General features: G+C 38.0%; 6 protein-coding genes across 7 annotated transcripts; 2 read left to right on the top strand and 4 right to left on the bottom strand.

The window, feature by feature from the left end:
• Positions 1–1545: 1545 nt before the first annotated feature.
• LOC140180554 (uncharacterized) lies at positions 1546–2040 on the bottom strand. Its single transcript, XM_072221776.1, has one exon. The coding sequence runs from the start codon at positions 2038–2040 to the stop codon at positions 1546–1548; it is 495 nt and encodes a 164-aa protein (XP_072077877.1).
• A 12988-nt stretch (positions 2041–15028) lies between these two features.
• Positions 15029–15607, bottom strand: LOC140180553 (uncharacterized). The gene has a single exon (XM_072221775.1). The coding sequence runs from the start codon at positions 15605–15607 to the stop codon at positions 15029–15031; it is 579 nt and encodes a 192-aa protein (XP_072077876.1).
• Positions 15608–20534: 4927 nt separating this feature from the next.
• LOC112764199 (protein OCTOPUS-like) lies at positions 20535–22786 on the top strand. Its single transcript, XM_025809743.3, has one exon. It carries the CDS (start codon positions 20844–20846, stop codon positions 22560–22562), a length of 1719 nt encoding a protein of 572 aa, XP_025665528.1. The 5' UTR covers positions 20535–20843; the 3' UTR covers positions 22563–22786.
• A 654-nt stretch (positions 22787–23440) lies between these two features.
• Positions 23441–26048, bottom strand: LOC112764200 (uncharacterized). Of its 2 annotated transcripts, none has more exons than XM_025809744.3 (3): positions 25654–26048; positions 24416–24540; positions 23441–24060 (listed from the first exon to the last, which is right to left on the bottom strand). In XM_025809744.3, the coding sequence occupies exons 2-3, from the start codon at positions 24453–24455 to the stop codon at positions 23621–23623; spliced, it is 480 nt and encodes a 159-aa protein (XP_025665529.1). In that variant the 5' UTR covers positions 24456–24540; positions 25654–26048; the 3' UTR covers positions 23441–23620. The 2 variants fall into 2 exon arrangements, with proteins under 2 accessions (XP_025665529.1, XP_025665530.1); XM_025809745.3 differs by having other exon boundaries at positions 24416–24462; positions 25654–26039.
• A 2328-nt stretch (positions 26049–28376) lies between these two features.
• Positions 28377–52557, bottom strand: LOC112767444 (uncharacterized). Its single transcript, XM_025813305.2, is given in 4 exon segments — positions 28377–28445; positions 43104–43118; positions 52226–52326; positions 52419–52557. Coding segments are annotated over 4 exon segments (297 nt in total). The 5' UTR covers positions 52531–52557.
• An 8657-nt stretch (positions 52558–61214) lies between these two features.
• On the top strand, positions 61215–65065 carry LOC112762443 (protein NRT1/ PTR FAMILY 8.2). The gene is made up of 5 exons (XM_025808280.2): positions 61215–61482; positions 61746–61889; positions 61988–62205; positions 62937–63487; positions 63749–65065. The coding sequence occupies exons 2-5, from the start codon at positions 61775–61777 to the stop codon at positions 64575–64577; spliced, it is 1713 nt and encodes a 570-aa protein (XP_025664065.1). The 5' UTR covers positions 61215–61482; positions 61746–61774; the 3' UTR covers positions 64578–65065.
• The last annotated feature ends 7024 nt before the right edge of the window (positions 65066–72089 follow it).

Below are 72089 nucleotides of genomic sequence, written 5' to 3'. Positions count from 1 at the left end.
AGAAACTTTTTGTTAAGTAATCTCAACTTTGGTTAGATTCCTGTGGGAACACTTCTGCCTTTGATCTTTTAAGGGGATTTCGTATTTCTCGCTTTCTATTACTTTATTTGCCTACGTTTCAACTTTGCTTTGCTTATTGAACCGTTTTCATAACTTAGGTTATTTTTGCGATGCATTTCGTTCTGCTCGGGCTTTCTGACTTATAAGTCGTATGCTATCTTATTTCCGAGCTATTAGGATCGTCTTTCATAACCTCTTTACACCGACTTGTACCTCGTTGCTTTATTTTGCTGACCATCTAGGTCAAGCAATAGATTTTTGCGCTTTTTTGAGCTTAAGTCCGTGCGTATCGTAGTAATGGTAAATGGAAGTTCTAAATAGAAAGATAAATAAGAGAGAGATATTATTACTAACGAGACGTGACTTTACACAAGTGCTTTTGCTACTAAGGGAGTGGTTTTTCTGTCCCTAGTCCTCGCTTTGATACCTCGTTAAAACTCCCTCAAGGAAAACCCTTTCTGGAAAAAAATCATGAAGTCGGAAAAAAGAGTACATCAGGAAGCGAGGTACGCTTCTAGCTATAATATCTTTTTATGTTGCAAGCGTGCCACGACCTTGGAAGCTCGGAGCCTCCTGGGTCGGACACTCGATAATAGCCCTTTCCCAAGACCTCAACTATCTTGTATGGTCCCTTCCAGTTTGCTGCGAGTTTTCCTTCTCCCGACTTGTTCACCCTGATGTCATTACGGATGAGGACTAAGTCGTCTGAGGCGAAACTTCTTCGAATGACCCTTTGGTTGTACTTTGTTGTTATCCTTTGTTTTAACGCTGCTTCTCTTATCTGGACTCGTTCTCGGACTTCTGGGAGCAACTCGAGCTCTTCTTTGTGGGCTTGAGCGTTACCAACTTCATTGTAAAAACTCACCTTCGGACTTTGCTCGTTGATTTCAATAGGGATCATGGCTTCTATGCCATAAGCAAGTCGGAAGGGTGTCTCTCCGGTAGTTGAATGAGGTATGGTTCGGTAGGCCCATAATACTTGAGGAAGCTCTTCAGCCCAAGCTCCCTTTGCTTCTTGAAGTCTTTTCTTTAATCCTACCAATATAACTTTATTGGCTGCCTCTGCTTGTCCATTCGCTTGGGGATGCTCAACCGAGGTGAATTGATGCTTGATTTTCATGCTAGCCACCAAGCTTCTGAACGTAGAATCAGTGAATTGTGTGCCATTATCAGTTGTTATGGAGTGTGGGACTCTAAATCAGGTGATGATGTTCTTGTACAGGAATTTTCGACTTCTTTGTGCCGTAATAGTAGCTAATGGCTCTACTTCTATCCACTTAGTAAAGTAGTCTACTCCCACAATAAGAAACTTTACTTGTCCTGGCGCTTGAGGGAAAGGTCCAAGTAGGTCCAATCCCCACTTTGCAAAAGGCCTTGGAGAAGTACCCTAATGAGTTCTTCTTGGGAGCGACGTGGAAGTTTGCATGCATCTGACAAGGTTGACACTTTTTCACAAAATCGATGGCATCTTTTTTGTAGGGTTGGTCAGAAGAACCCAGCTCGAATTACTTTCCTAGATAGGGATCTGGCTCCGAGATGGTTCCCGCAGATTCTGTTGTGTACCTCTTCTAGGACTTCTGCTGTCTTAGAGGTTGGGACGCACTTTAGCAATGGTGTAGATATCCCTCTTCTATAAAGGACGTTTTGCACCAAGGTATAGTTTTGTGCTTCCCTTCTAAGCTTTTGAGCCTCCTTTTGCTCTTTGGGAAGGATGTTTAATTTTAAATATTTGATCAGAGGTGTCATCCATCCGAGGTCTAGGCCGGAGACTGGCAAGATGTCCAGTCTGTTATCCATCTTTGTGACCGAAGGTTCCTGGAGAGTTTCTAGTATCAGACTTCTATTATTTCTTCCTGACTTGGTACTTGCCAATTTGGAAAGGGCATCGGCTCTGTTGTTGAGCTCCCTCGTTATGTGCCTGACTTCAGTTTCGAGGAACTGCCTAAGAAGCTCAAGCGTTTTTTTCAAGTACCTCTTCATGTTGGGATCTTTTGCCTAGCATTCTCTATTAATCTAGGAAGTCACAACTTGAGAGTCGCTGAAGATTATCACCTTGGTGGCACCTACCTCTTTGGTGAGCTTTAGCCCAGCGATTAGAGCTTCGTATTCGGCCTGGTTATTGGAAGCACGGAACTCAAATTTCAATGATACTTCTATTTGAGTTCCCTCTTGATCAACCAATATTATACCAGCTCTGCTCCCGACCTTATTGGAGGACCCATCCACATATATCTCCCAAGTTGTGGAGGCCTCCTCTTGGTCGCCTGCATATTCTCTTATGAAGTTGGTGAGGTACTGAGCTTTGATTGCTGTCCGAGTTTCATATCCCAAATCAAACTCGGATAGTTCTATTGCCCATTGAACCATTCTGTCCGCAACATCTGTTTTCTGAAGGATCTGCTTCTTGGGCTGGTTTGTCCAAACTTTTATGGTGTGACTTTGAAAATAAGGCCGAAGCCTCCTGAATGCCTGATAAACCCATATTTTATGATATATATTGTACTCAATTCAAGAGATTTATTCAATCCCTCACCCACTTATTCATGAAAATGGCATGGTTTTGCTTTTCCTTCCTTATTATGTGATATTTGTGAATACATGTTTCCTATGCTTTGAAATTATTTATTTTAATTACCTTTTATTTCCATTCGATGCCATGATTTGTGTGTTAAGTAGTTTCAGATATTCTAAGGCAGGAATGACTTAAAGGATGGAAAGGAAACATACAAAAATGGAAGAAAAGCACAAAATGGAGTTTTTGAAGAAACTGGCAGCAACACGAACGCATGGATGACGCGACCGCATGCCCAGTGCGAAAAGACAGCGACGCGAACGCGTGACTGACGCGGACGCGCGCCATGAGCAGAACACAGACGACGCGGACGCATGACCGAAGCGAACGCGTGATAAGGAAAACTCCAGATGACGCGACCGCGTGACCCACGCGGACGCGTGACAGACGCCACGCACCAGAAATTGCAGAAAACGCTCCCAGTGATTTCTGAAGCCCTTTTTGGCCCAGATCCAAGTCCAGAAGGCACAGATTAGAGGTTATGAAGTGGGGAAATGCATCCATAGGGGAGAGAGATCTCCAATTATTCACTTTTCATAGTTTTAGATGTAGTTTTTAGAGGGAGAGGTTCTCTCCTCTCTCTTAGGTTTTAGGATTAGGATTTCTTATTATTTCAATTTAGTATTCCAACTCCTTATCAGGTTCAATATTCCTTTACTTTATATTTCCCTTTGCTTTCAGATATTCTAATGCTTTCCTTTAATTACTTTTGTTGCCAAATTGACTCATGAACCATTTATGTTTAGATTTAATTTTCTATTTAATATAATTTGAGGTACTTCAGAATTATGATTGCTTTCCTTTATTTACATTAATAATTTACATTTTCTTCCTTTTGGCTTGGTTGATTAATTGGTAACACTTGAGTTGTCAAACTCAGCAGTGGTTGAAATTGGCAGATTCCTAATTAATCTAGATCGCTCTAAAGCTAGTCTTCCCACAGGGATTGACTAGGACTTGTGGATCAATCTAATTAGTACACTTGACTTAACTAAGTGGGATTAAAAATCCAATTCTCATAACACCTGATAAGGATAACTAGGATAGAAATTCCAAACTCTCATACCTTGCCAAGAAATTATTTTACAGTCATTTATTTATTTTATTGTCATTGATGAGCGGATATTTTACACGCTTTTTGGCACTATTTTTAGTATGTTTTTAGTATATTTTAGTTAGTTTTTATTATATTTTTATTAGTTTTTATTTAAAATTCACTTTTCTGGACTTTACTATGAGTTTGTGTATTTTTCTGTGATTTCAGGTATTTTCTGGCTGAAATTGAAGGACCTGAGCAAAAATCTTATTCAGAGGCTGAAAAAGGACTGTAGATGCTGTTGGATTCTAACCTCCCTGCACTCAAAGTAGATTTTCTGGAGCTACAGAAGCTCAATTGGTGCTCTCTCAATTGCATTGGAAATTAGACATCCTGGGCTTTCCAGTAATATATAATAGTCCATACTTTTCTTGAGATTTGATGGCCCAAACAGGCGTCCCAAGTTAGCTCAAGAATTCTGGCGTTTAACGCCAGAACTGGCACAAAAGCTGGAGTTAAACGCCCAAACTGGCACAAAAGCTAGCGTTTAACTCCAAGAAAAGTCTCTACACATGAAAGCTTCAATGCTCAGCCCAAGCATACACCAAGTGGGCCCCGGAAGTAGATTTTTACACTAAACACCCTAGCTTACTCATTTTCTATAACCCTAGGTCACCAGTTTACTATAAAAACTACTTTTAGTGATTCATCTTGTACCTCATGACACTTTACACATTTCATATTGTATCTTCTACGGCATGAGTCTCTAAACCCCATTGTTGGGGGTGAGGAGCTCTACTATTCTTCATGAATTAATGCAATTACTACTGTTTTCCATTTTATCACGCTTGCTTCTATTCTAAGATATTCATTCGCACTTCAACCTGATGAATGTGATGATCCATGACAATCATCATCATTCTCACCTATGAACGCATGCTTGAAAACCACCTCCGTTCTACATGAAATCAAGCTTGAGTGTGTATCTCTTGGGTTTCTAATCTAAGATTGGAACCTTCATGGTATAGGCTAGAATTATTGGCGGCCATTCCTGAGATCCGGAACGTCTAAACTTTGTCTGTGGTATTCTGAGTAGGATCTGGGAAGGGATGACTGTGACGAGCATCAAACTTGCGAGTGTTAGGCGTAGTGACAGACGCAAAAGGATCAATGGATCCTATTCCGACATAATCGAGAACCGACAGATGATTAGCTGTGCGGTGACAGCGCATTTGGAACATTTTCACTGAGAGGACGGAAAGTAGCCATTGACAACGGTGATGCCCAACATAAAGCTTGCCATGGAAGGAGCCTTGCGTGCATGAAGAAGAAGATAGTAGGAAAGCAGAGATTCAGAAGATAAAGCATCTCCAAAGCCTCAACCTATTCTTCATTACTGCATAACAAGTATTTATTTCATGTTCTTTTACTTTTTACAATTAAATCTGAGAATTATTGATATCCTGACTAAGAGTTACAAGATAACCATAGCTTGCTTCAAGCCGACAATCTCCGTGGGATCGACCCTTACTCACGTAAGGTATTACTTGGAAGACCCAGTGCACTTGCTGGTTAGTTGTGCGGAGTTGCAAAAGTGTGATTATAATTTCGTGCACCAAGTTTTTGGCGCTGTTGCCGGGGATTGTTCGAGTTTGGACAACTGACGGTTTATCTTGTTGCTTAGATTAGGTATATTTTATTTTTGTTGGTTTAGAGTCTTTTATTTGAGTTTAGTTTCATATTTTAAGTTTGGTGTCAATTGCATGCTTTTATTTGCTTTTAATTTTTCGAAATTGCATGTCCTTAGTTCTTTCTTGATTTTTAAAAAATTCTAAGTTTGGTGTCTTCCTTGTGTTTTCCTTTAATTTTTCGAAAATTTGTGTTTGATTTTCTAAAAATTTTAAGTTTGGTGTGTTTTTGTGCTTTTATTTACTTAAAAATTTTTCAAAAATTTGTTCTTGGTGTTCATCTTGATCTTCAAAGTGTTCTTGGTGTTCACCTTGACATTCAAAATTTTCTTGTTTGTCCTCTCTGTTTTGATATAAAATTTCTAAGTTTAGTGTCATTTTGTTGTTTTTCTCTTTCCTCATTAAAATTCAAAAATAAAAAAAAATATATTTTCCTTATTTTACTCATAATTTTTGAAATTTGGCATTAAAGTAGTCAAAGATTTTCAAAATCATATCTTTTCTTTTTAGTCAAGTCAAAATTCTAATTTCAAAAATTGATCTTTTCAAATCTTTTTCAAAAATCAAATCTTTTTAATTTCTTCAATCATATCTTCTCAATCATATCTTTTTCAAAATAATTTTTAATCATATCTTTTTTTAATAAATTGCAATCATATCTTCTCAATCAAATCTTTTTCAAAATAATTTTCAATCATATCTTTTTGATTGCTAATTTCAAAATCTTTTTAATTAATTAATTAATTTAGTCTTCAATTTGCTTTTATTTTTTTTTTTCGAAATTTTATTTTATTTTATTTTCCATTTTTTTTATTCTAATTTCGGTCACTTTTAATTAAATAAATAAAAAATAAAAAATAAAAATATAATTTATTTGCAATTCATATCAATTCTCTTTTCTCCATTATGGACATAAGTGGAAATGAACAGTCCAGAAAGACTCTGGGGTCATATGCTAAACCCATTACAGTTGCATATGGGAGTAGCATCTGTATACCTCCCATTAAAGCAAGCAGTTTTGAGCTAAATCCTCAACTCATCATCATGGTGCAGCAAAATTGCCAGTATTCCGGTCTTCCACAGGAAGAACCTACTGAGTTTCTGGTACAGTTCTTACAAATTGCTGACACAGTACTTGATAAAGAAGTGGATCAGGATGTTTACAGATTATTACTATTTCCATTTGCTGTAAAAGATCAAGCTAAGAGGTGGTTAAATAACCAACCCACAGCAAGCATAAAAACATGGAAACAGTTATCAGACAAATTCCTCAATCAATTTTACCCTCCAAAAAGGATGACACAGCTAAGGCTGGACATCCAAGGCTTTAAACAAGAGGATCATGAATCCCTTTATAATGCCTAGGAGAGGTACAGAGGGATGCTGAGAAAATGCCCCTCTGAAATATTTTCAGAGTGGGTACAGTTAGACATCTTCTACTATGGGCTTACAGAAAAAGCTCAGATGTCTCTAGACCACTCAGCTGGTGGATCTATACACATGAGAAAAATAATTGAAGAGGCTCAAGAGCTCATAGATACAATTGCTAGAAATCAACATCTGTACTCAAACAGTGAGTCCTCCATAAAAAAAGAGGCTATGGCAGTAACTACTGATCCTAATCCTCAAGAACAGATTGTTGAACTTAATCAGCAATTACTCCTTATGAAAAAACAATTAGCAGAATTCAAAGAGATGCTCCAAGACACTAAAAATGCTAACAAGAATATAGAAGCACAATTGAATCAGACAAGACAGCAGCTATCTAAACAGATAAAGAAGAATGCCAAGCTGTCCAACTAAGGAGTGGGAAGACATTGAATAACTCAGCTCAAAATAGCAAAAAGTCAAGAAAGGAACAAATGACAGAGGATAACCAAACCACTGCCCAAAATCCCTCTGAGGACATCAAGAGCCCAGAGAGGAATAACTCTGGCGTTCAAGCGCCAGAAAAGGGGGAAAAGTTGGCGTTAAACGCCCATTCCTTGCCCAGTTCTGGCGTTTAAACGCCAGAAAAGGGTGGGAAGCTGGCGTTAAACGCCCATCCAGCACCCAATCCTGGCGTTCAAATGCCAATGAGGAATCAGACACCTGCAAGTGCTGATAATAACCCCTCTAAGAAGGCTTCTCCAACCACTTCTGTAGGGAATAAACCTGCAACAACTAAGGTTGAAGAATATAAAGCCAAGATGCCTTATCCTCAGAAGCTCCGCCAAGCGGAACAGGATAAACAATTTGCCTGCTTTGCAGACTATCTCAGGACTCTTGAAATAAAGATTCCGTTTGTAGAGGCACTTGAGCAAATACCCTCTTATGCTAAGTTCATGAAAGAGATCTTAAGTCATAAAAAGGATTGGAGAGAAACTGAAAGAGTGTTTCTCACTGAAGAATGCAGTGCAGTCATTCTAAAAAGCTTACCAGAAAAGCTTCAAGATCCAGGAAGCTTTATGATACCATGCACATTAGAGGGTGCTTGCACCAAGACAGCTCTATGTGACCTTGGAGCAAGTATCAACCTAATACCTGCATCCACTATCAGAAAGCTTGGGTTGACTGAAGAAGTCAAACCAACCCGGATATGTCTTCAACTTGCTGATGGCTCCATTAAATATCCATCAGGCATCATTGAGGACATGATTGTCAAGGTTAGGTCATTTGCCTTTCCCAATGACTTTGTAGTGCTGGAAATGGAGGAGCACAAGAGTGAAATTCTCATTCTAGGAAGACCTTTCCTAGCAACTGGACGAACTCTTATTAATGTACAAAAAGGGGAAGTGACCCTGAGAGTCAATGAGGATGAGTTCAAGTTAAATGCTGTCAAAGCTATGCAGCATCCAGCCACATCAAATGACTGTATGAGCACTGATATTATTGACTCTTTGGTGGAAGAGATCAATATGACTGAGAGTCTTGAATCAGAGCTAGAGGACATCTTTAAAGATGTTCAGCCTGATTTGGAGGAACCAGAGGAAATAAAAGAACCTCTAAAAATCCCTCAGGAAGAGGAGAAACCTCCTAAACCAGAGTTCAAACCACTATCACCATCCCTGAAATATGCATTTCTGGGAGAGGGTGACACTTTTCCAGTGATCATAAGCTCTGCTTTAAATCCACAGGAAGAGAAAGCACTAATTCAAGTGCTAAGGACACACAAGACAGCTCTTGGGTGGTCTATAAGTGATCTTAAGGGCATTAGCCCAGCAAGATGCATGCACAAGATCCTATTGGAAGATGATGCTAAGCCAGTGGTTCAACCACAGAGGCGGCTAAATCCAGCCATGAAGGAAGTGGTGCAGAAAGAGGTCACTAAGTTACTAGAGGCTGGGATTATTTATCCTATTTCTGATAGCCCCTGGGTGAGTTCTGTCTAAGTTGTCCCCAAGAAGGGAGGCATGACAGTGGTTCATAATGAAAAGAATGAACTGGTTCCCACAAGAACAGTTACAGGGTGGCATATGTGTATTAACTACAAAAGGCTCAATACAACCACCAAAAAGGATCATTTTCCTTTACCATTCATAGACCAGATACTAGAGAGACTAGCAGGCCATGAATACTATTGCTTTTTGGATGGCTATTCAGGCTACAACCAAATTGCAGTGGATCCTCAAGACCAAGAGAAAACAGCATTCACATGTCCATCTGGAGTATTTGCTTACAGAAGAATGCCTTTTCGTCTATGCAATGCACCTGCAACCTTTCAGAGGTGCATGCTCTCTATCTTCTCTGATATGGTAGAGAAGTTCCTGGAAGTCTTCATGGATGACTTCTCAGTATTTGGAGACTCATTCAGCTCCTGTCTTGATCATCTAGCACTTGTCCTAAAAAGGTGCCAAGAGACTAACCTGGTCTTAAACTGGGAAAAATGTCACTTTATGGTGACTGAAGGAATTGTCCTTGGGCACAAAATTTCAAGCAAGGGGATAGAGGTGGATCAAGCCAAGGTAGAGGTAATTGAGAAATTATCACCACCTACCAATGTTAAGGCAATCAGAAGCTTTCTGGGGCATGCAGGATTCTATAGGAGGTTCATAAAGGATTTTTCAAAAATTGCAAAACCTCTAAGCAACCTGCTAGCTGCTAACACGCCATTTGTGTTTGACACAGAGTGTCTGCAGGCGTTTGAGACCCTGAAAGCCAAGCTGGTCACAGCACCAGTCATCTCTGCACCTGACTGGACATTACCATTCGAATTAATGTGTGATGCCAGTGACCATGCCATTGGTGCAGTGTTAGGACAAAGGCATAACAAGCTTCTGCACGTTATTTACTATGCCAGTCGTGTTCTAAATGATGCACAGAAGAATTACACAACCACAGAAAAGGAGTTACTTGCAGTGGTTTATGCCATTGACAAGTTTAGATCCTATTTAGTAGGTTCAAAAGTGATTGTGTATACTGACCATGCTGCTCTTAAATATCTACTCGCAAAGCAGGATTCAAAACCCAGGCTCATAAGATGGGTGTTACTTCTGTAAGAGTTTGATATAGAAATAAGAGACAGAAAAGGGACAGAGAACCAGGTAGCTGATCACCTGTCCCGGATAGAACCAGTAGTAGGGGCGTCCCTCCCTCCTACTGAGATCTCTGAGACCTTTTCGGATGAGCAACTTTTTGCCATTCAGGAAGAACCATGGTTTGCAGACATTGCAAATTATAAAGCTGTGAGGTTCATACCCCAGGAGTACAGCAGGTTGCAAAAGAAAAAACTAATTTCTAATGCAAAGTACTACTTATGGGATGAACCATATCTCTTTAAGAGATGCGCAGACGGAATGATCCGCAGATGCGTCCCTAGAGAGGAGGCACAGAAGATCCTATGGCATTGCCATGGATCACAGTATGGAGGACATTTCGGAAGTGATCGAACAGCCACTAAAGTCCTCCAATGTGGCTTCTATTGGCCTACTCTCTATAGAGATGCCCGAGAGTTTGTGCGTAACTGTGACAGTTGCCAAAGAGCTGGTAACTTGCCTCATGGTTATGCCATGTCTCAACAAGGGATCTTAGAGATTGAGTTGTTTGATGTATGGGGTATTGACTTCATGGGTCCTTTCCCACCATCATACTCAAACACTTACATTCTGGTGGCAGTAGACTACGTATCTAAATGGGTGGAGGCAATTGCCACACCCACTAATAATACCAAGACTGTGCTGAAGTTCCTCCAGAAACATATTTTCAGCAGATTTGGTATTCCCAGAGTACTAATCAGTGATGGGGGCACCCATTTCTGCAATAAACAGCTTTACTCTGCTATGATTTGATATGGAATTAGCCACAAAGTAGCAACTCCGTATCATCCACAGACAAATGCGCAGGCTGAAGTCTCTAATAGAGAACTAAAGAGAATCCTGGAATGGACTGTAATTGCCCGTAGAAAGGATTGGGCAAAGAGCTTGGATGATGCTCTGTGGGCATACAGAACAGCATTCAAGACTCCTATAGGAACCTCTCCATACCAGCTTGTGTATGATAAAGCCTGTCATCTGCCCGTGGAATTGGAACATAAAGCCTACTGGGCAACCAGATTCCTAAACCTGGATGCTAAGTTAGCTGGAGAGAAAAGATTGCTCCAACTAAATGAGCTAGAGGAATTCAGACTCAATGCTTTTGAAAATGCAAAAATTTATAAGGAAAAAGCAAAAAAGTGGCATGACAAGAAATTATCATCTAGAGTCTTTGATCCAGGACAAAAAGTTCTGCTATTCAACTCTAGACTCAGATTATTCCCCGGGAAATTAAAATCCCGGTGGAGGGGACCATATGTGATTACAGGTGTGTCACCATATGGATATGTTGAGCTTCAGGATATTGATTCTGACAAAAAGTTCATTGTTAATGGAGAGAGAATCAAACATCATTTTGAAAGCAATTTTGAGCAAGAATGCTCAAAACTGAGACTAGAATAAAACTCAGTCAAGGTCCAGCTACAGACAATAAAGAAGCGCTTGTTGGGAGGTAACCCAATTTTATATCTATTTATTTTCTATTGTTATTTTATGTTTTCTGTAGGTTGATCATGTGGAGTCACAAAAATAACTGAAAAAGCAAAAACAGAATGAAAAACAACATTAAAAATAGCACATCCTGGAGGAGAAACTTACTGGCGTTTAAACACCAGTAAGGGCAGCAGAATGGGCGTTAAACGCCCAGTCTGGCACCATTCTGGGCGTTTAATGCCAGAAATGGGCACAGAGCTGGCGTTTAACGCCAGAAAAGAGCAAGAAGCTGACGTTAAACGCTAGAAATGGGCAGCAACCTGGCATTTAACGCAAGGATTAGCAGCAATAGGCATTTTGCACGCCTAACAGGTGTAGGGATGAGAAATCCTTGACACCTCAGGATCTGTGGACCCCACAGGATTCCCACCAACCTTGACTCACTCTCTCCCTTCACCAAACCATTTTCCCTCCCAAACCCACCCATACATGGCCAAAACCCAACCCTCTCTCCACCCCTATATAAACCCATCTTCCCTCATTCATTTTCATACTTCCTACACACTACTCCACCCACCTTGGCCGAAACCTTCACTACCCTCCATCTCCTCCATTTCTTCTTCTTCTCCTCTTTTCTTTCTTCTTTTGCTCGAGGACGAGCAAACCTTCTAAGTTTGGTGTAGTAAAAGCGTTGCTTTTTATTTTTCCATAACCATTTATGGCACCAAAGGCCGGAGAAACCTCTAGAAAGAGGAAAGGGAAGGCAAAAGCTTCCACTTTCGAGTCATGGAAGATGGAGAGATTCATCTCAAAGGTCCATCAAGACCATTTCTATGAAGTTGTGGCCAAGACTCCTCATTGAAGAGGACAAGCCCATCACTAGGAAAAGGATGGAGCAAACAAGAGAGCCCACTCCTGGTCTAAGCGGCTAAACCAAGCTGTCCCTAACCATGTGCTTGTGGCGTGAAGGTGTCAAGTGAAAACTTGAGACTGAGCGGTTAAAGTCATGGTCCAAAGAAAAAAGAGTGTGCTTAAGAGCTCTGGACACTTCTAATTGGGGACTCTAGCAAAGCTGAGTCACAATCTGAAAAGATTCACCCAGTTATGTGTTTGTGGCATTTATGTATCCGGTGGTAATACTGGAAAACAAAATGCTTAAGGTCACGGCCAAGACTCATAAAGTAGCTGTGTTCAAGAATCAACATACTTAACTAGGAGAATCAATAACACTATCTGGATTCTGAGTTCCTATAGAAGCCTATCATTCTGAACTTCAAAGGATAAAGTGAGATGCCAAAACTGTTCAGAGGCAAAAAGCTAAAAGCCCCACTCATCTAATTAATACTGATCTTCATAGATATTTTTGGAATTCATTGTATATTCTCTTCTTTTTATCCTATTTGATTTTCAGTTGCTTGGGGACAAGCAACAATTTAAGTTTGGTGTTGTGATGAGCGGATAATTTACACGCTTTTTGGCACTGTTTTTAGTATGTTTTTAGTATATTTTAGTTAGTTTTATTATATTTTTATTATTTTTTATTTAAAATTCATTTTTCTGGACTTTACTATGAGTTTGTGTACTTTTTTGTGATTTCAGGTATTTTCTGGCTGAAATTGAGGGACCTGAGCAAAAATCTGATTCAGAGGCTGAAAAAGGATTGCAGATGCTGTTGGATTCTGACCTCCCTGCACTCAAAGTAGATTTTCTGGAGCTACAGAAGCCCAATTGGCACGCTCTCAATTGCTTTGAAAAGTAGACATCCTGGGCTTTTCAGCAATACATAATAGTCCATACTTTGCTCGAGATTTGATGGCCCAAATAGGCGTCCCAAGTTAGCTCAAGAATTCTGGCGTTTAACGCCAGAACTGGCACAAAAGCTGGAGTTAAACGCCCAAACTGGCACAAAAACTGGCTTTTAACTCCAAGAAAAGTCCCTACACATGAAAACTTCAATGCTTAGCCCATGCACACACCAAGTGGGCCCCGGAAGTGGATTTTTACACTAAACACCCTAGCTTACTCATTTTCTGTAACCCTAGGTCACCAGTTTACTATAAAAACTACTTTTAGTGATTCATCTTGTACCTCATGACACTTTACACGTTTTATATTGTATCTTCTACGGCATGAGTCTCTAAACCCCATTGTTGGGGGTGAGGAACTCTGCTGTTCTTCATGAATTAAGGCAATTACTACTGTTTTCTATTCTATCACGCTTGCTTCTATTCTAAGATATTCATTCGCACTTCAACCTGATGAATGTGATGATCCGTGATAATCATCATCATTCTCACCTATGAACGCATGCTTGACAACCACCTCCGTTCTACATGCAATCAAGCTTGAATGTGTATCTCTTGGGTTTCTAATCTAAGATTGGAACCTTCGTGGTATAGGCTAGAATTATTGGCGGCCATTCCTGAGATCCGGAACGTCTAAACTTTGTCTGTGGTATTCTGAGTAGGATCTGGGAAGGGATGACTGTGACGAGCTTCAAACTCGCGAGTGTTGGGCGTAGTGACAGACGCAAAAGGATCAATGGATCCTATTCCGACATAATCGAGAACCGACAGATGATTAGCCGTGCGGTGACAGCGCATTTGGAACATTTTCACTGAGAGGACGGGAAGTAGCCATTGACAACGGTAATGCCCAGCATAAAGCTTGCCATGGAAGGAGCCTTGCGTGCATGAAGAAGAAGATAGTAGGAAAGCAGAGATTCAGAAGACAAAGCATCTCCAAAGCCTCAACCTGTTCTTCATTACTGCATAACAAGTATTTATTTCATGTTCTTTTACTTTTTACAATTAAATCTGAGAATTATTGATATCCTGACTAAGAGTTACAAGATAACCATAGCTTGCTTCAAGCCGACAATCTCCGTGGGATCGACCCTTACTCACGTAAGGTATTACTTGGACGACCCAGTGCACTTGCTGGTTAGTTGTGCGGAATTGCAAAAGTGTGATTGTAATTTTGTGCACCAGTCATTTAAATTACTTGTTCCTTACCTTCAAAACCCCAATTTACAAAACTCATAACCAATAATAAGAACATACTTCCCTGCAGTTTCTTGAGAAGACGACCCGAGGTTTAAATACTTCGGTTATCAATTTAAAAGGGGTTTGTTACTTGTGACAACCAAAACGTTTGTACGAAAGGATTTTCCGTTGGTTTAGAAACTATACTTACAACGCGATTACTTTTATTCTTTACCGATAGAAAATTCCGATCGTCAAAATGGCGCCGTTGCCAGGGAACTGCAAACGTGTGCCTTATTATTGGTTATTGTAAATATTTTTCTTTTGCTTGTTTATTTGTTTTTGTTTTCTCCTTTTATTTCCATTAGCCACTATGAATTCTCACCCCTCTCGCTTTGAGTTTGGTTCTAATATTATTGAAGGGAACGAAAGTTATAGCAGGAATATGCATCAAGGTCTAAACACATATACCTCCATTAATTCTCCTAGTGAGTTGCAAACACCTTATTCATCAACTTTTGATATGTGGCCCCTGCATTTTTTAATCCAAATAGCATGACCACGTAGCAATAGTTCGCTCTGGGTGTGATGAACAATGTCTTCTCTTGGTCCGGCTTATACATCAGGATTTGATTATATCCCAAGCTGGAATCTACTAGGGTATCAATATTGGGTAGAGGATATGAGTCTTTCGGACACGCCTTGTTAAAGTCGGTGTAGTCAACGCACATTCTCCAATTGCCATTCTATTTCTTGACCAACACCACATTTTCCAGCCAGGCCAGGTACTTGACTTCCCTGATAAATTCAGCCTCTAGCAGGGCATGTACTTGTTCTTCGACCACCTGAGCTCGCTTTGTCCCGAGCTTTCGTCTCCTATGCTGGATAGGTCGGGATCCTGAATAGACGGCCAACCTGTGCGACATAAGCTCGGGATCTATTCCGGGCATGTCGGAAGCTTTCCAGGCGAAGAGGTCAGAATTTTCTCGTAGGAGTTTTATGAGCTCTTGTTTCAGCTCTACCCTTATGTTAGCTCCTATGTTGGTGTTTTTTTTTACCTCTTGTCCAATCTGGACTTCTTCTGTCTTCTCTCCGGGATGTGGTCGTAATTCTTCTTTCGCTCGGGTTTCATTGTAACACTTCCTTGCCAACTTCTGATCTCCCCTGATAGTAGCAATCCCTTCTGACGTCGGGAACTTCATGCAGAAATGAGCGGTAGAAACAACCGCTCCGAGCCGATTTAAAGTCGTTTTACCTATCAGAGCATTATAAGCGGAAGCTACATCAACAACAATGAAGTCGATGCATAGAGTTTTAGACTTCATCCCCCTTCCAAAAGTTGTGTGCAGGGAGATGAAGCCTAGCGGCTTGATAGGCGCGTCTCCTAAGCCGAAAAGGGTGTCCGGGTAGGCTTTTAGCTCCTTTTTCTCTAATCCCAGCTTATCAAATGCTAGCTTGAACAGTATATCGGTTGAACTCCCTTTATCTATTAGGGTTCAATGTAGATGAGCGTTGGCTAGGATCATTGTGATTACCACCGGGTCGTCATGCCCAGGTATGATTCTCTGTTTGTCTTCCTTGGTGAAAGAGATGGTTGGGAGGTCGGGTCCATCACTCCCAACTTGATAGACTTCTTTTAGATGTCTTTTTCGAGATGACTTGGTCAACCCCCTCCCGCAAATCCCCCCGATATCAGATGGATATGTCGTTTGGGAGTCTGCAGGGGCGGGCCCCTTCGTTCGTGACCTTCATCATCTCTTTTTCTCTTCCCATGATTGTCCGACCTTTTCATGAGATATCTGTCCAGCCGACCTGCCCTAGTTAGCTTTTCTATCACATTTTTTAGGTCGTATCAATCGTTAGTGGAATGTCCATATAGTTTGTAATATACACAATATTCATTATGGCTCCCCCCTTTTTGTTCTTGATGGGTCGCGGGGGTGGAAGCTTTTTAGTATGACAAATTTTCCTGTAGACGTCGACTAGGAAAACTCGTAGAGGAGTATAGGAGTGGTATCTTCTAGGCCTTTTAGACCCGACTTCTTCCATTATTTTGGGCTCCCTCTCCTTTTCTTTTGATTGGTGAGGGTGCCCTAGCCGCCAGCTCGGTTCTCGTAATCTGGTGTTTTCCTCCATATTGATGTACTTCTCAACCCGCTCTTGTACATCGCTCAAAGAAGTCGGGTGTCTCTTTGAGATGGACTGGGAGAAGGGTCCTTCTCGGAGTCCATTGACGAGACCCATTATTACTGCCTCAGTGGGCAGGTCTTGAATTTCTAAGCACGCCTTATTGAACCTTTCCATGTAGTCTCTCAGGGATTCTCCGACCTCCTGTTTGACTCCCAGTAGGCTAGGGGCATGCTTGACCTTGTCTTTCTGAATTGAAAATCAAGCAAGAAACTTGCGCGAGATGTCGTCAAAGCTAGTGACCGACCTGGGGGGAGACTATCGAACTATTTCATGGCTGCTTTTGTCAAAGTCGTTGGAAAGGCTTTGCAGCGGGTAGCATCGCAGGTGTCGGCCAAGTATATCCGACTTTTGAAATTATCGGGGCTTTTAAAGTTTCTGGAAATTTTAGCCCTCATGATATCCTCAGTGAATGGGTCTTCTTCCCCCAATGGGGTGTCCTCTCGATCTGCGCAAGATTCCTTATTTCAGAGATTGGATTCCAGCCTCGAGAGCTTTTCTTCAAGCTCTCTTCGTCGCTCGATTTCTCTCCTTAGGCTTCGCTCCGCTTCACGCTGTCGCTCTAGCTCTTGTTCTAGTTGCTCGAGTCGACCTTGGTGGCCATATAGTAGTCCCATGAGGTCGTGGAATGAGGTTGCCCCTCTTTTCCAGGCTGATGAACCTCAGAGGAAACTTTCTTTGATCCCTAGGTATTTGAGGGGCCTTCGCCACACGGTCCTTCCGTTCCTTGTAGGGATATTATCACTTGGTCATTATTGACCGCGTCCTGATGCTCTTGATCGAACTCAGATGCAGTGTGTCCGTCTTCATCTGGTCGTCCACCATTATGCGATGATCTCTGAGTCCCCGGCAACGGCGCCAATGTTCTAGGGGTCACCTGAAACCGGATTATTAAGCTCGAATGGAAGGCCCAAACGCTGAAGGGTGGTGGTCTCCAAGTTGTTCTTGCCCGGGAGCTGTCGTCCGAGTTGTGTTTTTTTTTGGAATGGGAGGTGGTACTTGCAAAGACACTCCGATGCCTAAGTCAGCAAGGGGTTATGCAGGTTTAGAATATTGGAACTTAGATGTACCTGAGTGTGTCAGGGTATTTATATGGGTTGAGCTAATAACCACCGTTGAAGAAGTTTCACTTCTGATGGTGGATAACTGTCCCTTTATCTTAGGGTTATTAGAATCTCTCTTCTAAAAGTGGAAGAAAGATTTATAGAGGCAGTTATTCACTTAGATAAATGTTAAGTACTTGTTTACGTCGAGCCCGACCTCTTGAAGGAGGTCGGACAAGCAGTGAAGGCCAATCTGCTGGATTGGACCTTTTAATTTGATTTGAGCCTGACTTTGTGTTTGGGTCAGGATATGAACAATTAGAATAAAATATATTTGTCATTAATATTTGTCATTTTTTTTCAAAAATACTCCTAACATTTTATTTCATTCAATTTTGTTCTTAATATTTTAAATTTATTTAATTTTATTTCTAACGTTTTTATTTGTGTCAAAATTATTCTCCTAAACATTTTAGAGGGAGTTAAAATCCAAGAATAATAACACAAATAACAAAATTAAAAATAAAATTAAATAAAATTAAACATTAAAAATATTTTTAAGAAATTACAAAAATAAAAAAATCCTTTACCGTTAATAATAGAAGTCTTAGAAGTAGCCTTAAAAGTTTCTCTAGTGCTTGACTTTTTACTTAAAATTGATGTCTTAGTAATTAATTTAATTTGCAAGTATGTTGATCACTCACATATCAACAAAGAAAAATAAACAAGTAAATGTATTTTTTTGCATAAAGTTCTTTTTTTTCTTTTAAAACAGAAAAATGTATTTAATCTCGTTCACATCTCAATCAGACTCAATCTCACAGTCGTCTTAGAGTAGATATTGGAATAAAGGAAACGCTTTTTAATTTTAATGTTGTGATTTTAGTAGTATTTTTTAACAATGTGAAAATTTAGTATTTTTTTTGTGTATAAATACCATAAATTTGAGTATTAATATTAAAAAAAATTTTAAACATGATAATCGAATTCTTCGATTTATTTTATAACAAAAAAAAATTATTTTTATCTATAAATTTGAGGCTCTGTTTTTTTTTTTTTTTTTACCACAAATCGAACCTTAGGTTTTGTATCTCAAATAAATCTAAGTCTCTGATTTACAAATTTTAATTTAAAAAAAAAATCATCTTCATATCCATAAAAAATATGACTCTTTTTTATAAGAGGCGCATAACAGATCCTGGATTTTTATAACTAAAAAAATTAGTCTAAAGAAAAATGTCGAAATAAAGGAAAAAGAGAAATTTTCTGAAAGGTTTCAATTTCCCTTTTTATCTTTGTCTTTCTTTAATGATTCACATAATTTCATACATCAAATCACATCATTCACTCTATATATTTATATCTTTTTTTCATGTTTTTAAAATTGTAGAATGGAAAATAAACTAAGCATGTTTTTTAAATATTAATTGACGCTTAGTGTAATGTTTGATTATAATATAATTGTGTATTTTACTAAAATATTGGAGACATGAAAAACTCGTTGCCAACAATTTGAACATTATAATAAGAAGATAGAAAAAGGCAGAAATAAAAAGAGAGGAAATAGATGTTTGGTGGGAGCGATTTGTGAAAAAAAATAAAAAAATTGAATCTGAGCGGATTTAAATAATTAGTTAAGGAATGTAGATTTGCATTCATTATGTGGTTCTGCCCTTTACTCTCTTTTTATTCTCGATTTTATGGTATTATTTTCTTCTTCTATTTTATTTTGGAAAAAAAAAATAGTTAATGAGAAAAAAATGGATGATAGAGTTAGTTTGAGAATATATTATAATGGTCAAATGTTATTTCAGATATTTGAAGGTGTAAGATTTGTCCGTAAAAATTCATATGATATTATTATTTCTTTTATAATATTATTTGAGGAGCTAAAGGATATAATTTGTGAAACGATAAATCTTTAAATATTGAAAAGAGTGACTAGTGTTGTGTATAGATATCATGTATTAATATTCGGTGAGTTCATACATTTTGAGATAAAGTATATCACGGATAAAACAATGATGCAAAAAATGTTTTTTAATATATCATGAAATTCAATTACAAGAGTTCTATGTTGAGTTCGAATACTTGCCTCATAGAGTTGAAGAAGCCGATGGAAATAGGGGTGTTCATGTGGATCAGATCCGATTCGTATATCCGCAGTGTTTATCCGAATCCGATAAAAAAAATGCGGATATAGATCCGATCCGTTATCGGATCCGCACACTAATAGGATCGGATTGCGGATTTTGTGTAAGTATCCGCATATCCGCGTATCCGCAAAAATAAAAAAATAAATAAGTAAATATTTTTTTTATATTTTATTTCAACTAATAATTATCATATATGTTGTATTATTTTAATTTATTATTTACGAAAAGTATGTTTAATATTATTTTAAGAGTAAACATATTTAAAAGAATAGAAAAAATGAATTTTATTGATATTTTTTGATAAAAATAAGCTTTTAAAAATATTTTTGTGTTTTGCGGATATATTCGATATTTGATTCGATCCGGATTGGATCCAAACTTAAAAATTGCGGATACGGGATCCGATCCGATAATGTTAGTGTGGATCGGATCAAAATTTTGGCTATATCCAATCCTATCTGATCTGCTTTCACCCCCTAAATAGAAATATGAATCTTGAAGACTACAATAATAAAAGCGAAAATGACTTTAAAGAAAACTATGAAATAAATTATCTAAACGGAGATGAAGACGATGTTGATTGCATTATTAAGACAAATGTAGAAGATGTGACAAATATACTAGCAAGCCAACATCCATTTAGGAAGCCATCTTTTATGTACGTTTTGGACCTTGTGGCTTTGAAAACACTAGAATTTTTTATTTTAATCTTTAAATAAAATTCAAGAATAGTATCAAGGCTAATTTTTTTGTATATTGAAAAATTTTGGTATAATACTCAATAATTGGATTAAAATATACAATACAAAAGAAAGTATTATTAATATAAAAGGACGTATTATTCTACTCCCATAATTTTAAAAAATATCATAAAATTTAATTATTGAGTATTACAACAAAATTTTTTTAATATATAAAAAAATAACTTCAGTATCGAAGGAGGAAAAAAAGGAAAATAAAAAACGGAAAGCGAAAAAAGGGGCACCAACATTTCTGTTCCCCACACGTGGTGCTACCGTGTGTCTGAAGTAGCTAGCTGGTACTACTAGCAAGTGTCTACTACTACTACTTGGAACTCACTCAATTCACACATTACTCAGTGCTCACTCTCACTCACTGCCATAGTCATACCCTTTCAAGATTCAACTCTAACATAACATGTTGGCACTCGAAACATGACTTCCAAACCTCACCGCCTTTCCTCTTGTCACCGTCACCCTACCATTCCCGTCAACAGCTTCTGCGCCTCCTGCCTCCGCGAACGCCTCAAAGGAATCCAATCCCCCTCCTCCTCCCCTTCCCCCCATTCCCATCCTCCGCCCCACCTCCGCCGTACCAAGTCCTTCTCCGCCAACCGTCACCACACTTCCACATCCGCCTCTCTCCAGCCCCGCCGCCGCTCCTGCGAGGTCCGCGCCCGGAGCACACTCTCGGATCTCTTCACCATCGATGGCGGCAAGGGGAACCTGGTTCAGAAGACTCACCTCGATTCGGAGTATTTAGGTTTTGAAATACGAAAAGAGGAACACAATGGAGAAGAAGCGGTTCGGGTTTGCGACCCAAGGGACAACGAAAAACCCGAAGAAACGAAGACGATGAAGGAGTTCATAGATCTCGAGATTCGGAACAAGAAGAACGGAGCTAGAGACTTGAAGAGTTTCTGGGGAGCTGCTTCTGCCTTCAGTGAGAAATTAAGGAAGTGGAAATGGAAGCACAAGTTGAAGAAACGACGCAGTTTTGGCGGTAACGGTAACAGAAATGGAAATGGAAATGGTGTTGTTGATTTTAATGTTATGCGGTTTGTTCAGGAGCCTAAAGGGAGGAAATATAGGGAAACTCAATCTGAAATTGGAGAATACTGTTCCGGGAGAAGATCTTGTGACACTGATCCAAGGTTCTCTATTGATGCAGGCCGAGTGTCAGTGGATAATTATGCTCGCCTCTCGTGCGATTCGAGGTTATATGTTGACGAAGGTAGAATCTCAGTGGATAATAATTCACAGTTTCCAGATGCCTACAGAAGGTTATTGGTTGACACGGGCCGAATCTCAGTGGATAGTGATTTGCAAGCTAAGTTTGATGCATCTTGGGATGGAAAACAATGTGAGAGGCTTTCCCCAGTAGACAGGGTTCTAATTGAAGGGAACAGCATTGCTGGTTCCAGTCCTGCTCCTACTCCCGGTGGGTCAGCTGAGGCCAAGGGTTACTACAAGGGTAGGAGGAGTTTCGATAGGTCGAGCTCTCGTAGGAGACAATCAACGGCAGAGGTTAATGAATTGAGAATGTTATCCAATGCAAAGGTATCCCCTGCCACCAATGAGTTGTTCTATGGTGCCAAGTTACTCGGCAGTGAGAAGAAAGATTTGGATTTGGGGAATGGAAATGTGAAATCCTTGAGTGACTTTAAAGGTGAATGTGTGATGGGTTCTGCATCCAAGGATGATGACCTTAATAATGATGTCAATGGGGCTGGCACTGGCAATCATAAGGGTTCCAAGAAGGACCACAAATGGCGTCGAGTGTGGAGCAAGTTCGGCTCAATCGTGCAGAGGAGGGAAGAAGACAAGGTGAAACTTAATGTGCAAGGTAGTGAGAGTGTTAGCCAGAAGCTTTCTCGAAGCTATAGTGTAAGTTGTAGAAACCAATGTAGCATGGCTGGTTTGATTAGCAGCTTGGGGGGTACCGAGACTAAAGGGAACATAAATGTGTTGAATGGAAGACAAGATTTTATGGTTCAGAGGAACCGCAGTGTTCGGCACTCGCCGTCGCCGAATAATCTTGACAATGGCTTGTTAAGGTTCTATTTGACACCTTTGAAGAGCTATAGAAGAAGCAAGTCTGGCAAGAGTAGTAGCCTCAAGGATTTGCAACAAATATCCAGAAGTGTATTCTAAAGTTGTATTGTTTGGATGTGTATCTGGTTGTAGAAAAATATATAGATGTAATTATTGTTGTCAAGAGATGAACTACAATGATTACAATGATTTAGTTGCAAATTTACTAATGATTTTGGTAACAGAAACAAAATAAATGTTATATTTTGTTGTATGAAATTGTATGAACTGGTAATATGATACCTCAAATACTGCAATGATATTTCACTTCATAATGTTTATAACTTGCTGATGTATGAGCTAAAAGGCTGTAACTTGTAACTTTATCACAATTATTCAGATTAATGGAAACATCCAGCACTTAGGACATGTTTGGTTTTGATGTGTAAAATTATAAATGAAATTGTGCATCCTGTTTACCTTCAATCAAACACTTGATATTTATAATGGGTAGTGGGGGCAAGTGGAGTAAAAGCAAGTGAATATTTTACTATAAATTCACTCGATCTTTCAAGGAAAACGTTCATAACAACCAAGTGTACCTTTTTTCTATTTGGTTTAACCGTTTAAGTCATCCATACACGGCTAGTAATATTGCTTCACTATGAATTTGCGTACCAATTGCTTCTTCTTTACTCTACCAATTATGAAGCATTTACGGTATGGGGCAGGAATAGAAGTCACTGGTGAATCCAACAGCAGATAAAAAAACTATAGGTTGAGTCCCACCATTTGTATTTCCTAATCACATTTTAGAATGTTCGTTTTGTTTTTGCTTATTATTATTTTGAATAGATAAAAGCTTTACAAAAGCCGCAATTATCCATTTGATTATTCTATTGCATTTCTACTGCATGAACATTGTAAAAAAGAAAACTTATAAACAAAAAGGATGCCCTATACAATAAGGTAAATTGCAGGGGAAGACACGTTACTCATCATCAAAGAACAGAATGATTAGCCTTTTACACTTATACCAAGTCTACTTTTTGAGATTATAAAACTGCAATCCTTTAATAATGCAAAATCTATTTACTACCATGAAGGTAATTTCCCAACATTGTGTTTTTCAGCCACACAAAAAGTTCAAATTATCTAATTATCAAGTTTTACTAGAGTCATTCTAAATCAAAGCCTTGTTCCTGAAGCTCACCAATGACCTCATTCCTCATCCTCATCCACATTTTCAGAGCTTCTTGCTCAAACTTCTTGTCCTGTAACTGTTTCTGGTAATTCAATGCATCCTTATCAGTCTCAATAGTCCCTTTAGGACCAATGGTTGTTCCAATCATTCCACCATTTGCAATGAACTCCTGCATTGCTTCCTCATCTCCGGGGTATGGGAACTGTCGGTACTCATACAAGTGAGCTAGTTCCCACTCTTCTTTTGGTCGTGGCTTCAGCGTCCACCACCCTAGTGGCGATGTCTCGTTGTATAGCCACACTGCGCCTGCAATTGCGTAGGTGCAAAGCAAAGCCTTACCGATTTGTTTCCAGAAGTAATAGTTCTCTTTTCCTAACCCAATTTTCTTTAGGAAGTTCTGAGCATAGTATAGACCTGCATTTAAAACAGTAAAGAAACCCAATCAAACTTCAATAAATAGATGAAAGAAAGCTCTTTCAAGACTGATTCAAGTGGTTGGGTAAGTCATATAAATAATAAATTAAAAAACTAAATAATAAACTGATTTGCTCAAACTAGATTAACTAGTCTTAAATGCATTCTAGTTATTGGTGATGTAATTGTAAATTAAAAGAAAATAACAGAAAGCTCTAAGATTCTTGTGTGAAACATTTCATCGAACAACTTGTGTGCAAGGTTCGATACTATGATAAATGGTCAACCGAAATTGAAATGGTTCAAGAATATGTGAGATCTAGTAATACAATTTTTGTGTTGCTAGAAAAGCTACCTGTTTTGGGTTCCTGTGCCTGAAATCGCTTCCGAACCATTTAGAAGCTGAGATTTCGACAAACGGGAATGAAACACTGTTAATCGTGTCTCTGCCAAATGTGTTGTGTACGGGAATTTGCAACTCTTTATAAAGTTAAGCATAGTTATCAGAATCGAACTGGTCATATAACTGGGTCACTAGTTACTGGTTCAACTGATAGTTCACAAGTTGAACCAGCCACATTTAAATAAAAATATAAAATTATAAAAAATAAAATTAAAATTAAAAGTTAAAATGCATGCCTTTATAAACACATTAATAACAATCAAATATCAATTCTTAGACATAACTAATGATATAAAAATAGATAATAAACTAGTTACTGGTAAAATTTTTTTCTTCAATTTAAATGAACTAGAGAACAAAAGATAGCACAATCGATAAATCAAGTCCAAGAGGCGATCTCAAAGTCAATATCTATATCTTTATCGGACAAATTTGGAGCCAAACCAACATTGCCTTCATCTTGATTAACAACTCTAGAAAAAATTAACAAACTAATTGAAACAATCCAATACTAAAATCAACTATAGCAAAACATAAATTCAACTAATTTATAAATCTCTTTATATATGCTATATTAACCTTATCTGTTCTGATCTTTTTAATCCCAAGTCATTATCCATTATATTTTCTGTTGTCTTTTGATGCCTGGGGACATGTTTCACATACATGAAATTCATAAATTTCTTCGAATGTGATTTGCGATCAAAATGGAGGCAATATCCCATACATGACTAAAAGGGAAAAAAATTGTTCAAAAATAAGACTACAGCTTCTCCTTTTAAAGGTAGAGCAAGACTCAGATTTAGACATCCAAGTCAGCACCATGAGTAATTCACCATTAAAAAAAATTAATATAAAAGATTGCATAGTAAACATCTAGAATCTCTTTGTTCAAAACAAGGACTCCTAATATCACTGAGTTTACATAAATTCAACTAATATAAGAGAACAGTCCATCAAAATAGCAACAATTTATAAACTCAACTAATTTGTTGAATTTAGAAATCAGCCTATATGTATTCAGTATCAGCTTTGTACCATATTTCCTAGCCTCATAGATAACAAAATCTAAATCCCTTCAAAGCCAAAAAACATAAACATAGGATTTAGAAAAAGAAAAAATGTATTTTACTGATCCAATTAGAATAGGGGAAACTGGAAAAGAGAGAACAGGGGTTAAGAGGACTCACCAGCCACCACGGTCCACGGATACTCGGCGACAGACCGGCGAGAAGGAAGCGACGGAGAGACCCCGAAGCCAAAAGATGACGAGCGAGGACGAGCCCAGGGAGGGCAACGAAGGAAGAAGACGGCGAGGTCTAGCTGCTGGTTGCGTTGCTTCTGCCGCCGGCGACGACGAGCCAAGGGAAGGAAGCGACACGCGAACCACGGCGAGACGCCGGCACGCGTGAGTTCGAGAGAGAGAGAGAGAGAGATGTTGAGTGTGAGTCTATGGATGAGAGGGATTAGGTTTCCAGAAACCACTAAAACGAACTCGTTCACTGTTTTTTTTTTTTTTTTTTAATAAATAAGACACATGACCCAGTAACGGATTTTCGATATTACCGAACAAATTGTTTTTCTTAATATTCACTTTTGATTAAATTGATTTAACGGTGGAATGAAATTGATTGAAACAACTTTATTCTCATGTTAGCGTGCCTTATAAAATGGATTAGCGACTGAGAGAGAAATAAAGTCTTAATATTGTTAAGATTCTAACATGTTAAATGTTAGTTTAAAATTTAATTAATTGATCTTAATTTTATATCTATCTTAATTTGTGTATATATTATGTTATTTTTTTCTGTAAGGATTCATAATATATATTAAGAATAAATATGTTAACAAGTTATAGTTTAAAAAACATAGACTTCTCATATTTATTTAAAAGGTCGTGAATTTGAATTTTACTTTTAACTTTAATGAAATAAAATATATTAAGAATAAATATTTATTTTTGTCTATTTTAACAAAGTATTTCGTAGTTCAAACAAAAAATAAATAACAAAACAAATTCTAAATCATTTACTTCTTGAGATATATTGATTGTTTTTAACTCCAAATAATGACATTTTTTTGTGAATAGCAAGAAATATCCAATCCTTGCTTAGTGTGAATTAAATCCGGTTGTATTTTGACTATATCGTATATAAAGTTTGAGTACAGAAGTTAGAGAGCTAAGCCTCAAAGTAGTCTCTGAAGTTATACTCGTGCTTCATAGTAGTCACTGAACTTAATAGTTACCCATATTCGTCCTTGAAGTTGCACTTCGGGACTCAGACTCGTCCTTCCGGCACATTCTGCTCATCTGACGCCACCGGAATGCTGATCTGGACTAGAGGGTGACATGCTGGCGAAGCTAAAGGCTAGCTGACGTGAATGAGTAAACTTTGTTGATTCAATTTGGTCCTTAAATTGAAGTTAAAAATCCTAATTCCCAAATTTGAAGATTAATCTGCAGTGCCCACTCTCTTCTCTTCTCGTCTCTTCCCTTGGATTCTCTTGTGTTGGCTTCAGCATCTTCAAAGCCAGACGGTAATGGCTAGCACGAGCAACGCAACTGGGAGCTCGAACAACCTACGATCTTTTAGAAGCATTATGAGGAGAATGACCTGAAACAAAGATTCGCGTTTGCCAGAATGGTGTGGGTGCGGGGCGAGACAAGTTTTGCGATGGTCAGGGACGGATTCTAACCCAGGGAGACCGTTCTTCGGTTGCCCAAAATACAATGTAAGTGGTTGTTGTTTGCTGTATTTCTGGATATAAACTTGGCTGATTCACTTTCTTGGGTGCAGACTGTAGATAAAGAGGTGGTGTAGTTGTTTCTATGGGTAGATAAAATTTTGAAAGAAGATGTAATAACATGTGATAGTAGAACAAATCCTTCAATTGACAATGAAGAATGGAAGATGAAGATTGTTTGGAAACTTGAAAGATTAGAGTCTGAAGTTAGGGTTCTAAAAGTAGGTGAAATTTTGGTGTTTGTATTTATGCTACTGATTACAGTAGCTGTTCTTCTCTTAAAATTGATAAACAATTTGGCCAATTGTATCTGGCAAAATAAAACCCAAAACCTGACACAGATCAATTCAAGAAAGTCATAATTCATATTCATAATGTAAAAAATACATCCAAAGAAGGCATTATAGAGCCAGAATAATAGTCACCAAGTATATCGGAGTTGTTAAAATATAGACCTCATAAGTTTCCAACACTAAAATCCCCAACACTAGGATCCTAATTAAGAAAGCATACAAAGTAAATTACTTCACCAAAACATATAAACAAAGACACCATTTGTCCCTAAACATAATAATCTAAGTCATTAATTCTTGGTTCTGGGTGACTTGAATCCTGAATTAGGCACAAATCTCATTATGCTTGCAAGTCTTGTTCCTGTGTTGCACCTTACATTTGATTAGGTGGATTAGTGCTTGCTGGTAGAGTGCTTGCAGATGATGTGCTTGCAGGTGGGGTGCTGGCTGGTTGGGTGGTGGCAGCTGGTGTGCTTGTTGATAGTAATGCTTACTTTTTCCTACTATTTGGAGATAGTAATGCTCACTTTGAATTAACATTTTCTTTGAATCAGTTCATGTATACAGTGTATGGCATCATCGACAGTAAGCATCTAATAGCCACTCATATGCAACCTTTTCAAGTTGAGTCCTATGACCATTAGATTACACAGATTACATACATACTATAGTTCCTACAAAGATACAGTCTCCAATGGCAGCAAAAATAGCTCTTCCGAGAAAGCTCCATCTGCATGAATGACAGTGGATATAAAAACACCGAAAACAAATGCTACGTCAACAAAAATAACCACTATAGATAATAAACTTGTTAAATCCAAGAGAATAATGAAGGCTTACAATGAGAATGGAGAGCAACTACCCCTAAGAAATGCTCATGTATAGAGGTAATTAGCAGCCATCATTAGCTCCAAAGTTAATTCAGATTCAATAGGAAACTCTGTCTTTTACCTACTAACAGCTGCAAGATTTTCACTATTCAAGTCAGTAGAACTATTTTGCTGAAAATAACATTGCATGAATTAAGAGATTTCATATTAGAGCTACAGAGCTTTAAATTACTTCCCAAAGGAAAGTATAACTTACATTGCAACACATAAGAAAGACTAACATCGATGCTCGTTAGAGTAGAGAAGGGGGCAGGAGGCCAAAACATCAGTTAGAAAAAAAGGGGCCAACTCAATTAGCAATACGATTTTTTAATAGTATCTCGAATTTTCAAGCTGTCCAGTAGTTTTCTCTTGTCATTTGAAACAGATGACAAGAGAAAGTAAAATGATAAAAGAAGGGCACACAATGAAATGTGCAACCACATGATACATAAAACCATGTAAAACAATCTCTCTTTGATGGAGCACTGAATTCAGCAAAACCCTAGACTCTAACACATGAAGAATCCAGTCTGAAACCTAAGAAGTAGAAATGAAACTCAAACGGCCGCTTTATAGAATCAAATAGTTAAACATAATAAAAACCTCCTTGCTCGTCGAGAATCCATCCTACTTAATAGAAGGATCACACAGTGATAGACACCAAGCAAAAATCAAATTCCCTACTAAAACCAGGACAACAAAATCACAATTTAGCTGGTCATTGGTGCACAAAATTGTGATTACACTTTTCACAATTCCGCACAACTAACCAGCGAGTGCACTGGATCGTCCAAGTAATACCTTACGTGAGTAAGGGTCGATCCCACAGAGATTGCCGGCTTGAAGCAAGCTATGGTTATCTTGTAAATCTTAGTCAGGAGATTAATGATAAAAATGATTTTGTTATGAAAAGTAAATAACATGAATTAAAAGGTACTTATGATTCAGTAATGAGGAACAGGTTGAGGTTCCGGAGATGCATTGTCGTCTGAATCTCTGCTTTCCTACTGTCTTCTTCTCCAAACACGCATGGCTTCCTTCAATGGCACGCTGTATGATCCTCTCGGATGAAAAATACCAGGTACGATGTCTGCACGACTAATCAACTATTGGATTTCTCGTCTCGGATGACAAATACCAAGTACAGCTACCGCACGGCTAATCATCTGTCGGTTCCCACTAGCGTCGGAATAGGACCCTGTCCTTTTGCACACTGTCACTGCACCCAACATTCGCAAGTTTGAAGCTCGTCACAGTCATCCCCTCCCGGATCCTACTCGGAAAATCACAGACAAGGTTTACACTTTCCGGATCCCAGGAATGCTGCCAATGATTCTAGCCTATACAACGAAGGTACTAACCCCCGGATTCAGTCCGTAGATTAGAAACCTAAGAGATACGCACTCAAGCTGTCATCCAATGACTACGTTGAGCTCAGATAGAACGAGAGTGGTTGTCAGGCACGTGTTCATAGGTTGAGGATAATGATGAGTGTCACGGATCATCATATTCTCTATATTGAAGTACGAGTGAGTATCTTAGAATAAAATCAAGCGTGATTGAATAGAAAACAGTAGTAATTGCATTAATCCATTGAAACACAGAAGAGCTGTAACAGCCCAGACCACCCGCTAGCACGATATTGTCCGCTTTGGCACACAAGGCCTCACGGTTTTGCCTTTGACGATAGGGATGATGGCCAAAGCCCCCACACTCACTCGTCAAAACGCGTCATGCTAGGGAGAGGTATCCACACCCTTATAAGGCATGCTTCGTTCCCCTCTCCAACCGATGTGGGCCTTACAATCCACCCCCCTAAGGGAGTCCAGCACCCTCGCTGGCACATCGATCCGGGTTCTGGCTCTGATACCATCTGTAACAGCCTAGACTACCCGCTAGCACGATATTGTCCGCTTTGGCACACAAGGCCTCACGGTTTTGCCTTTGACGATAGGGATGATGGCCAAAGTCCCCCACACTCACTCGTCAAAACGCGTCATGCTAGGAAGAGGTATCCACACCCTTATAAGGCATGCTTCGTTCCCCTCTCCAACCGATGTGGGCCTTACAATCCACCCCCCTAAGGGAGTCCAACGCCCTCGCTGGCACATCGATCCGGGTTCTGGCTCTGATACCATCTGTAACAGCCCAGACCACCCGCTAGCACGATATTGTCCGCTTTGGCACACAAGGCCTCACGGTTTTGCCTTTGACGATAGGGATGATGGCCAAAGCCCCCCACACTCACTCGTCAAAACGCGTCATGCTAGGGAGAGGTATCCACACCCTTATAAGGCATGCTTCGTTCCCCTCTCCAACCGATGTGGGCCTTACAATCCACCCCCCTAAGGGAGTCCAGCGCCCTCGCTGGCACATTGATCCGGGTTCTGGCTCTGATACCATCTGTAACAGCCCAGACCACCCGCTAGCACGATATTGTCCGCTTTGGCACACAAGGCCTCACGGTTTTGCCTTTGACGATAGGGATGATGGCCAAAGCCCCCCACACTCACTCGTCAAAACGCGTCATGCTAGGGAGAGGTATCCACACCCTTATAAGGCATGCTTCGTTCCCCTCTCCAACCGATGTGGGCATTACAATCCACCCCCCTAAGGGAGTCTAGCGCCCTCGCTGGCACATCGATCCGGGTTCTGGCTCTGATACCATCTGTAACAGCCCAGACCATCCGCTAGCACGATATTGTCCGCTTTGGCACACAAGGCCTCACGGTTTTGCCTTTGACGATAGGGATGATGGCCAAAGCCCCCCACACTCACTCGTCAAAACGCGTCATGCTAGGGAGAGGTATCCACACCCTTATAAGGCATGCTTCGTTCCCCTCTCCAACCGATGTGGGCCTTACAATCCACCCCCCTAAGGGAGTCCAACGCCCTCGCTGGCACATCGATCCGGGTTCTGGCTCTGATACCATCTGTAATAGCCCAGACCACCCGCTAGCACGATATTGTCCGCTTTGGCACATAAGGCCTCACGGTTTTGCCTTTGATGATAGGGATGATGGCCAAAGCCCCCCACACTCACTCGTCAAAACGCGTCATGCTAGGGAGAGGTATCCACACCCTTATAAGGCATGCTTCGTTCCCCTCTCCAACCGATGTGGGCCTTACAAGAGCTCCTCACCCCCACCTATGGGGTTTAGAGACTCATGCTGTAGAAGATACAAATGAAGTGTAAAAATGTCATGAGGAGTTAAATGAATCTCTAAAAGTAGTTTTTATACTAAACTAGTAACTTAGGGTTATAGAAAATGAGTAACTAGGTGTAGATAGTGCAATATTCCACTTCTGGGGCCCACTTGGTGAGTGTTTGGGTTGAGTTTTCAAGCTTCTACGTGCATATGCCTCATATTGGAGTTAAACGCCACCCTGGGTGCCAAAATGGGCGTTTAACGCCGAAAAGTATGCCAGTTCTGGCGTTTTACGCCAGAAAGTTTTAGGCTGGCTTTTAATGCCAGTTTGGGCCATCAAATCTCAAATAAAGTATAGAATATTATCTATTGCTGGAAAGCCCAAGATGTTTAATTTCCAACGCAATTGAGAGCGCGCCAATTGGGCTTCTGTAGCTCCAGAAAATCTATTTCGAGTGCAGGAGGGTCAGAATCCAACAGCATCTGCAGTCCTTTCTCAGCCTCTGAATTAGATTTTTGCTCAGGTCCATCAATTTCAGCTAGAAAATACCTGAAATTACAGAAAAACACACAAACTCATAGTAAAGTCCAGAAGTGTTATTTTTGAATAAAAACTAATAAAAATATAATAAAAAGTAACTAAAATATACTAAAAACTATGCCAAAAAGGGTATAAATTATCCGCTCATCACAACACCAAACTTAAATTGTTGCTTGTCCCCAAGCAACTAAAAACAAAATAGGATAAAAAGAAGAGAATATACAATAAATTCCAAAAACATCAATGAAGATTAGTTTTAATTAGATGAGCGGGATGATGAGAGGAACTTTTGCGTGGTCTAGAAAATTACGGATAAATCCTCGTTGCAAGTATAGTTTCTAAACCTTCAAAAGTCCTTTCGTACAAACGTTTTGGTTGTCACAAGTAACAAACCCCTAAATAAATTGTTAACCGAAGTATTCAAACCTCGGGTCGTCTTCTCAAGGAACTGCAGGGAAGTATGTTCTTATTATTAGTTATGGAGATTGTAAAATTAGGGTTTCAAGAATGAGGAACAAATATGAAAAATAATTTAAATGGCAATTAAAAATAAATAAATAACTGTAAAATAAACTTTTGGCAAGGTATGAGAAATTGGAAGTCCAAATTAGTTACTGATTTCTTAACCAAGACCAAAAAGGAAAAAGTAAATTTGCTAGAATAAAAATGTCTTCAGATTGAAAGCAATGGTGACATAAATAAAAGAAAGCAATAATAAACTGAAATACCTCAAATAGCATTAATTCAAATAATCTGGAACATAGAAGAATTCATAAATTAAATGGTAAAAGTAAATAATCAACTAAAGTAATGGAATGAATAAAAGTGAAAGGGAAGCTTAAAGTAAAGGAACATTAAACCTGGGATCGAGAGTCACTCCTAAAATTAAGAGAAATCCTAAATCCTAAGAGAGAGAGGAGAGAACCTCTCCCAAAACTAAATCTAAATCATGAGAAGTAACTAAATTGGCGAGCTCTCCCTGAATGGATGAATTCCCTCACTTCATAACCTCTGGTCTATGCCTTCTGGACTTAGATTTGGGCCAAAAAGGGCTTCAGAATTCGCTAGGAGCGTTTTCTGCAATTTCTGGTGCGTGTCCTCTGTCACGCGTCCGCGTGGGTCACGCGGTCGCATTATTCGGAGCTTTTCTTGTCACGCGGTCGCGTCAGTCATGCGGCCGCGTCGCTGTTGATTCGCGCTTGGCATGCGTCCGCGTCGCCCATGCGATCGCGTGGATGCCAGTTTCTTTAGAAACTTCATTTTGTGCTTTCCTTCCAATTTTGTATGTTTCCTTTTTCATCCTTTAAGTCATTCCTGCCTTAGAAGATCTGAAACTACTCAACACACTAATCACGACATCGAATGGAAATAAAGGTAATTAAAATAATTAATTTTAAAGCATAGGAAACATATTTTCCACATACATCACATAATAAGGAAGGGAAAGTAAAATCATGCAATTAATATGAATAAGTGGGTGAAGGATTGAATAAATCACTCAAATTAAGCACAAAATATATCATAAAATATGGGTTTATCAACCTCTCCACACTTAAACAATAGCATGTCCTCATGCTAAATCCAAGGTAAAAAGTAGGGTTAAAGTGGTGGAATGTCATGCAATGCAATTTAATCTAAATGAAACTACCTAGATGAATGATGCATCATGCAATTCTAATTTTTATTCACTTGAATATAAAGCTTGCATGTAGTTAAATTAATTCACATTCTCAAGGAGTCATGTATATATATATAGCCAAGCCTTAGATAGTGATAAAGTGCCTTTACAATTGAGATGGGAGAGAAAAACATTTTAAAAACTTGCAAGACAATTAATAATTTAAGCAGAGATATATGTTAATGAGCTATTGAACCCTCACTGGATTTTGTGTTTACTCTCTAATCACTCAGTGTTTATTGGGTTAATCACTCTATTCTTCATTTTATTCTTTCTTTCTATAACTTTGTTCTTCATCTAACCAATCAACAATTATAGAATATAGACATACCAAAAATCATGAGGTCTTTAATTAAGGTTGTAATGGGGCCAAGGTAAAGGTAAGGGTATATGTATAAGGCTAAGTGAGCTAATAAGTGAATCCTTAATTAGACTAAGATCTCACCTAACATACATACTTAGTAAAACAAAACTTCTTTACCTATTTTCCCATCTTTTCCCACTTTTGATGTTACATGCTCATGTTTCAATTTTTATTTTTATTCCATGTGCATTGCTTTTATTGTTGCAATTGGGGAATTCTTTCGTATCCCCTTTATTCAAAGACTTTAAAAATATTTTTTTTCTTTTTTTTATATATGCACATGGTAATTTAATTATTTTGATTTCACATGCTTCCCAAAAATTCTTATTTTGAATTATTTTATCTCTTTTCAATTTTTCTACTTTTTTGTTTTTATCATCCATGTTCCCAATAGGTTTTCCACATTTAAACTATACATGCTTTTCTATCTTAAGCTAACTAAGGATTCAACTTGGGATTTTTAATTTATTTTTCTGCTTAAGGCTAGTAATGTGGTTTATAGAATAAAAGGGATTTAAAGGCTCAAGGGGGCTAACAAGGGTGATGTGAAAGGTAGGCTATTTTGAGATAAGTGAGCTAAAATCAAATAATGGCCTCAATCACTCTCTTGGTATGTATCTACATTCTATAATCGAACATATAGATTAAAACAAAGTAAAGAACACCAGAATATAAAAGAAGGGCGGAACACACAGGAATAAAAATTATGGTTTGAATGTAACCATACAATTAAGCTCAAAACTCACAGGCTATGTGTTCTCTAGCTCAAAAATCATTTATCACTTATGTATGTCATGCAGGTTTAGTTAAAAATTCCCATTATTTTCAATGTAAAACTTAAGGTGGCTTTAAAGTTCTAGTGTTTCTCCTTGATGAAATGTTGTTTAATTAACTAACATGTAATGCCATATATACAAGGTGTGGGTTGTTTTGATTCTGTTAAAGTCTCTAGTTTACTTCCTTTTTCTTTTCAATCTATTCCGAGTTATCTTATGCTAAAAAGGGTAAACTATACTAATCAATCCACAATTTCTATAACTAATAAGTTAGAATTGCAACTAAACTAAGTGGCTAAAATATGAACTAAAAATGTAAAATGCAGAAATAGAGTATAAATACATGAAAATAGCAATGTATAAGTACTGAAAAATAAAGAGAAAAAATACAAGAAAATAGTCAAAATAAAGGAAAAAGGGTCTGTAGTGGTTCACCAAAATGATACGTCAGAGATGGCGACCTCCCCACACTTAAAATGAAGCATCGTCCCTGATGCTCACTCAAGCAGGGTGTGAAGGGGTGTCATCATTGGAAGGCTGGGTAGCTGGAGTCTCTGTGGTGGTGGTCTGAGGATCTGGCTACTGCAGAGGCGGTGCTGACTGGATAGGGATCTCGGAGTCTGTAGCCTGGATCTGATGTGGGATCTCCTGCTGGTGTGCTGCCTGCTGGGTGCCTGCCTGCGCTGCCTCCTGCTGTGGATGAGGCGCAGCCTCGGGCGCATCCGCCTCCTCCTCAGATGCCTCGGATGGTGTGTCAGGCTCGGAGGGGATGTCACCAGATCATATCATCAGCTTCAGGTGCTCATAGCGTCGCTTGTTGCGACGCTCCATCTGGTCAAGCCGTCGAAACAGGCGGTACACTAGGTGATAGATGGGTTCTGGGGCAGGTGGAGGTGCAGTGGTGGTGGCAGGTGTAGCTGTGGAGGAAGAGGGGCCGGCAGATGGTGTGGCAGTGTCACCAGGAGCAGTGAGGACTGGAGGTCTGTAGCCCAAGGCTAGAAAGTTCCTGCTGTGCGGGATAATCTTCTTGCATTCTGCAGCAGGTGGCCTCTCATCGGCATCCTCCCAAGGCACGTCAGCTCGACGGCCCAGCTGTGTAACCAAATAGGGAAAGGGAAGAGTGCCTCGGACGTGGACCCTAGCCATGTAGAACCGGATAAAGCGTGGTAGGTACAGGTCCTTACCCTCCATCACACACCATAGGAGGGTGATCATAGCGGCAGGTATATCTGTCTCGTGAGTACTCGGCATAATGAAGTTGCTAAGTATCTGATGCCACAGCCGAGCCTCATCATTCAAGTATGCCCGCTTGATTCCCTTGGGCATGGTGGTGTTCTGACCCATAATCCAAGAAACGGTCGGGTCAAGGGCTATCCGGGCCTTGACTGCATCCGAATCAAACTTCAGAAAGCGCATGTCTTCCTCAGCTTTCTGATAACCATCCGGCTGATCAGATTTAGGCAGAAACTTCAGAACATCTTCAATTGCCTCTTCAGTGACCAGAATCTGCTTCCCCCTAAGGTTCACTGCATCTAGGGAAGTCTTGAAGTAATTGTAGTAGAATTTCCTTACCCAAGATGCATTGACCTCAGACAGGTTTCTCTCCAGAAAGAACCAGCCTCTTTGTTTGATCTGATCAGAGGTGTATTGCTGGAGTTCTCCTGGGATCTTCAGAGTCCTCTCCAGGTATAGGTTCCTGGAGTTTGCAAACACCGGATACTTCAGCTCACAGTATCGGTTTGCAAACTTCACTAGGTCATTAGCAGGGAGCAGCTGGTCGGCCTTCTCCTACGGGGTGAAGTTTTTCTCCCGCCAGGAGGCATCATGCATGAGATCTATGATAGACATAGATGATTCTCCTCTTTTACGTTTGCCAGTGGTAGCCTTTCCTTTTCCCTTTCTCTGGGAATCTGACATCCAAAAAAAAGAAAACCAGGATATAATAAAAATAGAAAAATAAATAGGCAAATAGTAAAAAGAAACACAAAGTGGCAAAGGAGAATTAGAATGAGGTAAATGAGTGAAGTAAATGTGCATTAAGGATTGTATAGGAGTTAAAAGTTCGAAAGAAAAAATTCACAATCCAAAATGTAATAGAAGGCATGTTAAGTAGGAAAAATTATCAGTATGCCATGGTTAGAGGGTTAAAAGAAAGTGAAAAACCAGAAAAAAAAAGATTTTAAAAGGTTAGTTTGGTTAGAATTAAAAAAAAAAGATTTCAGGAAATTAGAATTAGTGAGTTCATGAAAAATGGGTTAAGATAAGTGGCATAAGGATAAGTTTCTAAGTAACAAGAATTCATAATTAGAAGTGATAGGTAACTCATAACCAAACAAGGAAAACAGGTTGATGATGATTCAAATAGATATAGAAATAGCAAAAATTGGAATCAAATATAAAAAATGCAATATATGAACCAGGAAATCAAAGAGAATAAGAATGCGTGCCTGGCATTCATGAATGGGTGTGGGTAAAGCAGAGGAAAGCAGATTTCAAAATGCCAAAACCAAAACATGAATGAAAATATTTTACAGAAATTTGGGCAGCATTCTGACTAAAATTGGATTGTCCCAGAAAATAAACAGCAATCAAATAGTTCATATGAATTAAAATTTAAGCTTGCAATTACATATAAGAAATATAAACATGAAAATTCAGTGTAAAGAGCAGCATGAAACAAGAAATCACAGCATATGAACATTACAAACATCACAGCAACAGCAAAATTGCAAATTTGATAAAACAGAAACATGAACAGTGCAAGTAAACAGGCCTAAATCCACTAACCACAACTTAGGCTACCTAACAACCGAAAATCCACTACAACATGCATATCTAACTAGCCTAAACATGAACATAAACAGAAAATAATGAAATAACGACTAAGGATAGAAAGGTGGCGTTCGTCGGAACCTGGTAGGCCGAATAAGGAGAGTGGGCAGAAAGGAGGCTGGGGGTGGTGGTGACGGCGTCTGGCGCAGCGGCTGGCGGTGGTGGGCACGGCTGTTCGGGGCAGGGGAAAGAAGGGATGGGTAATAGGGTAAGAGGGGAAGGGAGGGGGTAGGTGTGTGTGTGGCGGATGGGGGGCGCGGCTGGGACGGGCGGCGGCGGTGGGTGGTGGTTGCGAAGGGGGGCAGTGGCGGAGAGGGGGGGGGGAAGAAGAAGAAAGAAGAAGAAAGAAGGGGGAGGAGGAAGGGGGTAGGTGGCGGCAGCGTCTGGGAGGTCGGCGGCGTCTGGGGGTGGCGGTGATGGTGGCTGGATGGTGGTGGTTGGATTGGAGGGGAAGAGAGGGAGGAGAGGGTTTCAGGGGGGGCGCGACTGATAGGGTTCGCGTGGTTGGGGGGGTTATAAATTTGAATCCACGCGGCCGCGTGGGGCACGCGGTCGCGTGGCTGGAGCGAAATGGGGGGTGATGCGATCGCATGGAGGGCAAAAAGATTGAATGTCGTGATCGCCTGGCGCATGCGATCATGTCGCTGGGATTTGTGCTAAACGCACGAATCCAGCGTCGTTTCAGTGCAACTCTCTGTCTCCTTTGGGGTGTTCGTGCAATCCATGCAACGCGGTCGCGTGGGATTGGTTGTGTGCAAGGGACGCGATCGCGTGGGTGACGCGATCGCGTGGGTCATTTGTGCGAAACGCACAATCGCCGCACGATTCCAGCCTAACTTTCTGGACGTTGGATCTTTACGCCGATCTCCAAGTCAGACGGCCGCGTGGATGACGCGATCGCGTGGGTGGTGTTTTCCGCAATATGACGCGATCGCATGAGTGATGCGGTCGCGTCGCGCACTATTTTTTTATGCAGTATGCAGAATGCAATGATTAATATGAATGCGATGCAAAATTCCAGGTTCAATATTATAAAATAAAATAAAACTTGAAAACAAACAAAACGAAATAAAAATTGAAAAATGAACGATCATACCATGGTGGGTTGTCTCCCACCTAGCACTTTTAGTTAAAGTCCTTAAGTTGGACATTGGAGGGGCTTCCTGTTATGGCGGCTTATGTTTAAATTTATCTAAAAATCTCCACCAATGCTTGGAATGCCAATAGCCTCCGGGGTCCCAAACTAGGCATGTAAAGCTCCTGAGCAGCTTCAAACAAATTTTTAGGCTCCCGGAATGACGAGTGTCGGAATAGATTCCAGGATCCCAAACTTTGCTTTTAAATCCGCCTCCGTCTTGATCTATACTTTTCCATCCGGGCGGTTTAGAAAGTAGATTCTCACCATGGTGACCAAACATTTTCCGAGATCCATTCAATTGAACATGATACCAATCCGTGCACTTCAAGTTGAAGCGTAGAACCTTATTGAACCTTGTGCACCAGCTCTGAGTACGAGCCATTTCCCTCTTACTCTTAAAGCCGCAGAGAGCTCTAAGCTGGCCATCTGTTTCAAGCAAACCGTATTCAAGTGAAAAAGTAAAGTTAAAGGTTAAGGATTGTACCCACTTGAAGCTTGTATTGGGTGGTAATGGCCTTGGGGTAGGTGTTTCTGGTGGTTCTGTAAGTTCTACTCCCTTGTGCTCTTCTGTGAATTCCTCCACTTCTCTGCAAGGTTCTTCAAATGCATCTGTGTCCTGGTCAAAGTCTTCTGTGTCTTCCTCATCACTCGAGTCATAGATTGGAGGTTAAGAGAAATCTACCTCTGCATCATCTTCGTATTCATTTGGGGAAGATTCTTCGATCTCGGATAATTCACTCGCGGATGCAAGTTCATTACTAAGAGAACTTGACTTGTGACTATCATCATCAAGGGAATTTGTGTCCTGGGTTATTCCGTCTAGTTCTTCATAAACGACTTGCCTTGGGGATTGTGCACTGTCCTCCTTAGCATCAACTGTAACGTCCTTGACGGAGTTCTCCTCAGCTCTGAATTCCCATGGAGGTTCAGCATCTCCTAGATCTTCAACCAACTCTTCTTCTTGCGTAATGACAGCTTCTTCTACTTGTTCTAGTACGAATTCATTCTCTGTCTTGTCCACTAGAGTTTCTAGTATTTCCTTTATGCTACGCTCTTCGTTAGATTGTCCACATGGGGCTGTGGTTGGTCCTTGAATGTTCGAACGTCTAGAAGCTAATTGAATTACTACTTGCTCCAGTTGTCGAATGGTTGTTTGAAGTTTATTTATTGTTTCCTTGAGGCGAACCTCTGATTCTCGGGGTGATGGATTTGGACATGATACATAGGAAAGTGGTGGTGCTTGGGAGTGATTGGATTGGAACTGGGGTAAATAGGGATCATGTGGTGGCGAATGGTGAAGAGAAGCTTGTGAGTGTGGTGGTTCTAGGTTATGTTGAGAGGATGGTCTATAGGCACGGGGTGGGGCTTGTTGGTAGTTACAAGGTTGTCCACCATATCTATCAGATGGGTATGCATTGTAGAATGGTCGTTGTCCATGATATCTTGGAGGGTGTTGTTGCTTAAAGGGTTGACTAGATCCTCTTGGCTCCATCCATCCTTGATTGGTCTGACCTTGATGCATATTCCTGCTGTAACTTCTATTTCCTTCAACAAAGTTAGAACCAAACTCAAAGCGAGAAGGGTGAGAGTTCATAGTAGCAAATAAAATTAAAAAGAAAAAAAAAACAGAAATAAATAAACAAGTAAAAGAAAAATATTTACAATAACCAACAATAAGGCACACGTTAGCAGTTCCCCGGCAACGGCGCCATTTTGACGAGAGGAACTTTTGCGTGGTCTAGAAAATTGCGGATAAATCCTCGTTGCAAGTATAGTTTCTAAACCTTCAAAAGTCCTTTCGTACAAACGTTTTGGTTGTCACAAGTAACAAACCCCTAAATAAATTGTTAACCGAAGTATTCAAACCTCGGGTCGTCTTCTCAAGGAACTGCAGGAAAGTATGTTCTTATTATTGGTTATGGAGATTGTAAAATTGGGGTTTCAAGAATGAGGAACAAATATGACAAATAATTTAAATGGCAATTAAAAATAAATAAATAACTGTAAAATAAACTTTTGGCAAGGTATGAGAAATCGGAAGTCCAAATTAGTTACTAATTTCTTAACCAAGACCAAAAGGGAAAAAGTAAATTTGCTGGAATAAAAATGTCTTCAGATTGAAAGCAATGGTGACATAAATAAAAGAAAGCAATAATAAACTAAAATACCTCAAATAGCATTAATTCAAATAATCTGGAACATAGAAGAATTCATAAATTAAATGGTAAAAGTAAATAATCAACAAAAGTAATGGAATGAATAAAAGTGAAAGGGAAGCTTAAAGTAAAGGAACATTAAATCTGGGATCGAGAGTCACTCCTAAAATTAAGAGAAATCCTAAATCCTAAGAGAGAGAGAGAAGAGAGAACCTCTCTCAAATCTAAATCTAAATCATGAGAAGTAACTAAATTGGTGAGCTCTCCCTGAATGGATGCATTCCCTCACTTCATAACCTCTGGTCTATGCCTTCTGAACTTGGATTTGGGCCAAAAAGGGCTTCAGAATTCGCTGGGAGCGTTTTCTGCAATTTCTGGTGCGTGGGTCACGTGGTCGCGTCATTCGGAGCTTTTCTTGTCACGCGGTCGCGTCAGTCATGCGGCCGCGTCATATGTGTTTTGCTTAAGGCGCGTGGTCGCGTTAGTCATGCGGCCGCGTCGCTGTTGATTCGCGCTTGGCATGCGTCCGCATCGCCCATGCGATCGTGTGGATGCCAGTTTCTTTAGAAACTCCATTTTGTGCTTTCCTTCCATTTTTGTATGTTTCCTTTTTCATCCTTTAAGTCATTCCTGCCTTAGAAGATCTGAAACTACTCAACACACTAATCACGGCATCGAATGGAAATAAAGGTAATTAAAATAATTAATTTTAAAGCATAGGAAACATGTTTTTCACATACATCACATAATAAGGAAGGGAAAATAAAACCATGCAATTAATATGAATAAGTGGGTGAAGGATTGAATAAATAACTCAAATTAAGCACAAAATATATCATAAAATATGGGTTTATCACGGGACTAGTGGCTTTTTGCTTCTGAACAGTTTTGGCATCTCACTTTATCCTGTGAAGTTCAGAATGATTGGCATCCATAGGAACTCATAATTCAGATAGTGTTATTGATTCTCTTAGTTCAGTATGTTGATTCTTGAACATAGCTACTTTATGAGTCTTGGCCATTACCCTAAGCATTTTGTTTTTCAATATTACCACCGGATATATAAATGCCACAGACACATAACTGGGTAAACCTTTTTAGATTGTGACTCAGCTTTGCTAGAGTCCCCAGTTAGAGGTTCCCAGAGCTCTTAAGCACACTCTTTTTTCTTTGGACCACGACTTTAACCGCTTAGTCTCAAGCTTTTTCACTTGACACCTTCACGCCACAAGCACATGGTTAGGGACAGCTTGATTTAGCCGCTTAGGCTAGGATTTTATTCCTTTGGGCCCTCCTATCCATTAATGCTCAAAGCCTTGGATCCTCTTTACCCTTGCCTTTTGGTTTAAAGGGTTACTGGCTTTTTCTGCTTGCTTTTTCTTTTTCTTTCTTTTTCTCTCTTTTTTTTTCGCTAATTTTTTTCGCAAGATTTTGTGTTTTTCACTGCTTTTTCTTGCTTCAAGAATCAATTTTATGATTTTTCATATTATCAATAACATTTTTCTTTTTTCATTATTCTTTCAAGAGCCAACAATTTTAACATTCATGAACAACAAATTAAAAAATATGCACTGTTCGAGCATTCATTCAGAAAACAAAAAGTATTGCCACCACATCAAAATAATTAAACTAATTTCAAGATAAAATTCAAAATCCATGTACTTCTTGTTCTTTTGCAATTAAAAACATTTTTCATTTAAGAAAGGTGAAGGATTCATAGGACATTCATAGCTTTAAGACATAGACACTAAACACTAATGATCATGTAATAAAGACACAAACATAGACAAAACATAAAGCATAGAATTCGAAAAATAGAAAAATAAGAACAAGGAAATTAAAGAACGGGTCCACCTTAGTGATGGCGGCTAGTTCTTCTTGAAGATACTATGGAGTGCTTGAGCTCCTCTATGTCTCTTCCTTGCCTTTTGTTGCTCTTCCCTCATGGTCTTTGGTCCTCTCTGATTTCAAGGAGGATGATGGAGTGCTCTTGGTGAGGTCCATGAGTGGACTCTCTTGTTTGCTCCATCCTCTTTCTAGTGATGGGCTTTTGAGATGAATCTCTCCTTCTCCCATGACTCGGAGTTGGAAGCAACTTCCTTCCCTTTTCTCTTCCTAGAGGTTTCTCTAGCCTTAGGTGCCATTAATGGTTATGGAAAAATAGAAAGCAGAGCTTTTTCCACACCAAACTTAAAAGGTTTGCTCGTCCTCGAGCAAAATAAGATAGAAGGGAGTAGAAGAAGAATGATGCAATTAATTTTGAAAACTTATTACCGTATGCAAGAAAAATTAAGAAGAGTTGAAAAGGATTTGAAAAGATATGTAAGTTTTAAAAACGTTTTGGAAGGAGTTGAAAAGAATTAAAAAGAGAATTAAAAAGAATTGGAAAGATTATTAATATTTGAAAATAGAAATTGAAAGATGAACGTTTAAAAGATGTTTGATGCAAAAATTATGAATTAAAACATGAAAAATTGAAAAAAAAATCGAATTGGAAACAAAATTACCTCCCTTGTGTCATCCTGGCGTTAAACGCCCAGAATGCTATCCATTCTGGCATTTAACGCCCACTGGACTGCCTAGTTGGGCGTTTAACGCCCAGCCAGATACCCTGGCTGGCGTTAAACGCCAGGATTCCTCCTTTACTGGGCATTTTTCTGAACGCCTAGAATGCTGCCATTTCTGGCGTTAAACACCCAGAATGCTGCCTGCATGGGCGTTAAACTCCCATTCTACTATCCTTAAATGCCAGTAAGCCTGTCCTCCAGGGTGTGCTGTTTTTTATGCTATTTTTGATTTTGCTTTAATTCTGCAGCTGTTTTTATGACTTCACATGATCATCAACCTAAACTAACAATGGAAAATGAAATAAAAAAGTAATTAGCATGGATAAATAAGATTGGGTTGCCTCCCAATAAGCGCTTCTTTAATGTCTTTAGCTGGACTTTTATTGAGCTTTTTAATTTAGTCTCAGTTTTGAGCATTAGTGCTCAACGTTGCCTTCAAGATAATGTTTGACTCTCTGTCCATTAACAATGAACTTTTTGTCAGAGTCAATATCCTGGAGCTCTACATAACCATATGGTGACACACTTGTAATCACATATGGTCCCTTCCATCGGGATTTCAACTTCCCAGGGAACAATCTGAGCCTAGAGTTAAACAGCAGGACCTTCTGTCTTGGCTCAAAGACTCTAGATGACAGCCTTTTGTCATGCCATCTTTTTGCTTTCTCCTTGTAGATTTTAGCATTTTTGAAAGCATTGAGTATGAACTCCTCCAGCTCATTCAATTGGAGTAATCTCTTTTCTCCAGCTACCTTAGCATCAAGGTTTAGGAACCTGGTTGCCAAATAGGCTTTGTGTTCCAGTTCCACTGGTAGATGACAGTTTTTTCCATACACAACCTGGTATGGAGAGGTCCCTATCGAAGTCTTGAATGCGGTTCTGTATGCCCACAGAGCATTATCCAGACTTCTTGCCCAATCCTTTCTACAGGTACTTACAGTCCATTCCAGGATTCGTTTTAGTTCTCTATTCGATACTTCAGCCTGCCCATTTGTCTATGGATGATATGGAGTTGCCACTTTATGGTTAATTCCATATCTGACCAGAGCAGAGTCAAGCTGTTTATTGCAAAAATGAGTGCCTCCATCACTGATCAGTATCCTAGGGACACCGAACCTGCTGAAGATATGCTTTTGGAAGAACTTTATTACTGTCTTAGTATCATTAGTGGGTGTTGCAATTGCTTCTACCCATTTAGATACATAGTCTACTACCACTAGAATATAAGTGTTTGAATATGATGGTGGGAAAGGTCCCATGAAGTCAATACCCCATACATCAAACAACTCAATCTCTAAGATCCCTTTCTGAGGCATGGCATAACCGTGAGGCAGATTACCAGCTCTCTGGAAACTGTCACAGTTACGTACAAACTCTCGGGAGTCTCTATAGAGAGTAGGCTAGTAGAAGCCACATTGGGAAACCTTTGTGGCTGTTCGCTCACCTCCAAAATGTCCTCCATATTATGATCCATGGCAATGCCATAGGATCTTCTGCGCCTCTTCTCTAGGCACACATCTACGGATCATTCCGTCTGCACACCTCTTAAAGAGATATGGTTCATCCCACAAGTAGTACTTTGCATCAGTAACTAATTTTTTTGTTTGCTGCTTACTGTACTCCTTGGGTATGAATCTCACAGCTTTATAGTTTGCAATGTCTACAAACCATGGTACTTACTGAATGGCAAAGAGTTGCTCATCCGAAAAGGTTTCAGAGATCTCAGTAGAAGGGAGGGACGCTCCTACTACTGGTTCTATCCGGGACAGGTGATCAGCTACTTGGTTCTCTGTACCTTTTCTGTCTCTTATTTCTATATCAAACTCTTGTAGAAGCAACACCCATCTTATGAGTCTGGGTTTTGAATCCTGCTTTGTGAGGAGATATTTTAGAGCAGCATGGTCAGTGTACACAATCACTTTTGATCCTACTAAGTAAGATCTGAACTTGTCAATCGCATAAACCACTACAAGCAGCTCCTTTTCCGTGGTTGTGTAATTCTTCTGTGCGTCATTCAAAACACGGCTAGCATAGTAAATGACGTGCAGCAGCTTGTTATGCCTCTGTCCCAATACTGCACCAATGGCATGGTCGCTGGCATCACACATTAGTTCGAATGGTAATGTCCAGTCTGGTGCAGAAATGACTGGTGCTGTGACCAGCTTAGCTTTCAGAGTTTTAAACGCCTGCAGACACTCTTTGTCAAATACAAATGGTGTGTCAGCAGCTATCAGATTGCTCAGAGATTTTGTAATTTTTGAAAAATTCTTTATAAACCTCCTATAGAATCCTACATGCCCCAAAAAGCTTCTGATTGCCTTAACATTGGCAGGTGGTGGTAATTTTTCAATTACCTCTACCTTAGCTTAATCCACCTCTATCCCCTTGTTTGAAATTTTGTACCCAAGGACAATTCCTTCAGTCACCATAAAGTGACATTTTTCCCAGTTTAAAACTAGGTTAGTCTCTTGGCACCTTTTCAGAACAAGTGCTAGATGGTCAAGACAGGAGCTAAATGAGTCTCCAAATACTGAGAAGTCATCCATGAAGACTTCCAGAAATTTCTCTACCATATTAGAGAAGATAGAAAGCATGCACCTCTGAAAGGTTGCAGGTGCATTGCACAGACCAAATGGCATCCTTCTGTAGGCAAATACTCTAAAAGGATATGTGAATGCTATTTTCTCTTGGTCCTGAGGATCTACTGCAATTTGGTTGTAACCTGAATCAGTAGTATTCATGACCTGCTAGTCTCTTTAGCATCTGGTCTATGAATGGTAAAGGAAAATGATCCTTTCTGGTGGCTGTATTGAGCCTTCTGTAGTCAATACACATACGCCACCCTGTAACTGTTCTTGTAGGAACCAGTTCATTTTTTCATTATGAACCACTGTCATGCCTCGCTTCTTGGGGACAACTTGGACAGGGCTCACCCAGGGGCTATCAGAAATGGGATAAATAATCCCAGCCTCTAGTAACTTAGTGACCTCTTTCTGCACCACCTCCTTCATGACTGGATTCAGCCGCCTCTGTGGTTGAACCACTGGCTTAGCATCATCCTCCAATAGGATCTTGTGTAGGCATCTGGCTGGGCTAATGCCCTTAAGATCTCTTATGGACCACCCAAGAGCTGTCTTGTGTGTCCTTAGCATCTGAATTAGTGCTTTCTCTTCCTGTGGCTCTAAAGTAGAGCTTATGATCACGGGAAAAGTGTCATTTTCTCCCAAAAATGCATATTTCAGAGATGGTGGTAGTGGCTTGAGCTCGAGTTTAGGAGGCTTCTCCTTTTCCTGAGGAGTTTTCAGAGGTTCTTCTGTTTTCTCTAGTTCCTCCAAATCAGGCTGAACATCTTTAAAAATATCCTCTAGCTCTGATTTGAGACTCTCAGTCATATTGACTTCTTCTACTAGGGAGTCAATAATGTCAGTGCTCATGCAATCTTTTGATGTGTCTGGATGCTGCATAGCTTTGACAGCATTCAAGTTGAACTCATCCTCATTGACTCTCAGAGTTATCTCCCCTTTTTGGACGTCAATGAGGGTTCATTCAGTTGCTAGAAATGATCTTCCTAGGATGAGAGTAGCTCTCTTATGCTGCTCCATTTTCAGCACTATAAAGTCAGTGGGAAAGGCAAATGGCCCAACCTTGACAATCATGTCTTCAATTACGTCTGATGGAATCTTAATGGAGCCATCAGCAAGTTGAAGGCATATCCGGGTTGGTTTAACTTCATCAGTCAAACCAAGCTTTTTGATAGTGGATGCAGGTATTAGATTGATACTTGCCCCAATATCACATAGATCTGTCTTGGTATAAGCACCCTCTAATGTGCATGGTATCATAAAGCTTCCGGGATCTTTAAGCTTTTCTAGTAAGCTTTTCAGAATGACTGCACTGCATTCTTCAGTAAGGAAAATTTTTTCAGTTTCTCTCCAATCCTTCTTATGACTTAAGATCTCTTTTATGAACTTAGCATAAGAGGGTATTTGCTTAAGTGCCTCTGCAAACGGAATCTTTATTTCAAGAGTCCTGAGATAGTCTGCAAAGTGGGCAAATTGTTTATCCTATTCCACTTGGCAGAGTTTCTGAGGATAAGGCATTTTGGCTTTGTATTCTTCAACCTTAGTTGCTGCAGGTTTATTTCCTACAGAAGTGGTTGGGGAAGCCTGCTTATGGGGGTTGTTATCAGCACTTACAGGTGTCTGATCCCTTATTGGCATTTGAACGCCAGAATTGGGTGCTGAATGGGAGTTTAACGCCAGATTGCCACCCTTTTCTGGCGTTTGGACGCCAGAACTGGCCATCCCTTGGGCGTTTAACGCCACTTTCTTACCATTCTCTGGCGTTTGAATGCTAGAATCATTCTTCTCTGGGCTCTTGCTGTCCTCAGAGGGATTTTGGACAGTGGTTTGGTCATCCTCTATCATTTGTTTCTTTCTTGGCTTTCTATTGCTTTGAATTAAGACATTCAATGTCTTCTCACTCCTTAATTGAACAGCTTGGCATTCTTCTGTTATCTATTTAGATAGCTGCTGTCTTGTCTGATTCAAGTGTTTTTCCATATTCTCATTAGCATCTTTGGTTTCTTGCAGCATCTCTTTAAATTCTGCTAACTGTTTTGTTATAACAAGCAATTGCTGATTGAGTTTAGCGACTTGTTCCTGAGGACTAAGTTCAGTGGGTACTACATTAGCTTCTTTATTTCATGGAGGACCCACCACTTAAGTATAGATATTGATTTTTAGCAACTGTATCAATGAGCTCTTGAGCCTCTTTAATTGTCTTTCTCATATGTATAGATCTACCAGCTGAGTGGTCTAGAGACATTTGGGCCTTTTCTGTAAGCCCATAGTAAAAGATGTCTAACTGTACCCATTCTGAAAATATTTTAGAGGGGCATTTTCTTAGCATCCCTCTGTACCTTTCCCAGGCATTATAAAGGGATTCATTATCCTCTTGTTTAAAGCCTTGGATGTCCAGCCTTAGCTGTGTCATCCTTTTTGGAGGGAAATATTGATTCAAGAATTTGTCTGATAACTGTTTCCATGTTCTTATGCTTGCTGTAGGTTGGCTGTTTAACCACCTCTTAGCTTGATCTTTTACAGCAAATGGAAACAGTAATAATCTGTAGACATCCTGATCTACTTCCTTATCACGTACTGTGTCAGCAATTTGTAAGAACTGTGCCAGAAACTCAGTAGATTCTTCCTGTGGATGACCGGAATACTGGCAATTTTGCTGCACCATGATAATGAGCTGAGGGTTTAGCTCAAAACTGCTGGCTCTGATAGGGGGTATACAGATACTACTCCCATATGAGGCAGTAGTGGGGTTAGCATATGACTCCAGAGTCCTTCTGGACTGTTCATTTCCACTTAGGTCCATAATGGAGAAAGGGAGATGATGTGGATTGTGAATAAAAATTTTATTCCCGTTTTTTTTAATTTAACGAAATTAAAAATAAAGTAAATAAATAAAATGATGCAAGTTTTGAAAATAAATAAAAAAAGAAAAAGAAATAAACGAAATTGGAAAACTAAATTAATTAATTAATTAAAAAGAATTGAAAATTTTTGGGTGAGGATTTTCGAAAAATGAACAGAGAGAAAGTGATTAGGAAGTTTTGAAAAAGATATGTCTTAAAATTAAAGATATTTGTAAGAAAATAAATAAGAGAAAAGACTTGAAAAAGATTTAATTTTAGGATTTGAGATTAGAAAAGATAAGATAAGTTAGGTAAGAGAAGATAAGGAATTTAAAAGAAGATAGGTTTTTAAATTAAAAAGTTTTGAATTTTAAATTTTAAAATTTGAAGTTTGAAATTTGAGATTTGAATTTTAAATTTTAAATTTTGAATTTTGAATTTTGAAAAAGTCAACAGTATAAGATAAAGATTTGAAAAAGATTTAACTTTTGAAAATGTTTGATTTTTAAAATTTTAAATTTAAAATTTGAATTTTGAATTTTGAATTTTGGGATTTAATTGAAATTTGAAATATGAATTTGAAATAAGATAAGATAAGATTTTGAAAAAGATATGATTTTTTTTGAAAAAAGATTTGAATTTTGAAATTTTAAAATTGAGATAAGATAAAATAAATAAAAATTTGAATTTTTAAAATAAAAATCTGAATTTTTAAAAGTAAAATTCGAAAATTCAATTAAAATAAAGAGAAAAGATATTTTTGAATTTAATGAGGAAAGAGAAAAACAATAAAATGACACAAAACTTAGAATTTTTAGATCAAAACAAAGAAAACAAACAAGAAAACTTTGAATGTCAAGATGAACACCAAGAACACTTTGAAGATCAAGATGAACACCAAGAACAAATTTTGGAAATCTTTAAGAAAATAAAAACACAAAGGACACCAAACTTAAAAATTTTTATACTTTGGACACTAATAATTCGAAATTGCAGAAGAAAAACAAGGAAAGACACAAAACAAGAAAAACTAAAGGTCAAATAAGGAAAATAAACAAGAACAACTTGAAAATTAAGAAAGAACAAGGAACATATAATTAAAAATATGAAGAATTGATACCAAACTTAAAACATGAAACTAAACTCAAACAAAAGACTCAATTATTAGTTTTTTTTTATATAGAAAATTTCGAAAAAATCTAGAAAAAGGAAAACAAGGATTTTAAAATTTTAACCAAAAACAATAATAGAAGATGCAATTATAGTGACTCTAAATCAAAAAGATAAATTTTTTCTAATCTAAGCAACAAAATAAACCGTCAGTTGTCCAAACTCGAACAATCCCCGGCAACGGCGCCAAAAACTTGGTGCACGAAATTGTGATTACACTTTTCACAATTCCGCACAACTAACCAGCAAGTGTACTGGGTCGTACAAGTAATACCTTACATGAGTAAGGGTCGATCCCACGGAGATTACCAGCTTGAAGCAAGCTATGGTTATTTTGTAAATCTTAGTCAGGAGATTAATGATAAAAATGATTTTGTTATGAAAAGTAAATAACATGAATTAAAAGGTACTTGTGATTCAATAATGAGGAACAGGTTGAGGTTCCAAAGATGCTTTGTCGTCTGAATCTCTGCTTTTCTACTGTCTTCTTCTCCAAACACGCATGGCTTCCTTCAATGGCAAGCTGTATGATCCTTTCGGATGAAAAATACCAGGTACGATGTCTGCACGGCTAATCAACTATCGGATTTCTCGTCTCGGATGACAAATACCAAGTACAGCTACCGCACGGCTAATCATCTGTCGGTTTCTGCTAGCGCCGGAATAGGACCCTTGTCCTTTTGCACACTGCCACTGCGCCCAACATTCGCAAGTTTGAAGCTCGTCACAGTCATCCCCTCCCGGATCCTACTCGGAATACCACAGACAAGGTTTAGACTTTCCGGATCCCAGGATTGCTGCCAATGATTCTAGCCTATACCATGAAGGTACTAACCCCCGGACTCGGTCCGTAGATTAGAAACCCAAGAGATACGCACTCAAGCTGTCGCCCAATAACTACGTTGAGCTCAGATAGAACGGGAGTCGTTGTCAGGCACACGTTCATAGGTTGAAGATAATGATGAGTGTCACGGATCATCATATTCTCTATATTGAAGTACGAGTGAGTATCTTAGAATAGAATTAAGCGTGATTGAATAGAAAACAGTAGTAATTGCATTAATCCATTGAAACACAGCAGAGCTCCTCACCCCCACCTATAGGGTTTAGAGACTCATGCTGTAGAAGATACAAATGAAGTGTAAAAATGTCATGAGGTGCTAAATGAATCTCTAAAAGTAGTTTTTATACTAAACTAGTAACTTAGAGTTACAGAAAATGAGTAACTAGGTGTAGATAGTGCAAAATTCCACTTTCGGGCCCACTTGGTGAGTGTTTGGGCTGAGCTTTCAAGCTTCCACGTGCATATGCCTCATATTGGAGTTAAACGCCACCCTGGGTGCCAAAATGGGCATTTAACGCCGAAAAGTATGCCAGTTCTGGCATTTTACGCCAGAAAGTTTTTGGCTGGCTTTTAACACCAGTTTGGGCCATCAAATTTCATGCAAAGTATGGACTATTATATATTGCTGGAAAGCCCAAGATGTCTACTTTCCAACGCAATTGAGAGCGCACCAATTGGGCTTCTGTGGCTCTAGAAAATCCATTTCGAGTGCAGGAGGGTCAGAATCCAACAGCATCTGCAGTCCTTTCTCAGCCTCTAAATCAGATTTTTGCTCAAGTCCGTAAATTTCAGCCAGAAAATACCTGAAATTACAAAAGAATACAAAAACTCATAGTAAAGCCAAGAAATGTGATTTTTGAATAAAAACTAATAAAAATATAATAAAATGTAACTAAAATATACTAAAAACTACCTAAAAATAATGCCAAAAGGGTATAAATTATCTGCTCATCAGTCATGTAAAGGGAGTGTTAATAATTTAAATTCCCTAATAACACAAAATTTCCCCCCAAAACCTTGCGTTGACATTTTTCAACGATAAAACCAAGGATCACAAATCTAAAAATCCATAGCATATACAAAATTTTTGAATATAGGTAGCTTCGGATACACTACCACAAAATTCGCGAAAACCTCTCATTCAACAAAATTCACATTAGATTTCATGAAGTCACGAACACATGCCTCTCAAAAAAGGAGTAAATACCTCACGAATTAGAGATGGCAGTAAAAATACTAGCAAATCTTCTCAAGAATGGTGGTGCTGATCTCAAGGAAGGTAACCTCGTCGTGCTGCCTCTCAGCAAAACTCCCTATCAATACGATCAGAAGAGTGAAATGAGTGGAACCCTAATTTCATAGCACAAATGGAAGAATTATTAACCAGGATGGAAATATGAGCAACCTGGAGAGGTAAGCATGTTGTGTATGGTCTGTGAAACCATAGCAGCTTCCTTATAAACAAAGAATTCGAAACCCTCAGTGCTAATCAGCTTCACTGTATCTTCCTTCCTCATCTTGCGATTTTTTATTCTCCCTCGCACCATTACACTCGCCTTCCAAAGTGCAAACAAAGTGGTCCCTGAAGTTTGAGGGAGGATTCTTCAAAAGCAATTTTAGAGTGAAACGACGTCGTTTTATGGCATTTACGCACCACCTCTAATACTACATCGTTTTAGCTTTGCCAGCGTGTCACCCTCTAGTCCATATCAACTTTCCGGTGGCGCCAGATGAGCAAATTGTGCCGAAAGGACGAGTGAGTCCCGGAGTGCAACTTCAGGGACGAATATGGGTAACTATTAAGTTCAGGGACTACTATGAGGCACGAGTGTAACTTCAGGGACCACTTTGAGACTTAGCTTGAAGTCAGAAGTGAATATGTGGTCGTTCCATATTTATATATGTATCGCTATCAAAAATATTTCGTGTAAAAAAATCATTTTTATATATAAATATATGAAAAATGTTAGAGGCATCAGAATTTATTATTTTTGGTTATTACTTAATCATCAACTCAATTTATTTAGTCTAATTTTTTTAATTTAGTAATCAAATAACATATTTTATCCCATATTTTTAAATATTGATGGCTAACTAATGGCCAAAAATAATAAATTTTGATGATCTTATACTATTTCTCTAAATATATATATATATATATATATATATATATATATATATATATATATATATTGTTTAGCTTATTTTTAATATGTATTTTATATTGTAACATATATTTATATCAATAACTGATTTAATATCTAATTTTTAATATACACGTAACATGATTATATCTTTATATGAGTAGTTGATTGAGGTTAATTTTTTTCTTAGGCAATTTACATAAATAAAACAAATAGATCTTAAAATTACATGAATACAACAATTAAGAATCTATTACATGTATGTGCAATTATGTATCTATGTAAACCGCTACATATCTGCCGACAATTTATGTTCAAACTCTCCTAAAGCATAAATCTTTACACCTTCTATGGTTTACACTCAACAAAATCCAGTCTCTTGAATCCGCTGTTGGTTGTTGCGGTTTATGAGTAGATGGAGCTAATTTGTTATTATTTCTTTAAACTCAACAATCTCCCCTTCGATGACGAATATTAAAAAATAAATTGTAAATAAAAAAATGAGAAGAGTTTAATGAACTTCCTTTTGTTGATTCAATTTTCAAATTGAACTCTCTCTCTTTCTTTCATTCTATTTGCTCCCCTGAATGTGAGTTTTTCTTCAACCTATGATAATTATTTAAGTAATTTCCATGCAAAAAATATACTTACAAGTAATACTAATTATCAAAACAATCCAACTTGCCATATCTTTTGAACCAGCCTGATAGCTTGTTTTTCAGAAAATTTTACAAACTATTAATCACCATTCAGCATCAACCAATCATAAATCAAGTATTAATTAAAAAATAGAGGTGCAATTAATCAATATTTTTAAAACAGCAGTCTCAACCAATTAGTATCAAATAATTCTCAAATAATTTATGCTAAAAACAGCAGTACTAATTGTTCATGAATTAAACATCCTAACAATTTATTTTTCAAACTCATTCTCCTTTTTGTTATTAAAGAGGGATGGTATTTCCTGCACAAAAGTTTGTTAGGCATCAAGAAGTGTATTAGATCAAGTTAAAATTCTATAAAATCACTGATGAAGACTAGATACTGATTTAAAAGTTCACATGGTAAAAATTTGAATTCGTTGTAAGCATAGTCCTAAACCGACAAATAACTATATCAAAGTTTAAAAGATGTCACAAGTTACAAATTAAATAGTCGGGAGTTTTAAATCTCGGGTCGTTCTTCCCCGGAATTGCAATCGGGTGTACAAGTCATTGGCTATGAGAGATCTAGATTTTGATAGCATTAAACAAGAATTTAAATGACAAAAAAGTAAAGAAGTATGCAAGAAATTAAACTAAAACAATTAAGGCAAAGAAAAGAAAATTCAAGTGCAAAAACGATTTTGGAAAAGGTTGAGAGTCAAGGGTTCCTATCCTTGTCATTAACCACGAACATGGCAATTGTGAAGAGTTAATTCCACTTTGTCATCTCCTAAACATCGAAAAAAAGTCAAATAGGCATAATTGATCTTAATCCACAAATCCTAACCAACTCATTAATTAGACTTAGTGAAAGGATAGTGTCAGTGGAAATAAAATCAACTAACAACCCTAAATCACCTATCAATATCGGACATCAATGACTCAAGATCACACCTAAGTCCTCAATTTCAAGCCAAGATGAAAAATCTACTCTATAACTAGTCCAAATATTTTATCAAACACTTGATGTGCATAAAAGTAAAACATGACAAATTGCAAGAATTAATAAAATCTACAGCTACCAAATACAAGAAGGCAATAATAACAACTTAAGCAAGCATCAATAAATATAAAAACATCAAATTACATTAAATAAAATTGGAATTCAACAAGTATTTATATCAAATTTTGTAAAAATAGAGAAACTAACAAGAAAAAAACTAAATGAATTAAGATACTAGAACATAAAAATGTAAAGAAAACTATACTAAAACAAAATCAAAACCTAAATCTAAAAAAAAAAATTACACTAAGAAAATCTAAATTCTAGGGAGAAGTTAGAGTAAAGCATCATATTAAACTACTCTACACTCCTTCTACACTACTTGCTTGATCTCCCTTGAATTTTTGCTTCAAATGTTTCAGAAATGAGTTGGATTGGATTCAAAATGGGCTTGAAATCGCGAGTCACGCGTTAACTTAAGTGAATCATGTGCTGCGAGTCGTGCATACGCATAAGACATGCATACGCACAACCTAAAAAATGTCCAATCTTCATTTCTTCATGAATTCTCCACTTTTGCATGCTTTTCCTTCATCCTTCCAAGCCATCATTGCCTTCTAACCTTTGAATCACTCAAACAAACATATCAAGGCATCGAATGGGATAAAAGTGAATTAAATTTGGCAATTTAAAGCATAAAAAATATGTTTTTAATAATTAAGCATAATTATGAAGAAATTCACAAAAGCATGCAATTTCAAGGAGTAAATGTAAGGTAAATTGATAAAATCCACTCTTTTCAAGTAAAAAAAAATCGTAAAATATGAATTTATCAGTCATTATTACAGTTATCCAAAATAAACTGAAAAGTATCAAAGTAACATAATTTAATCAGCAAAAAACATATTTCCAAAATCAGCAGTAGTGACAAGGAGTTAGACATCAGATCCTTCATCTTTAGTTCCTAATATATCTTATTCTTCATGCTAAGACATTATTTGGTCATATTCCAATGATTCAATGTACTTGAGAAGTACTTCAACTCTGTTTTAAAACTTTCTTAAAGAGTTTTCATTTTGAATTACAAGTCTCCTTGTTTGTTAGCTAGAGTTGATCATGTTCTTGGTCAAGTTCACAAACTCTTATAGAACATCTTTCACAATTTCATTGACCAAGTATTTGTCGAAAATTGATGTACCAGCAGTTGAAGAAGGAGGGATACTTTCATCTTTTCTTCTTCCAAAACAATGTATCTAGTAGCTTTAGTCCCTTTTTTCTTTGATTATTTGACTGCACCACCATCTTTAAAAGATAAACTTCTATTCTCTCGAGGTCTCATTGTCCAGATCAACACTAAAATATTCAAAGAAATAAGTAAAAAACATGCCATATGGTAGTGAAATATTTTTATCACTTTTGATGCAATCATACATATGATGCATCATAAGATATGCAAAAGAAATTTCAGCTTTGTTAATAATGTCATAGAGAACTAAGGTGTTACAAAAAGTAACTCGTTGATATGAACCGCTTTGCGGCAAGAGAATGTGGGTAATGATGCGATGTAACTAGACTTTGACAGGACCTAAGGCACGGTGGTTAGGAGTAACACTATCCATGAGAGAAATATTTTCACATATGTTGGCCAAAACATCCTTGTGTGAAATACCCTGATCATTGTCCCACTTTCCAGTGATATAGGCATTGATGCCAACATCATAATAATCTAAGGTTTCACCAATGGATTCTTTGTTTAAATGGATTTCACGACCTTTAACATAAACGTGAACAAATTCCTCATAATAGTACATATTGGCATAAAATTCTCTAACTAAATCAGGGTAAACAGGTTTTCAAATTTCAAACAAATTGTTTCAATCCAGATAAATGATGTTTTCAATAAAATTTATCCCCTTTTTAGCTAAAGCTTTTAAGTCAGCCATATATGTTAAACACAAAGGTCTTTTAGAAATAATAGTTCTATAAAATTCAAAGTTCATACTAGATGAGAAACAGAGAGGGTCATAGCAAAAATGAGAAAAGTTAACGAAATGTGATTTGAATCCAATAGGATCAGGATTTTCATGTTCTTTCATAGAATTAAGAAAGGGCCTTCGATTACCTTTGGTAGGGCAACTAGAAGATGCAGAACGTCCTTGAGGACGAGATGAAGAACGAGAAGATGGAGACATTGGAAGTTCTTCTTCAGTCATGGTTTTATTCCCTTTACCAACATTTACCTTGCATGTCCCAGCCTCTGCTAGTGCCCTTGATGGACGGCGAGAGATAGTCTTCGTCCTAGCCATTGTGTTTGGAACAGGAGAGAAATGCGAAGAGGAATGGGAGTATATATGGATGTGGGTGTGAGCTTGATTCTTTGGTGGAGAATTTCTAAGAGCATGATAAGAGCCAGTGTCTCTTCGTGTACCCACTTTCTTTCTCATCTTTATGAAAAAGCAATGAATGCAATTTTGAGAATTGATGAAGGTTGAAAGAGAAGATGAACGGTTCACAAGGTATAACTACTATAAATGCTTGAATTTTAAAAAAATAAAAATATAATTTAAGAACATTTGGAAGTTTGTTTCAAAAATAAATGATTTAAAAAGTATGCAAGCAAGTCGTTGAAAAGACAAGTCAAAGAAAATTTTTGAAATCTGAATTTGATTTGACTTGGTAGAAAATCCAAAAATAAAAATTTTAAATTTATGATTAAGAATCTAATGAGGCCCACATCATAGAATATAAATTTTTTTAGGTCCAATAGTGGTTTTAAGGAAACACAATAGAACACTAAAAATTTAATATTGACCCAAATAAATTCAAAAGTATCAACACTTAGTCTTATATCCAGATAATCTAGAGGGATTCATCATCTGTCTAGTTTCGTCTCCTGTCGACCTAAGAGACAAAATCAACCAGAATGCAACATTATCAAATTAATTTATTGATTCAGCAAAAACAATACTCAAGGCAGTTCTTAACTTGCAAAATCTGTCTTCAGGCAATAATTTTGTAAATACATCAGCACGTTGATCTTCAGATTTTATAAATTGAATATCAATAGTTTGTTTTTACACATGTTCTCTAACAGAGTGAAATCTAATTTCAATGTGTTTGGTTCTAGAATACAGAACAAAATTTTTAAAAATATTTATTGCACTTATTATTACACATTAAGGGAATACTATTGACTTGCAATTTATAATCTGCAAGTTGGATTTTAAGCCATAATAATTGAAAACAACAAGAGGAAATGACTATGTATTCAACCTTAACTGCAGACAATACAACAATAGCTTGTTTCTTGTTGGACCATACATTTAGTGATTGTCCAAGACAACAACAAATTCCTGATGTACTCCTTCTATCAATTCGGTCACTGACAAAATCTGCATTGCAATAATCCACTATACAAAACTCATCAGATTTAGGATACCAAAAACCAAAATCAGAAGTGCCATTTATATATTTAATGATTCTCTTGGCAGCTGAAAGATGTGATTCTTTTGGATGTAATTAGAATTTAGAATAAATTTCAACACTAAGAAAGTTTGGTCTAAAAGAGATTAGATACATAAGAGAACTGATCATTCTTTTATACCTTGTCTCATCCATAGCTTTACCATTTTTATTTTTTTCCAAGTTTTGAGTTTGGATACATTGGTGTATTTATTGGTTTAGAATTTTTTAAACCAAATTTCTTTACTAATTTTTTGACATATTTATCTTGGTGCACAAAAATGCCATTAGGAATTTGTTTGATTTGAAGTCCTAAGAAGAATGTGAGTTTTCCCATCGTACTCATATCAAATTCACTAGTCATTAAGTTTTTAAAATCAATACACAAGGCTTTATTTGCTGAACCAAATATATTATCATCTACATAAACTTGAACTAGAATAAAATGATCATTAGATTCTTTAAAAAGATTTGTTTCTGATTTACCTCTTGATTTGATCTTAACTTCTTAACTCTAGCTTTTGATTTTGGCATGGATTTAGTAATCCACTTTTTTTTTTTATTTGAATCCTAATCAAAAAAATTTTTTCTTTCTTTTATGACTTCTTCATGTGTGTAAAAAAAAAGAGAAGAGAGAGAATGAGTTTGGTTGCTTTATTTTTGGTTAAGAGAAGAGTGAAGTTTTCTTCTTTTGATGGCAACCACTTCCATAGGCCATAAATGAATGAATGAGCTGATTTTTTTTATAATGGGATTGAATTATCATTGGACATTGTTTGCTTGTTATTGGGCTTGTTGGTTTCTATATTACTGCACAATAAACAAATATAATCACATACATAATTGGACTTTTAACTAAATAATAATGTTTATTCATCATTACTTAATAAGTTATTATTTCTTTAAATTCAACAATAACAATAAATATGATATACAAGAACAATAATGATAAAATTGTACACTATCACCAAAAAATTAACAAAAAAAAATAATCATAAAAATTTTCCATCTTCATATTTAAAATTTTTTTGTTAATTTTTTTTGTTTGATATTATAAACTTGTCACTTTATTTGACAATCAAGTTCAATTGGTATACATATTAGCTGCATCTGTTCATAAACCACAACAACCAACAGCAAATTTAAGAGGTTAGATTTTGTCGAGTGTAAATAGCGGTAGGGTGTAGTATTGGAAGAGCTTGAACGTAAGCCGCAGCAGAATATGACAGATTATATATGTGAAAACGAGTAAACCGTATATAGCGGTTTACATAGATACATAATTGCACACGCATGTAATGAATTTCCAATTGTTATATTCATGTCATTTTTACTTGCTTTATTTATGTAAATTGTCCTTTTCTTTTTATAGAAGTGAAATGAGTGATATATTTAAACATTGTAATTTTTTGTATTTTTAAAATTGTGAGAAGTACTAAAATCAGAGAGTCTGATTTGTGTAACTCAATTTTTTCTATTTTTTTAAATAGAAATCGGAGGGTCCGATTTTAGAAATCAAAAGATTTGATTTTTATACTCCAAATTAAACTTTTTTATATTTAAGATTAACAACCTAACAGTGCACAGTTTGAAAAAATATCATTATTAACTCAATATTAAAAATAAAAAATGGTTAATTGGTGTTTAATTTTTTGTATTCATGTATTATGATTGATAAAAAAAATTCGGTTTTTGCGGCAAAAAAAAACTATTTTTTTTTAAACCAACGGTCAGCTAATAAAGTAGTTGATAAACAAAAAATATAAGTAGTAAAAAAATTTAAAGAAAAAGAAAAATTTTGTCTAATTATATATTTACCCGAGAAGTTTGTTCTCAATTTTTGTCAAAAGTATTTGTTACAACGAAAATAATATGGTTAATTATTGTTTATAAAAACTTGAATAATTATTTATTATTATTATTGAAAAAAAAGGAAAAACCATAAACTTCAAAATAAAAAGGTGTTGTTCTTAGAGTATTTCTAATAGAGTACTTTTAGAATATTATTTTTGATACTTTTAAGAAGTAAATTGATTTAGAATTAGAATCTGTATTAGAATTAATATATGAAATGAAGTCGATATTATTTTAAAAATACAGTATTATTTTAATGAAAAATTAATAAAATTTTATCATTCATATAAATGTATTGATAAAATAATATAAAATTTTAAATGAATTAAGACTAAATATTAAAAGAGCAATTTTTATTTTAAATTTTAAATTATTATTTATAATATATAATTCTATAAATATTTTTATAAAATCTAAAATAAAATTAAAATTAAAATTATCATTAGAGATACTCTTAAAATGACAAACTAATTTCTTAGAACTTTTCAACAAAGAAAATATAATATAAGCAATATTAGGTAACCAATAATTTATTTAAACAACATAAACAAAGAAAATATACATGTTATATTTTTCATGGAATATACATTTTTGTCATTATGAATCATCTCCCATTAATCAGGATCATCTATATGAGTATCCAATCCAGTATAGGCATTACGATATTTTCTAAAGACATCCAAAATAATTATCACTAAAAGGTCTACGCCAGTAACCAAATAAAAATTGATTGTTAATTTCTACACCTGTCATTAGTATTGTATCATTGTATATGTCCCTTTTTTCGGATAAAATAAACGTAACGAAATTGAAGCATCAAATACTATTTTACTTAATTAAATTTAGTTAGTTGAATAGTTAGTTTTGTCGTCCGTTTAAGTAAGTATTAAAAATTTAAATTTTATTTTGTATATAGTAATTTAGCAGTGAACTTTTCAATAAAGCTCAGATTCGTAACGAATTAATCTTTAATGTATTGTGTTGGAAAATATCGAAGATAAAAAAAATATTTTACTTATTATTATACAATTTAATTTAGTGTTCGGATATTATTCACTATATAACAATATAATGATAAGCAGAAACTGCTCCGTAATGCAGCTGTTTTGACACCTTGTTTGGACAGCTTCATAAGTAGCTTGCAACAAAGCCTTTGTCGTTGAATACAAGGCCCTCTTTGCTTGTCTCACATACATACATACAATATTCATCTCTTTTTTTTTTCTTCCTCGTTCTCAATTTTCATATGTTAAACTTAGAATATAGGCTCAGGTTTTGTTTTGCTTTGCTTTTAGGTGACACCTCAAATATCTATCTCAAGCTGTGGCAAATAACAGTACAAAGTATACAATTTTAACCAAGGTATGGGTTGTAAATTGGATGCAAGAGTTAGAAGTTTCACATTGTTTGAAGTAATTAGTACTAAAAAATTCTCAAACTGTATATTAGTTTTTGGAGATTTAATTAAATCTATTTAGTTCTAATATATAATTGCACGTTTTAGATATCCAGTGTTTGATATTCAACTACATAAAATGTTGACATCTATTACTTACTTGCATTTGTCAAAACAATGACCAAGTTCTGTTTCATGATTTTATTGTGCTGAACATGTCAATTCCTAGGGAATCAATCACCCCTCAACTGAAAAAGAATGTCTGAGGATAATGATAATGATGTTTACACAAAAGATGGAACAGTAGATTACAAAGGAAATCCAGCAAACAAAAATGAAACTGGTACCTGGAGAGCATGCCCCTTTATTTTAGGTAACTATATTATGTAACTCCTATCTCAATTATCGTCATCTTCGTCGTCGTCATCATTATTATTAATTAGAAAACACTTACTCAATTCTATTACACAGGAAATGAGTGTAGTGAGAGACTGGCTTACTATGGGATGAGTTCAAACTTGGTGGTTTATTTTAAGGATATACTAAATCAGGAAAGTGCTACTGCTTCCAAGAATAATGCAAACTGGGGTGGAACATGCTATATCACTCCATTGATTGGAGCATTCCTGGCTGATGCTTATCTTGGAAGATATTGGACCATTCTTTGTTTCTCAATCATTTATGTTATTGTGAGTATTACTAGCTTTCTGCTTAGGCAAATGTACAAGTTTCAATAAGAATAACTACCAAAGTGATCCTAAAGAAATTTTAGATCGGAAATTTTAGTATCTAATAAAGTTTTATTCTCTAAAAATTCTTACAAATTATTTTTGTTGCACAAATTAATCCTTATGTCGTTTTAAAGGAATATTCATTTGATTTAAAGTGTATTTTTTAGAATTTTTTTGTCTTATAATAAAATTATTTAGAGACTTATTTATCTAGCGTATATATTAAAATGATTAAAAGCAATTTCGAAATTAATCTATCCAATGAGAATAATTTTTAAAAGACTTTTAGAAAATAAACATTTGTTGAGGGCTAAAGTTTCGGATTTAAAATTCTTTAGTTGGCTGTTTACTCTTTCAATAATTGGCAGGGAGGGAAAAATTTCCATTTTGATCCCTTATAAATAAAACAGAGAAGAAAAAGTCTCCTAACAAATTCATCCCCCATTATTCGAAAAGGATAACATTAATTATTTAATTCTTTTCTAATTGCGGGACAAACTTGTTCAACAAGAAAAATGGCATGGACGAATTTGTTTTCAAATTTTGGTGAGGGAAAAGAAAAATAATCCCCTGCTTAGAAAACATTGAATAATTATGTGTAAGAACTTGTATAATTTTGTATCAAATTCTATGTTCTTAATTGAAGAATTAAATACACAAAAAGAACTTATATGTTTGTTGTTGTACAGGGAATGACACTGTTGACACTATCTGCATCAGTTCCTGGCTTAAGACCAACCTGTCATGAAGGAAATTGCAATGCTACTAATGGACAAAGTGCAGTGTTCTTTGTTGCTCTTTACATCATAGCACTTGGCACTGGTGGGATCAAGCCTTGTGTTTCTTCCTATGGCGCCGATCAGTTCGATGATGCTGATGAGGTTGAGAAGGGACACAAGAGCTCTTTCTTCAACTGGTTCTATTTCTCAATCAACATTGGTGCTCTTGTTGCTTCTTCTCTTATAGTTTGGATCCAAGATAATAAAAGTTGGGGATGGGGATTTGGAATTCCAGCAGCGGCTATGGCGATAGCTGCTGCGAGTTTCTTTTTAGGTACAAAGCTGTATAGGAATCAGAAGCCGGCCGGCAGCCCCTTCACTCGAATGTTTCAGGTGATAGTTTCATCCATAAGGAAGTACGATGTTGAAGTGCCTCATGATGAGTCCCTCTTATATGAGATTCCAGACAATGAGTCTGCTATCCAAGGTTGCCGCAAGCTCCACCACACGAATGGATTAAGGTAAACCATTCATGAGTAGATTTGTCAACATTCTAAATTTTTATGGACAGAAATAGTAGTTTACTCTTAAAATACACCTACTATATTGTTAGGGAAGGCAAATTGTCAATTTACACGTACAAAATTGAAATGCGCATATATATACACCTTTGTACCTATACACCTTATAATTCATAATGCCAAAACTATTACTATGCATCTTATACAATATTACAATTCATCTTCAAACAATTATTTACCCAATAAAATGTGGTGTAACAGATTCTTTGACAGAGCAGCAGTACTAGGAAAATCAGAAAATATGACTGAATCAGCAAATCCATGGAAGCTTTGCACAGTAACACAAGTAGAAGAGTTTAAAGCCATAGTGAGGTTGCTTCCAATATGGGCCACTGGCATAATATTTGCTACTGTCTATGGTCAAATGAGCTCCTACTTTGTGATACAAGGCCAAACTATGGATGCTCACATGGGAAACTTCGAGATCCCCGTCGCATCTCTTTCCATCTTCGACACAATCAGTGTCATCTTCTGGGTGCCAGTGTACGACCGGATCATAGTGCCAATAGCCAGAAAATTCACCGGCCGAAAAAACGGCCTAACGCAGCTTCAGAGAATGGGAATAGGCCTATTCATATCAATATTCTCAATGGTCTCTGCTGCAACATTGGAGTACACAAGACTGAGAATGGTTTACAGGCATGACTATTATAAACTTGAACATGTTCCCATGTCAATCTTTTGGCAGGTTCCACAGTATTTCATTATTGGTTGCGCCGAGGTCTTCACATTCATTGGACAGTTGGAGTTCTTCTATGAGCAGGCGCCGGACGCAATGAGAAGCATGTGTTCTGCACTTTCTCTTCTTACAGTTGCTCTTGGACAGTATGTGAGCTCTCTTCTTATAACCATTGTGACAAAGGTCACCACTAGGCATGGTGGTCCTGGATGGCTGCCGGACAATCCTAACTTCGGCCGCCTCGATTATTTCTTCTGGATGCTAACAGTGCTGAGTGTGGTGAACATGATTGCTTTCTTTCTGATATCACAGATGTATACATACAAAGTATCCGTCGGAACGCTTCGCTGAAAAATCAATCGAATTGCATTGCATATTTGGTGTTTGCAATAAGGTGGAAAGTCACGTGTAGTTAGTTGTCTTCACGTGAAGTTGATAGCTAAGAACGATTAGATCTCAATTTATTAGTCAAACATGTCAAATTATTTAACGATTCTTAATTATCAACTTGACGTAAACACAACTGCACTGTGACGACTCTCCACCTTGCCACAAAGTCACTTTGTATTACACATGATCAAATGTGGTCAAAATCATTATCTACAATAATAGTCTATGTGGTCAAGCCTCAAATCCTTTAAAATTTGGAAAGTCCTTTTTGTTATTATTTTGTTGCTTACAAGCATTGTTGTGTTTCCCTTAAATGTAATATTTTTCTCATAAGCTTAAGCATGCCTATTCCCTTTATAGAATCTAAGAATCTTAAGTCGCCAATGTGATTTATGCAGTTGGAAGCTATTTATGAGAAAAATAAAAAATAAAAAGAGTTAACAATTAAATCAGCTGAGTTCTAATTTTTTTTCTTAATAAGCATGGTGACATCCTAGTTTCAAGATATTGTAGTACTAATTTTTCAAAGGAGTAAATATATTTGTGATACATACCTTGTGGCCATTTGATTATATGTGAAACACAGATATTTCGTTGAGTTGTCGTATCTCAGATATATTTTAAATATGATACTGACCGATATTTGTCCAACATGCATATCTTTAATATTCAACCGTGTCTTAATAAAAATAAAGTAAAAAAAATTTTTGGACACATTTAAATACACCTAAATACTGATACGTATTAGCATGTATTCTTAAAATGAGTTTAAAAATAGTATATATTATTAAAATAATAAACATTTTAAATTCTTTATATAATTAAAAAAGACATTAAAATATTTAAAAATTTAATTTATCTTTTAATATTAATAAAATATTAAAATATTATTATAATTTATTTAAAAAATACTTTATATTTTATATATATTGCATGTTCTTATATCTTATAAGAATTTAAAAGGTTTAATTACTTTGTTGGTCCCTATAATTTTGCAAAATTTTCAATTAGGTCTATATGTTTTTTTTTTTCCTTTTAATTGGGTCTCTGCACCAAATTTATTTTTCAATTAGATTCCTCTTGGTAGTAATTGACTTAATTGTATAGAGACCCAACTACAAAAAAAAATTAATGTAGAGACTCAAATAAAAGAAAAAAAAAAGTGAAAGGACTTAATTAAAAAAAAAAATTCATTGCAAAGACTCAATTAAAAAAATATATATAAAGACCTAATTAAAAATTTTACAAAATTATAGAATCAAACCAATTTAAAATTCATATGTTTACATGTCCCATATCATATTATATTCGGTATCATAGGATTCTCCATGTATGAAAATGTATGAAACGATTCTGAACAAAAAACAACCATCAAACTCATCACCTCAGTTATTATAATCAAAAAAGGAATTGCATTATAAAAATTAAATCACATATTATTCTATAAGCTCTATTTGTTTGTTCCAATTTAGTCTGATAACTCCACACACACTGTCATGCTCCAAATAATTAAACATCAAGTTCAAATAATATGTACACAGTACACGTAGTATAAAAAAAAGCAAGATAAGCATTAAAAAAGACATAGTTATCCAATTGGTACAAAGACACCAAAAACATGAATGCATGAATAATTTTATGGAAGCTACTCAAATGAAGATGCAAAAAACATCTTTTTATGAAGATGCTTTGTATAAAAGTGTGATTTATTAATTTGGCCACACTTCAAATAAAAACAACACTTTTATAACATATCAAAATCTAACCCTACAATCCATCATTTAAGGGTCAAAAAGAAAAATCATCACATGAAGACAATTATAATATCTTCATGGGAGTACCCACCTAATTTTATTCTCGTCTTTCTTACGAGCGACAATATAATGTGACCCTTTTATTTAAAAAAAGTTTCACTTCTGTCTCCTATTCTAATTTCCGTAAGATAATGCGACTTCTTTGACATTTTCACTGTCATCTAGCAACAAATTTTGCTTACTAATCATGTTAACTTGATGAGTTGCCCGTTAAGTATCAACCCATTTTCATTATCACCTGGTCACGAAATTTGATTACCAATCGCGTTAACTTAATAAGTACCAACCTGAAGTGCTAATATTGAACAAAGTCTTATTTGTCCATCTCTACGTGAACGAAAACAACGTCGTTCTCTTCTTTTTCTTCTCCTTCTTCAACCCCAAACATAACTCACACAAGAACTCAAAACCATGTTTTTTCAGTTTCTACAGTGGGATCAATAGTTTTCCATGGCTTTAAAATAGTTTTCATTGTTGGTTTGGATTCAATGGAGGAAAAGAACTTGTAGTTGGGTTTTGAATTTTCATGAGGATGAGGATCTGTTTCAAGTGATTATTTATTATTTTTGTCGGTTTTTTTTTTGTTAAAAGAAAGTTCTTTGATTTTGGGTTATCATGGTTAGCGCAGCATTTTTCTCTGTAAAAAGAATTCATAGCCATCGGAAGAGTATATCAATAAATATCTCTAGAAATATGTTCTATGGTCATGGACTAATGCAATAACCACATGTTCGGTAGCTCGCTTACTAAACAGGTTGGGTTCCTCAGTTGCCTGGAAATGTGAGGTACAGGTCGCCTTCGCGCGTCTGGATCTCCTTAGCCAACGGGGAGAGGATGGCCTTAGAGAAATGTGGTTCCACCAAGCTGACGGTTTGATTTGGAGGGGCCACCTGTAAAAAGGACTCCGACGCTCAAGTCAGTGTCCGTATGAAGGTGGCAGATAATATAAAGGGTAGGTGACGTACCTCTGGAGAGGGGTAGGGCCCTCCCCATATATACCCTGTACTAGGGTGGGTTCCACAAGAGCAGACCTACCTTCCAGGAAGTTTCCCTCTTCCAGTTGGCTGGTTTCACGCAGATGAAGAGGTGGCGCGCGGGGGTCATCCCTTGGTTCGGGGATGGCATGTTGTCAGGTCGGCGGTTTGTCCTGACCCGGGCTCCTGTCTAGCTGGGTTGGGCTGGAACAGTGCCCCAACGCGCCAGCTACGTCGACGAGCGTCGTTAGTGGCGCGTTTTCCTCAAATTTTCTCTTGCTGGTTTCCCGTCTAATCGGTTGCTTGCAAGAGTGGCGTGCCCTCTACGCGCAAGTGGCGTACGTCCATTTCTGGGGAGTGTCAATCGTCGCCTCGTTTTTCGTGTTGGGCATTTAATTCCCATTATGATTGATTTAAAAATTTGGGAAAAAGTCTGCTTTGCCCTTGACTTTTGCGCTTCTCAGTGCGGTTATCTTCTAGTTTTTTCCTTCTTTCCTCCACTCTTCCAACTTTTCCACATTCCATTTTGCCATTTCCAAATCCCTCCTGCATTACCTTTCCTCATTTTCCCCTTCAGATTTTCTGGGTTCTACTGGGATTCGCTTTTGGTTCGACTACATTTCTTCAGAATTCTTCAACTTTCTTCGACGACTATCTTTCTGGTAGGCATTTTCTCCTTTTATTGTAAGTTATTGCAAATGGATGAATGTTGCTGTTGTTACTGTTACTATTGCTTATTTACTATCATTTTGTTTTACTTTTGCAATCTTCGAGTTGTGCATGTTTCCTTACTTGAATTGTGTCGCCATTAGTTAGGCTCTATGGGGGTTGCCATTAGTTTACAGTTTTTTAACCTTTGCATAATTGTAAATAGACTTACTGTAACATATAGAGTTAGTTCCGGCTTCTCCGGTTTTTCGAGCTCCCGAGCTTATTGACTAAGTGGTACCCCCACTGTAGGTATGGCTCAACATCCCGTAGCGAGAGTTCTCGTGGACCGCTATGCCTGGGTTACTTCAGATGTGAAGGATACCCCCTCCCAGATGACTTTGGAGGAGCTCCAAGTGTTTCAACAATCTGACCTGCTCTGCGGGGGTGGTCGCGAAGAGGAATGTTACCACGCATTCATTCCCGGGAATGAAGAGCAGATATGTCATCTGAATTTGAACACTCCCTGAGTTACCGACTGGATATGGCTATACAAGTCCATGTTCACTAGCCTGGGGGTTCGTATCCCCTTCTCCCCCTATAGCACTTTTTAACCGATGCAACGTGGCGCTGTCGCAATTACATTCAAACAGCTGGGCTTCGTTCCGATGCCTTGAACTGGTTTGCAAGTATTTGGAGTTGCCGGACTCGGTGGAGGTCTTCTTATGGTTCTTCATCTTAACAAACCCCTCCAAAGAAGGGAAAGCCAAGTAAGGGTACATGTCCTTCCGGGCAGCCCAGGGTAGACGGATCTTCGGGCTATTCGAAGACTCCTTTCATGGCTTCAAAAGAAAGTATTTCAAGGTGCGGCCTGCCGAAGGTCATCATCCTTTTTGGTTGACGTTGGAGGGGGACCGCCGCATCTCGACTTATTGGAACTTCGAGGTTGGGGCCAACGCCTTCACGAAGGTAACACACAAAGGGTTAACCCAAGAGAACAAAAACATAGCCGAGGTGCTGTTGGCTATCTTCGGGAAAAACAATGTCAATCTTCATCTTTTAATGGGTGACCGAGAGATGGGTAGGAGTTACATAGGTGAGTGGTCGGTTGGTCCCCATTTTGCTTTTCCACGATTTGATTTGCTTGCTTACTCACTATCATGTTTTAACACATTTTTTTCTTCCAGTGTCCATGGCTGCCGAACAGGTGGGACTTGATAATTTGATGTCCAAGTTTCTCCTTGGGGACGACGATGACAGCTCCACCACTCCCACCGCCGATTTCCAGACCTCTCCTACTCCCGAGGTCCAATCCCGTCCCTCTCAGGGGGAGGTTGCTGGGACCAGCATTGGCGTGGCTTCTCCAGTGGATGAGGTCTTGGAGAGGAAGTAGGTCCAGAAGTCACCATCATTGAGAATCCTAGGAAGAGGAAGTCGACCTCCAGCCCAGAAGGGGTTCTCACCGTCATGGAGAAGAATTTTGATGCCGGTCACTTCATCGATGCCCAGCTTTTGTTGGGAACTGAGGAGTTCTTCGACGGTGGAGACCTTGCTTCCCAAGCCAAATGGGCTTACCGTACCTTGCTCCAGGCTACTGCGATAGCAAGAAGGGCAGAGCCCATTTTGGCAGGTGCTCGGAACCTGGAGGGTAAACTCCAGGGGGCTGTTAAGTTAGTGGAGAAGCTGAAGACGGAGGTAGAGTCGTTGAAGACCCAGCTCGCTACCTCGAAGGGAAAGTTGAAAACTTCCGACGAGACTGTGGCTAGGCTTACTGAGCGCGAGCTCACCCTGGAGAGCCAACTCAACACCGCAAGAGGCCGGATGACAGAGCTGGAGAAAGAGCTCGCCAGTTCTGTTGCATCAGTGGATGCTGCCAAGGTCGAAGTTACCTCCTTGAAGAAGAAGAATAAGGAGACAGTAAAGGAAGCTAGGGATGCCATCATAGCTACCGACAAAGCGATCAAGGCTCAGGTGAAGCTCTTGGCTCCCGAGTTTGATGTATTTGCTTTTGGTGCTTTCAAAACCATCAAGGATGGTAAGATTGTAGACCTCTCCAGGAAGTGAGTTGCAATGTCTTGTGGATTTTGTATTATTTCTTTCACCGCTGTGGCTTTGTGTTGTGCACTTTGAACACTGGTAATTTTTTTGTAAAACAATTTACCGTTTTGTCGGATAACGACAACAAACGAAGCCAACTTGTGGCTTTTATGTTTAAGCATTTGGATTGTGGCCTTTATTTTCGTAGCCGCTTAGTGTAGTGTTCATGGTTTCGATGGCTCCTGGGGTGATCAGTCCCGAGATGCCGTAATCTTATCAAACTGGCCAGTTAACAAAGTAAAAATTACCGAACGGTGCATTAGAGGCAGTAAGTCAGAAATGATTAAAATTTAAACAAAGCATAATTAGAGCATGCTAAGTCACGAATTAAACAAACGAGGTAAGTAAACAGTAACAAGTGAACATGAAACAAGACGGGTGTTACTAAATCGGGGTGCCGGCTGGCCGCTGGGTCCGCTTAGGCTTCTAAGAGTAGAACCTCTTTAAGTTCCCCACGTTCCATGTTTTGGGCACCTCTTTTCCGTCCAGTCGTTCCAGCTTATAAGCTCCGCTGCCGACTACTTCCTTTACCCTGTACGGGCCTTCCCAATTAGCCGCCAGTTTCCCTTCTCCGGGAGTCGGCAGGCCTATGTCGTTGCGTCGTAGGACCAGGTCGTTTGATTCAAAACACCTTTTTAACACTTTGGTGTTGTACCGCAGGGCTATTCTCTGCTTCAACACCGTCTCTCACAAGTGATCCATCTCCCTGGTCTTGTCGACCAGATCCTTCTCCACAGCTTCCTCGACTCCACCAAGGAGTAGCCGTGGACTCGACTCCCCGACTTCCACGGGAATCACTGCATCAACCCCATAAGTAAGTTGGAAGGGGGTTTCTCCGGTGGAAGATTGTGGTGTTGTTCTATAGGACCATAGAGATGATGCGAGTTCGTCTGCTCACGCTCCTTTTCTCTGGTCAAGCCATTTCTTGAGGCCTTGGATGATGACTTTGTTTGCGGCTTCAACGTGGCCATTGGTCTGTGGGTGCTCCATTGACGAGAACCGCTGCTTTATCCCTAGGCCCGTAAGGAATTCACCAAACATTTTATCCGCGAACTGCGTCCCATTGTATGAGATCACGACCTCTGGGATTCCGAATATGAAGATTACTTGCCTCCACATGAACTTGCGGCAATTCGCTGACAATATGTTGGCCAGCGGCTCTGCCTCGACCCACTTCATGTAGTAGTCAATGGCCACGATCAGGTATTTGACCTATCCAAAGCCCACCGGGAAAAGTCCCAAAAGGTCAACCCCTATTGGCTGAAAGGTCGGGAAGCCATCAGTAAACTTAACTCGACTGCCGGGGTCCTATGGAAGTTAGCATTTTCTTAACACTTCTTGCACCTCTTGACAAACTCCTGGGAGTCTGACATCATCGAGGGCCAAAAGTAGCCGGCTCTGACGAGCTTCCGGGCTAGAGCCTTTTCGCCGATATGGTGGCCACAACAACCCTCATGGACTTCCCTCAGGACATAGTCCATCTGGTCAGGGCGCAGGCACTTTAGCAAGGGTTGGTTTAGCCTTCTCTTGAATAGTTGGCCCTGTATTGTTACGTACTTGGCCGCCTCCCTCCTTATCGCCTTTGTGGCCTTGTCCTCGTCAGGGAGCTTGCTGTTTTCCAAGAAATCGGTAATCGAATCGATCCATGAAGGGACAACGTTTTCTCGGGTCATGCATCCAAATCTCCTTCAGGCTCTGGTCTCGATTTCTCGTCAACCCTAGCATCCAAGTCAGCTAGGAAAACTCCAAATGCTTCTTTCGATTTTTTCCTTAAGGAGAGGCTGGCGTTGTCAGACGCAACCGCCGCTTCTAAGTCTCCCCTAAGGGATCCTACTGACCCATCAACAACGACAAAATTCATGACCAAAAGCTTAGTGCATATTACCGTAGAAAATTCGTTGATTGTTTTCCTCCCCAGGATAAGGTTTTATGCCGTGAAG

This window comes from Arachis hypogaea, chromosome 17, assembly GCF_003086295.3.
Source record: "Arachis hypogaea cultivar Tifrunner chromosome 17, arahy.Tifrunner.gnm2.J5K5, whole genome shotgun sequence".
Classification (NCBI taxonomy): Eukaryota; Viridiplantae; Streptophyta; class Magnoliopsida; order Fabales; family Fabaceae; genus Arachis; species Arachis hypogaea.
Note: the sequence above shows the minus strand (reverse complement) of the source record. Positions and strands in the feature narration are given on the sequence as shown.

What these genes read in the sequence shown, in the direction of transcription:
- LOC112762443 (XM_025808280.2), top strand. Translation starts at nt 61,775, where the DNA reads ATGTCTGAGGATAATGATAATGATGTTTACACAAAAGATGGAACAGTA. An exon ending in TCTCAATCATTTATGTTATT is followed by an intron (nt 62,206 to 62,936) that starts GTGAGTATTACT and finishes GTTGTTGTACAG; the next exon opens with GGAATGACACTGTTGACACT. An exon ending in CACCACACGAATGGATTAAG is followed by an intron (nt 63,488 to 63,748) that starts GTAAACCATTCA and finishes GTGGTGTAACAG; the next exon opens with ATTCTTTGACAGAGCAGCAG.
- LOC140180554 (XM_072221776.1), bottom strand. Translation starts at nt 2,040, where the DNA reads ATGAAGAGGTACTTGAAAAAAACGCTTGAGCTTCTTAGGCAGTTCCTC.
- LOC140180553 (XM_072221775.1), bottom strand. Translation starts at nt 15,607, where the DNA reads ATGAAGTCTAAAACTCTATGCATCGACTTCATTGTTGTTGATGTAGCT.
- LOC112764199 (XM_025809743.3), top strand. Translation starts at nt 20,844, where the DNA reads ATGACTTCCAAACCTCACCGCCTTTCCTCTTGTCACCGTCACCCTACC.
- LOC112764200 (XM_025809744.3), bottom strand. Translation starts at nt 24,455, where the DNA reads ATGGTTCGGAAGCGATTTCAGGCACAGGAACCCAAAACAG. An exon ending in GGCACAGGAACCCAAAACAG is followed by an intron (nt 24,061 to 24,415) that starts GTAGCTTTTCTA and finishes TTTTAAATGCAG; the next exon opens with GTCTATACTATGCTCAGAAC.